This window comes from Ursus arctos, unplaced genomic scaffold (genome assembly GCF_023065955.2).
Source record: "Ursus arctos isolate Adak ecotype North America unplaced genomic scaffold, UrsArc2.0 scaffold_9, whole genome shotgun sequence".
Taxonomy (NCBI): Eukaryota; Metazoa; Chordata; class Mammalia; order Carnivora; family Ursidae; genus Ursus; species Ursus arctos.
The window spans coordinates 64,705,414-64,762,842 of NW_026623111.1; the positions used below are offsets into that span (position 1 = coordinate 64,705,414).

A 57,429-nucleotide genomic window follows, 5' to 3' on the forward strand; every position below is an offset into this window, starting at 1 on the left:
ACTTCATATAGTCTTTTAGTTGAATTGACCTAGAGAAACCTTGATTGGAGGCAGGGGAGATTGTCCTGGATTGCTGATATAGCTGTTTTGGTTTCTGTAAAGTTAGCCCCCTCCCCCCAATCTTGCCATTTCTAATCTTAAATTAAGTTGGTCAACTATACTTCAATTAAAAATAAATGAATAAGAATAAATTAAGTTGAGGCTACTACTCGGTTTCTTATAAATTGGTTAGCAAGAATCAGGGCTCACCTTCAGGCTTGCTTACTTGGGTGGACCAATGAAACTGGGGTTTCTAGATTAAAAAAAAAAAATGAAGACTGGACTATGAACCACTGTGAGCACACCTTAGTGGCTGGGCCCAAGTGGCCAGGAGGCTAGCCGGCTGCTCTTTCACAACCTTTTTAGCTGCAAAAAGCGGAGTATGTGCAGTGAAGCCCAAGGTTTTACTAAGACATTGGATGCCATAGTTTGGCTCATATGAAGGGCGGAATGTCAATGAATGAGATGTGATGTTAGGGCTATGATCAAAGGGACACTTAGGAGGGGATAAAATGGGCAGATTCTACTAAGACAATATCATATGAATGTTAAGTGCACACACTTTAGATGGGAGAGCCTGGGTCTGAATTCCTGCTCTGCGACTAACTTGTACATGACTTTGGGAAAGTTATTTTAATTTCTCTGTGTCTCAGTTTACTCCTCTGTGAAGTGGAAATAATATTATGGGCTTAAATTAGTCACATGAAAGACTTATAACAGTACTTGGCACATAGAAATTACTAGGTAATTACCAGGTAAATGACAGTTATAATAGTCTAAAATGTTAAGGCATGAAGAACTTAGACTGTGGATCTTTTTGCATCGTTTCCAATGGATATCTCAGGTGAGTAATACTTTAAGCTAGTCCAGCACTCAAAGACATTGCTAGCTATAACCTTCTTTCTTACAGATAACCAGCCATGTACATTTGAGCTATAAATCTAAAAAGGGATGGGGGAGAGGCAACATTTAAGTTGTGTTTAAAGAGAATCTTTGAATTGTTAATTGGGTAGTATTCATTCTTTGCACAGGTCCCTACTTTGTGTGATGGACTGGGCTAAGTGCTGTGTGGCATATGAAGATGAAAAAAAAGGTCTCGGCCCTCCAGGAGATTTCAAATTAGCAGCATGAAAAAAGACATGGGCATGATGAAGGGCTCAGAATACTTACAGGAGGGGAAGAACCCATGTATGGGGTGGGGGTGAGGATGAACTTGAACAGTTTCATAGAGGAGACAGTATTTGAGAATTTGTAGTTGACACTTGAAGCATATAGTAAATTTTTAAAAAGATTTTTTATTTATTTACTTGAGAGAGTGTGCATGTGTGTGCACGAGTGAGTGGGGGGGGGAAGGGCAGAGGGAGAGAGAGAGAGAATCTCAAGCAGACTCCGCGCTGAGCACGGAGCCTGATGCAGGGTTCCATCTCACGACCCTAAGATTATGACCTGAGCCAAAATCAAGAGCTGGATGATCAACCAGCTAGGCCACCCACGTGCGCCCACACAGTACACTGTAAAGATATTTTTGCATGCACTGGGGGTAGCAAAAAACAATTAGGAAATAAACGGTTTGGAAATCCCAGGGAAAATTCTGGGATTTCAAACAGTCTAGTTTGATGAAAAAATGTATAAGAGAATAATAAAAGGTCTGGCTGCAAAGGTAGGCTAGAGATATGTTGAGGCAGTTGGATTTCATTTTGTGATGGACCCTAGATATTTGAGCAGAGAAATAATGTGCAAGTATTGAAGAAGAAGGATTATTAGTGGGAAGGGTGAAAGGTATATTCATACATCATCCACAGTCCTTAATGTATAATTAAAATGTATTTTTTTCATTTATAAATTATAGGGAATCTAATAAAAAATATGTACAATAAATCATTCATGTTTGGAAATGCTCGTCAGACGGCTTCACGCTTTTTCAGTGGAAGAGGCCTCCATACTGGGGAAATCAGAAGGCAATCTCAATAACTCTTCCACTTCCTCTTGTAAAGCCTCTGCTTTTTCGTGCAACAGCATCTACAATAAAAACATCAAGACATGAGGCCAAAATACGCATTGCCGGAGAAATGCTACCATTTTTACCACTGTCTATGAGATACTTGAATCCTTACACATCAGCAATCTAGACATTAAAACTAATAATGAGATTGAAAAATAGCCACTTAAGCATAAGTGATTATAGTAAATGAAACGGAAGCATTTAGCTAAAGCCATTTTAGCTGACCACTGCATTTGGTATACCAAAAATAAAGCTTTATTACTCTCAAAGATCTGTTTTATTGAAGATTCAGCCACTTAAAAATTAACTTTTAATCCATAAAATTAAAGGCAATTTTGCAAAAATTTAATTAGCTCTTGAAAATGTTATCCTTTATATGTGCTTTTTACTACTCCTCAAAGTTTAGCAAGCTATCTTTTAAAAACCTATCAGTGTTTCAAAGAAAAGTTTTATTCAAGCTCCTAAAATTAACGTGGCTAATTTCAAAAGAAACATAATGAGTCAAGAAAGTATTTCTGAACATGGCACAGAGTAGATGTCAGTGAGTATTTTCTGAGTAATGACTTTCCCTCTTTCTTTTAAAAACTGGAAACAGGGGCGCCTGGCTGGCTCAGTCGGTAGAGTGTGCGACTCTTGGTCTCGGGGCTGTGAGTTCGACCCGCACAGTGGGTGCCGGGATCAGTAAAAAAATAAACTTTAAGAACAAAAAACAAAAAACCAGAAATACAGTTTTGGTACTTACTGCAGCTGGGTATTGTGTATATTGGGTGCAGTATTTGCATTACTTCTGTCGCAGAAGTTTTATACAAAAAATCCAGCAAAATCACATAGATGTTAAAAATTAGAGGATACAAAATGAAAGTGAAAACTCCACTCTACCCATTTGACATAAAGCATAGCATTACATAGTATTATACATAGAAGAGATTAAAATGCAATGAGGTAAGCTTTCCAGTAGCTGAGGTAATGGTGACCATGTAAAACTAATCTCCCAATATGTCCTCTAAAAACTATACAGATCAATGAGAACAGCAAGTACACTGCACAAAACCCATGCGCCAGCATTACTAGAATACAGAGAACACCATCACCTTCATATTATAGTACAAATACCTGCCAATTTCCAGCAGAACCATTTCTCAAGCTCCCACTCCAAGGGACTGCAGAGATCAAGGTAAGATTGAGAAAAAAATACATGGGAAGGAGAAGAGGGAAACAGAAGGTCTTAGATTAAATACAATCACCTCCAGAGAGAGAAAGCCTACCCCGAGTATAAAATACTGAGAAAAGACTCTTTGTAGATTGAGGCACTGTCTGTAGGAAGGGATTTATGGATGAAACTCCAGAAGGCAGTCTTGGAAAGGCAATCCCTCTGGGGGAGATGACGAAAAAAGGGAGAGGAGCCCCTTAGGCTGAGTGGGGGGTGGAGAAATAAGACAGTAAAACTTAGGATCCAGTAGGACAAAAGGAAATTCAAAAAATCAAAGAACACAATTTTCCTTGTACTTCTCTCCAAGCCATTCATTAAACTATCCTTTGCCACACTGACAGAAGAGGAGACTCAAACTAGAATTCTCACCAACCACTCCAGATGGCCATCTCTGTCTGAGAAATGCAGGGGCATAAGCAGTTCTTATTATACTAAATTACAATATAAAAGGAAACAGAAAATGAGAATCAAAGCTCTCCAGCTCATAAAAATTTATTCTCCTGAAAGCAAACTATGAAGCAGAAAAACTGTAATGCAGCATTCCAAACTGAATTAAATATTCTCAAATAAACATTTGGAGATATGGGGGAAAAACACATCCTGAATAAGTCCCAAACTAAGAACAAAAATGGACCCAGAACAGGAAGAAATGAAACAAAAGATGAGTAAGCTCAGGAAAGAAGTAGAAGAAACAGGGAAAATCATATCAGAAATAAAAACAAACAAAGTACCCAAAGAAGAACAGATTATAATAAAACTTAATTAGGAACAGGGGTGGGGCAAGAAAACAAGATGATGAAAATGAGATAAGGAAAGAAGTAAAGGGGCGGCTGGATGGTAGAGTTGGTTAAGCATCTGGCTCGGGTCGTGATCTCAGGACCTCAAGCCCTGCATCGGGCTCTGTCTTCTTAGAGTTTCTCTCTCCCTCTCCCTCTGCCCCTCCCACCTGTACTCTCTCAGATAGATAAATAAATCTAAGAAAAAAAAAAAAGAAGTAAAAAGGGTCAGAGAGATTGAAATGGAAGATGGGCAAAGAAGATTCAACATACATATAATTGGAGTTGCTAAGAAAGAAAAATCAAAGTGTGGATCATATTGAGCTAATATTTAAAACTACGATCTGGGGCACCTGAGTGGCTTGGTCAGTTGAGCATCTGACTCTTGGCTTTGGCTCAGATCGTGATCACATGGGTCATGGGATCAAGCCCTGGGTGGGGTTCCATGCTCAGCAGGAGTCTGCTTGAGATTTTCTCCCTCGGCATCCCCCAACTCACATGTGTATATGCGTGTGTGCGCTCTCTTTCTCTCTCTAAAATAAATGAATAAATTAAAAAAAATAAAACTACAATCCAAGGAAACTTCCAGAAATAAAAGAAAATAAAAATATCCTAGTAAAACTGTTTCAATTTAAAATAAAGAAACAAGGTTCATGTCTTACATACTAAAAAAAAAAAAATCGTAAGGATGGGGGGAACTAAAATGGAATAGGAACAGAATTTAACTGCTCTTCAAATGAATTACATAACCACAGTGAAGCAGATTTTTAAAAAAAGTAACATTTGAACACATACATTATTTCAATTATATATTCTCAAACTAAAGACTAAAAGAGTTGTAAATAATACTGAACTTGTTAGTTTTTTTGCAATAGTATGCTTTAACAATTCTGAAATTATTTTCAGTGCATTCTAGGATTGAGCAAAACAGATAAATATGTTGATGAAAGCAGGAGCTGGGTTTCTCACTGTTGGAGAAAGGAACTCAAAATACAAGAAGAGGTAAGAGTACAATGAGTCCTGTAGTGCGGATAAGTGTGGATTACAGGTGACTGGAAATTCTTCGATGTTTACATTGACAGATGGGATCTAATTCTTCTCTTGGACTTGTGATTCACTTGTAACTAACGGAATGTAGTGGAAATGATGCTGCATGATTTCCAGGGGTCTGTCAAAAGAAACTGCAGTTTCTGCGTTAGTTTCTTGGAATGAGACCATTCCAAGATCTCTTGAATGCTTCCTCTCATATCCCAACACCACGCTGTAAGAAACCCAAGCTAGGGGTGGCTGGCTGGGTCAGCTGGAAGAACCTGCAACTCTCGATCTTGGGGTCATGAGTTCAAGCCCTATGCTGAGCATAGAGCTTACTTAAAAAGAAAAGAAACAAGTTATAAATAAGAAACACAATATTTTAAAAGGAATTATATATATCAGATTGAATAAAAAGGGACAGAGATGGTCCAAAATAAAAAGAACCTTTGAACCCTTGAACTTCTTTGGATAGGGAAAAGACTGAGAAATCTACCCAGCTGCAAACATGGGCCATTACTTATAGGAAAGAAAGAATGATTCAGATGAGGGGATTCAAAGCCAGGAATAATCACTCCCAGCGAGAATTTAGGAACTGGCCACATATGCCTGGCTGGGTATCAGAACTGCTCCTATGTACCACATATTCTCCCTCTTTTTGAATGGGAGTATACCGTGGCTATCCTGTCTCTGTTCACCATTGTATGTGCAGCTCTTTAGTTCACAGGTCTTCAGAGTGAGAGGAATATATCTGTGAAATTGTGCTCAAGGAGCAACAGCTGCACTTAGATTTGATTTAGAAGAAATACAGGACCTTGAGCCTGAGTCTGATGCCTTAAGGGGATAAATCTTTTAGGAACGAGTATATTTTGCATGTGGGAGGGATGTAAATAATCTGAGACCAGAGCGCAGACATTACAGATGACTGCAAATTATCTGGCACTCCCTTCATGTGGAGGCAGGGTCTAATTCCTCTTCCTTTAGATCTGGGCTGATCTTTGTGGCCTTCTAGTAACCAACAGGATACAGCAGAAGTGACACTACTTCACTTCTGAGGTTAGCTGAGAAGATTTCCTGCCTTTTCTGCCTCGAATCTCTCAAAATGGTCACTCTCTGGACATTTCCTATTGAAACTGAGCTGCCATGCCATAAGAAACCCAAGCCCCATGGAAAGGCCATATGGAGTTGCTCCTGTTGAAAGCCCCAAGTAACAGACAATTTTCAACTGCCAGCCATGTATGTGTACCATCTTGGATATCCCATTCAGTCAAGTCTTCAGTTGACTACAGCCCTAGTCAAAATCTGACTGTACTTGCATGAGACTCCAAGTAAGAATCACACAGCTAAATCTTTCCAGAATTCCTAATCCACAAAAACATAAGCAAAATAAAATAGCTGTTTTAAACCACTAAATTCTGATGTAAAACTTTGTTATGCAGCAGTATGTACCTAGAAATATTAGAATTGGAGTTATCAGTATGAGTTCACGGCCTTTAATAATTTACACGTAAGTAGAGAAAAATATACAGGCTTATGGGCTCTCTCTGCTAAGAGAACCTAGAAACAATGATATCTCTCTCATTGTGAGCATACTTAGCCCCTCAAACTTGGGTTTCTAAAATACCACTCCTCACCAAAAAGAAAGAGGGCTCTTTGGAAAAACGGCTGATTCCATGACTAAGGCAAGCTGAACCTGGAATACCTTGTGCAAGAGTCCTAGTTATTTAAAAAAAAAAAAAAGAGCACTAGTTATTAATTTTATTGTTTCTCAGCTCCAAATCCATCCCTCAATGTCCTGCTGGAGACAGATAGTAGAGCTGGATCCTGTAAACACGTCTCCTTTGCCCGCCAGTACAATGTTAAGCTTTGCCAGTAGAGGGCACTGGAGGGACTGCAGGAGGAAGGGGTTTCTCTTCCTGGTTTTGGTGTGTCTTTTTCTTATGGCTCCTAAGGGCTAGTCTGGTATGCTGAACATCTGGTGGCACATATTACAGTGAGTTTCAACAGCATCCCTGCAGACAGCTTTCCAGCAAGTTCCATGGGTACTCAAGCTAGCTTCTAAGCAAGTTCCACCTTGCACTCTGGGGAGCTTCCTAGCAGTTCTCTCAGCATTGTGGTGGGCTTGCCAGCCGGGGCTGCAACACAACAAACTTATCTGCTGTCCTGTGAGCCACAGCCACACCCTCTCCAATGAAGTATGAATCCCATCCACAGGGGGTGGTGTGGGGTGAGGCTGGACGCTCTTCTCATTATTCCTTCCACGGTCGCTGAGGTTCTGTTTACCCCTTAGAAGCCAGCTAATAACCTTTGTTACTAGTTACTAATTCTTTATATTAAACTTTCCTCTTCAAATTACTGTGTGGTTTCTGTTCCTAATAATTAGACCCTGATAGATAGTCCCCAAAAGTAAGAACGTCCAATAATGATGGGGATAGGTCAAAGAGACAAATTGGCCCACATCTAGAAAAGGATAACTAGGATAGTAAATTGCCTAAAACTAGATTATTTATTATGGATGAAAGAAACAGAAAAGAGGAACGCTTGGACACAAAGAGAGCTGTTTTCAAATATGTGAAAAACTACCATAGGAACAAAGAAAATAGACTAGTTCTAGAGGGGAGTACTTACAATGTAATGGTGGACATTGTAAGAAGGCAACGGTTAGCCTCATTATATTGGAGTGCTCTTTGTAACACTGAGTGTCCAAAAACAGAACGATCTAAATTTGAGGCTGTAAGCTCCTTGTCAAGGAAGGTGTGCGGAGGTGCTCAAAGGTGGGAAGACGAGATGTCAGGGATGTGGAGGAAGGGACTTCTGTGAAAAGGGTGAGGAGGCAGAATTCCATGAGTTCCAGAGCTCCCTGTACTTCAGGGGACACTTGAGATTGTCTGTTTTTTAGGAGGTGCTTTCTCTTTTTAGCAAGCCTTGTATCGTAACAGATGCACTATTTTAGCCACGTATTGTGAGTACGCACTTTTGTGTCTATAGTTAAATGCTTTTGCTTTTATGTCCAAAGTATAAAGAGATAACATGAAGGGTGAAAAAAAAATGGTTTGTTCACTTACCTTTGCTGATGAGACAATTTGCTTGGCCTGGCGTCTTGATAAATGATCAACTGTCCTTATCAGCACTTCAGGATTTGCATTAGCCAAGTGCATCAGACTTTTATAGCCTGCGTTGTATAACTGTCTTGCTCGACCCTGAAAGATATTACAAAAATCAGCAGGGTCAGAATTTGGGATTAGGAAAAAAATAACCAAGTGTCTTATTGAAGGGAAAAATTTCACATGCAAGAGACACAAACAGACTAAGGTGGTAATAAATATGAAGATATAACACATTCGAATTCTGAGAAATTTTAAAAGATGAATTTGGATGGTTCCAATCTGACTTCAAGACAGCTTTTTGTGCAGCTTAAGTTACCCGATGTGTGTTGCAATCAGGAATGAGAAATCCATTATGGCACTCAGGTAAAGGGCATTATTTTAGACATCCAATCAAGATGTTCTAGTCCAAGATCCTTAAAATGTTTTCACCATCTACTCAGGGGACTGCTGTGTGTGTGTGTGTGTGTGTGTGTTCCCGGGCAGAAGAATGCTTCTGATTGAAGGACTGAATAATAGAATAAGCTGAAATCAACAGTTGGCTAAAAACAGAAAGCTGAGAAACCAGGTGAGGATACTTTGTTCTCACTCCCTTAGGAAATGGAAATAAGCCTTGTTGCTCCCAAATTGCCACTTCCTAAACAAGCACTGAGTCTAAACTGACAGAAGGAATTCTTCATTGGAGTGGAGGAAGGACGAGATGCTAAGGACGAATGGTAGCACACACATAGTTGGGGAGTCTCATTTTTATCCCTACTGTTATTTTTTTCACAAATGTGATTTTTTTTCCATCAGGACTGCTTCCAGATTTACAGGGGATTTCTGGGAGGCCGTGACAACAATTTATTTAAAAAAAGAAAACAACAGGGGCGCCGGGGTGGCTCAGTCATTAAGCGTCTGCCTTAGGCTCAGGTCATGATCCCAGAGTCCTGGGATTGAGCCCCTCATCCTCATCCGGCTCCCTGCTCAGCAGGAAGCCTGCTTCTCCCTCTGCCACGCCCCCTGCTTGTGTTCCCTCTCTTACTGTGTCTCTCTGTCAAATAAATAAAATCCTAAAAAAAAAGAAAAAAAGAAAGAAAAAAGAAAACAACAACAAAACACCCTCTCATGACCAATGAGGAATAAGGCTGTTGTTGTTACTCACCGTGTGATAAGAATCCACAAAATAGGAAAACCTGATTTTTCTTTTAGTTGAAATCATTTCAGTTGGGACACTGGGAAGCTACTAACCTCTAAAACTCCAGTCACTTCCATGAGAGGAATTAGCTCTGCCTTTACACAATAAGTCAACTTCTTGGTAAGTTCTACCAAAAGGGCTCTGTAAACCCAAAACTCGTCAAGTTCCTGCAGAGCACAAAGAAATGTACAGAATTGAAACCTGGTTAAGTTATTCCAAGGTTTGGTTGGCATGGTAGGGGGCTCACAGAAGATGTTCCCTGATGTAAGCTCTGAAACTTGGTTAAGCCAGAGACAAACAATAATTCCATGAAAAATTATTATAAGGAAACATGGGCAGAGACTGAAGGATTTGATGAAGTGGTTTTGGGATGAGCAAGAAGATTGAAAATTGAAAAATAAGCCAGTGAGAAGAGTTCTATTCATTTTTTATCAAAACACCAGCAAGTGAATCCATAGTTTTTCTTAACCAAATAACTGAAAACAATTCCCACCTCTGGGAATTTATCCTGAAGACAATATATTACATGCGGAAGGATTTCAATGCAAGATGCGGCAATATTGAAAACAACAAAAATACTGGAAGCAATATTTAAGACAATAAAGATATTGGAAGCCATGGGTCAATAAAGCTGGGTGCGTAAATGAGAATTTATTATATTATTTTGTCTTATTTTATGCTTGAAATTTTCTGTAATAGTAGTTTTTTTTTTAATGGTCGCTTTCCAACCTTTGGGTGTCATTGTGAGTGCACGGGATACGTGGGGCAGCATTAGCCCGCTATTTTGTGCCACTAGGAAAGCAGTCAGCGCACCAAAGATGGCAGAGTAAAGGGAAAACCCGGACCAGAACGCTGAATCCATCAACACTGTACTGCCTTAGCTCTAGCTTCCCTGTTACGCATGATCATCTTTGTTCCTTATTGTTTAAACTTCTATGGGGTTTTCCTGTTACTTGTAGTTAAAGGCATCCTAACAGTATTGATGTACTATTTTATACCACTTACATAACTTTTTAAAAAGAGAAAAACACTTTACTGAAAATACACTCATGAGAGCACAAGTTATTAGGTAGATTGTTTCTAGGATCAACCATCAAATTACAGTTGCTTTTCAAGTTCCATATAGTTTCTTTTACTTGAATAATTCTATAAGGCTGATGTCCTTATAGTCCTAAGTAAAACAAATGGATAGAATTTTAGGGTAAGTGTCTTTAAACATGAAGAACAACAAACAGAAAACTTAAGAAAATACATTTTAAAGGCTAGCTGTTTCTTATTATCTATAATTTGTATCTACTGCTTAGCTAGCACATGATTAGGGAAGGTGAGGTAATATTTAAAACAGCATAAGTAGGAGATATTAAGAAATGTGCATTTGCTAAAATAATTATCATTCAACTCAAAGTCAAGTATTTCGGATGAGAGCATGGTCCCAGTGGTGACAAGGCGGCTGCTGGGTACTGGCGATGCACTAATCAAACACTTTCCATGGTTATCACCTGGGAAGATTATCACATACTCTACATTGATGGAGAACTGCTGTTTTAAGAGTTGATTCCAAATACTTGTAGCTATTAATGGTGGTTCTAAGAGTGGGGATAACTAGGTGCTTTCCACTTGTTCGCTATATATTTTAGGTTGTTCTGCCATTTTTGTATCTCTACCATAAGTCAGTATATAGGACTTTTAGAAGCAGATAAAAACAAATATATTTTAAATAAGGGGGGTTTATGTTAATAGAACAACAATGAGGAAATAATGACTAACCAGTTTATAAGTTAGTAGCAGTTAAAACAAAAAGGTGCACAAAGTATGTGTCATCTAGTTAATGGAATTACCTCACAGAAATGTAGCACACAAGAAGAGAACGAGGCAGCTCCAGTGAGAAGACTTTGTATATAGCCTCGAGGCATATTAAATTTTTCAGACACACTCCAAACGTTGGTCTCTTTGAGCAGGGTATAAAGAACAAAAGACAGGTACAGTCTGTTGACAATGTCCTTGTCCACCTTCTAAAAAGACAAATCAAATAAATTTATGTACTGGACCTGCTAAAAATGTACATTATGTTGAAACTGGACAGAAGGTAATGTGAATGAAGTTACACTACAGGAAAACCAGAAGAGAATGATTCCACAGGGAAAAAAAAAGTTCAACATACATCCTTTAATTCCGATTATCATTTTTCCAAGTATAAAAAAAAGAAAATAAGCCAAATTTCCATTTAAACTTCTACAGGGGAAGCTGTAGCGGGTTGAATCATGTCTGCCCCCACAAAAAGACATGTTTAACTCCTAACCTGTGGTACCTGTGAATGCGACGTTATTTGGAAATAGGATCTTTGCAGATGTAATTAGTTAAAGATCTTAAGATGAAACCATCCTGCACGTACAGTGGACCCTTTAAAGCTCTTTATTCAGTGCCTGGTGTCTTTATCAGAGGAGAGGACACACAGTGACACAGATAAGAAGCAACGTGAAAATGTGAAGATGGCAACGTCTAAAGGAGACACTCGAGGGATACATTTACATGCCAAGGAACACCAAAGATTGCCAGCAACCACCAAAGGCTAGGAGAGAGGCAAGATTTTTTCTTCCTCAGAGCCTCCAAAAGGAGCCATCTTGCTTTCAGACTTTTGGCCTTCTGAACTGCAAGAGAATAAATTTCTGTTGTTTTAAGACCCCCAGTGTGTGCTAATTTGTTATGGCAGCCCGAGGAAAAGAATATAGGAAGGAAGGAGTTGGGAAGACCTTTACATTTACTGTGGTATTTATAGGTTGTATATGTTTGTGAGTGTAATTAGACAAATGCATTTACTTAGGTATGTTAATAAGCTTGTCCACACTGAGAGTAAATATGAGATTCTATGATCTCTACATGGTCATGACACATAATTAATGTTTTCAAAGTTTTTAAAACACTGAAAGGGAAAAATGCTACCTGTAGTTGACGATTTCTGTGTACCTGCTTTTGCCTGTGGTGACCAGTTCTTGTGTAAAGTATTTCATAGACACTATCAAGCTAACTTAGAAACTGAGTAACTCATGGTTAAAGTCAGAGGAAAGAAAGAATGAACTGGAAAGAGAAAAAGTGGGTATAAAATATAAAATTATATCCCTGATGATAGTAAAAGAATGGGATGAGAACTTACAGTGGCATATTGAAGACTTTATGAATTACAGATTCTCCATGTTGATACTTTTAAAAAGCATTAAGCTGAAAAATCCGATAGTTGAATTGCCAGTAGGGAGAGATTGCTTTTTAATTTCCCAATTTTAGTGCACCTTCATTATTAACTATAATTTGAGTCAATGTAGATTTTGCTTAGAATGTATTTTCTAAGCCAAGAAAAATGATATAATTATATTACATGGCAAGATAAGATGCTTTATGCCAATTTCAAGATCTTTTATAAGAAATCTTTAAAGAAAAGTGGGAGTATCTTTTTCAATGTAGAGAAATAAATTTGATTTTAAGTCAATATCATGTTCTCTAGAATTTAAATCAACAGAACATTTAATGACTGTATTTCATTAAAATGTAACAAAAATAAATTCTGATTCAAGTTTTAAAAGATGCATTATTCTAATAAGATTTTGTAAATGTTTATTATTTGGTAATGAGATCCAAATTAATATGATTTTTTAAAAAGATTTTATTTATTTATTTGTCAGAGAGAGAGCACAAGCAGGGGGAAAGGCAGGCAGGGAGAGAAACAGGCTCCTGGCTCCAATCCCCATGATTTGAGCCGAAGGCAGATGCTTAACCAACTGAGTCACTCAGGTGCCCCTATTTCCATTCCTCTGAAAGTTAGTGTATAAAACAGTTGCTTTGTATTTGTTGACTAAACAAAAGATCATAAAGAATATTAGACAAAAAAGTATTAATTTATCAGATAACTTCAACCTTCCACAGAGTTTTACGTAGTTTAAATACTAACTAGATTGGGAGTTGTTTAAGAACAACAAAAAAAACAAGCAAAAAACCCTCAAACCCATCCTATCTTAGAATCCCTGACACCAAGTAGAATGGCTTAATAAAAAAAGTTTCTAGGTATGGGGGGTAGGAGTTGGGGGCCTGGCTGGCTCAGTCAGAGAAGCATGTGACTCTCAATCTTGGGGTCATGAATTTGAGCCCCGCATGAAGTGTAGAGATTACTAAAAAAAAAAAAAAGTTTCTAGAGGGGTGTCTGGGTGGCTCAGTCAGAAGAGCATGTGACTCTTGACCCTGGTGTTGTAAGTTCAAGCCCCATATTGGGCGTAGAGATTACCTAAAAAAAAAAAGTTTCTAGAAAATACATTTTTCTCTCTTGAACTGAACTTATTTCAGGATTATATACTATCATAAAAACATTTTATAAATATTTTACAATTTTTATAATGTAAGACATAAGTAGCCTAAGAAAAGTAGATTAATAAGGTTTCCCTTCTTCTATGATAAGAAGCTTATATGTGCATGACAGAGTGTTTCAGAAATGCAAAGCTACACATACAAAAGAAGGCCCTCATGCCAGCCAAAAAAACTGTTTTTAAAAGATGCCCAAATTTCTGGTCCTCAGATGTTTTAAATGATAAAATGGGAATTATATTAACTTAAAGAAAAAAATATGAAAAAGATCAAATAAACAAAGGAGATGATACAACAGCATTAATTGTGCTAAATCAACTTATTTAGGAAGAGAAAAAAAAGACTATGGTACCTTTTTTATAGCTTGACCTGATGCTTTCTTCCCAATAAAGTTTTCAGAGACTCCAAGAAGAGCAGCTACATTTTGTTCTGCAGGACTGAGCTGGCTAAACTACATGTAAAAAGAGAAAACACAGAGAAAAATCAAATTATAACTTTTTAAAATGGGTTTATTTATTTGAGAGAGCAAGAGAGAGCCAGAGAGCATGTGGGGGGTTGCTGAGGCAAAGGGAGAGAGAAAATCTCAAGCAGACTCCTTGCTGATCACAGAGCCCGACATAGGGCTCCATCTCACGACCCTGAGATCATGACCTGAGCTGAAATCAAGAGTCGGATGCTTAACTGACTGAGCCACCCAGGCGCCCCTCAAATTGTAACTTTTAAACACCTGCCATTTGAACCAAATCCAGTATTTCCTGTGATATCACATTTTCATGGTTTTAAAGGATATGAAATAACATGAATGTATTTATACATATTGTAAGCTTAAAAATGTATTATTAAAATATAATATATTTTAGTAGAATACTGAAAGGCATGGTCACAAGCACTGTGACTATGGACTATGGTTTCCATAGACTATGTGGTTATGTTTAATATTGAGATTTCTGGGGGAAGGAAGAAGAGGGAAAGCTTTTGACCATAACTGCCTTATACAGTACCACTTGAAAAACTTAGGTACAATTTTAAAATAGGAGATTAAAAAGAAAGTTAATTTCCTGGAATGAAGAGCTGCATATTGCTTCTGCCAGCGTGTTCATGCGTCTGCCCTGCTCATAGTAAAATCATAATAGACTATACTCTAGCACCTGGTTTTGTAACAGGTAGGACCAGCTGCACCTTCCTGTCGTGATAAAACTGGCATTCCTTCTCAGGTATTAACATCATCGGGTTTAGTCATCATGCTTGGCTCTGAGAAAGCTTTCACGTAATTAAAAATCTCAAAAAAAAAAATAGCTTTCACGGTTTTCGTCACATTCTAGGCAACATAAAATGGAATGGTCACCAAACCGTAACAATAACTATCTTTGGGGAATGGGACCAGGGAGGATCCTCTTTGGTTTTCTGCACCTTATTCTTTCAATAATGAACATGTTTATATTTAACAGAAAAGTAGTATTTAAGTTAAACAAACTGAAAATGCTATTGCCATATTACTATTTTAAAAACTGAAACATGAAAGGCCCAATTTCAAATATATTTTAGTAGAGGAAAAAAAGTGAATAATCACTTGACAAAAATTACATCATCGTTAATAAATAAAATAGCCTGTATTTAAGAACCTTATAGTCTCACCTGCCTGAAGTATATCATCCAGTCAGGGACACACTGAGAAGCCATATCATATGGAGTTGTTAGGTAAATTAGGTGAAGAAGGCTTTCGAGCACAAGACCTTCGAGACCTTTCTTCAAGTCTCTGTAGAGAATATCACAATAAGCCAAATCTATAGTTCCTAAAAGAAAGATCAAATATTTCATCTTTCATAATTACCAAAGGGGGAAAAAGGTGATTTTTAAAATGGTCTTGTTTAGAAGTTACCTCAACATAGCAAAAAGTTTTCAAAAAATCTTAATTTTTTAAACTTCATTATAGTGAACATACCATGTTATATTAGTTTCAGGCGTACAATATAGTGATTGAACAATTCTGTAGGTTACTGAGTATTCACCATCATGAGTGCACTCTTAATCCCCTTTATTTATTTCACCCATCCCCCACCCAAAATTTCTTCTTATGTAATTTAGCACGACTATTTTGGAGGTCATTTTGAAAGGATACATTAACATTTCATAAGTACATACCTTCTGACCCAAATACTCTGTTTTTGGAAATCTAACCCAGAGAAACATTTCCACACATACCCAAAAGCACATAAATGGAGATGCCCATTGCAGCTTTGTTTATAATTGAGAAAAAAAAAAAGTGCATACGTCCATCAATAGGGGAATGGTTAATTAAACTACAGTATCCCGGCTATGGATGATTATAGTAGTAAGAGAAAAATGAGGTAGATTTAAAGGGACTCACATGTTAAGATGCTCCTAATATTTTAAGTGAGAAAAGCAAGCTGCCAAAAAATACTTACAACTATGATTTCATCTTAAAAAATAAACTATAAAACATATAAATGTATATGCATGCATATGTATAAAATCTATACATAATACATACAAATATACATATACACATATATAATATACATACACACACTTATCTATATACATAATAATATATGAAGGGTAGACATCAGATTGTTAACAGTGGTTACCCCTGGGAGAGTGGAAATGGGACAGGAGAATGGGATTTTCCTTTATGTAATTCTGAGTTCTAAGGATTTTTTTAGACAATAGACATGTACTATTTTTCATTAAGTAAATTATGAGGTAGCCATTAAGAAAAAACTATTCACTGTCATGGAACAATTTTTAAGATATTAAGCAAAAAAAACCAAATTGTGGAATTATACAAATGATTGTTTATTTGAAAACAAAAGCTTTAAAAATCTTAAACTTGTATACAAGTATATATTATGCATTGAAATGAGATGTACAGAAAATGTCTGAAAAGATGTATGCCAAATTGTTATTCTTGATAGGATATTCAGATTTGTATGATTGCTAGGGGAGGGGCGTGTGAAGGGTGATTACCATCTTTTTCCCCAAATACTTCTACAGTATCCTAAATTACTTGTAATTCAAGACATTTTTTGCGGCACCTGGTGGCTCAGCTGGTTAAGGGTTCAACTCTTGATTTCAGCTCAGGTCATGATCTCAGGGTTGTAAGATCAAGCTATGAGTCAGACTCGTGGTGGGTGTGGAGCCTGCTTAAGATTCCCTGTCTCCCTCCCTTTCTGCCCCCTACCTCCCCCCCCCGCCCCGTTCCCTCTCTGATAAAACCCAACATTTTTTCAACTTTTTATTTATTTACTAAAAAAAATTTTTTTTTAAAAAGTAAGCTCTACACACAACATGGGGGTTGAACTCACGACCCCGAGATGGAGTCGCATGCTCTACCGACTGAGCCAGCCAGGTGCCCCAATTTTTCAACTTCTAAAAGCTAAAGTAGTCTAATAGCTTATAAGATTAATGCTATTAATATAAAATTACAGTTCCAATTTAAAGAAAGAGCATTATTTAATTTCTATTTTTTTCTCAGCACATTTCCTCAGAAATGTAGGTAAACTCTTACCCTTAAAAGAAGCTCGTCCCAGTTTTGTAATATTAAAACTACACTGGATCTCTTCTTTGGACTTATCAATAGTGTCTTTTTGTAGAAGTCCTTTTTCTGTCAGGTATCTAAGTGATTCGACAGTTATTTCCCACAGACTTTTTTCTTTCAACAAGATCTTCTGCTGAACACCAAAAAATGTACCACACATAAAGTGATATATGTCATCAAGATTTGTTGCAATCTGAAACAATTCAGGACATCATTGGAGCATTTTCCTTAATTTAAGGCATCATTTTGAATGCACATTTGAATACCTCAAAGCTATTGAAATAAATTAGTATAAAATTGACATACACATATAAAGATAATTTTACAGTGGCATTTTAAAATTAATAAGAAACAATTTAAAGTTGTCATATTCGTACCTTTGATGAAAACATCTACATATTTTTCACCCAAAAACTCCTCAGATTTTTGAATAATTTTTTACAGTATCTCCAAAGCTGTGCTGTTTACTCTCCAATTATCACTAATTTCCACTCAGCCTCCTTCAGAAATCCTCCCTTCACCCCTTTCCATCCACCTGTAAAGCATTCTTTAGCAATAAAAATGGTATTAAAACATACACACACACACAACACAACTGAAAGTCTCCATTGAAACAGGATCAGGCAATATTTCCCGCCTATCACCTAAAAATAAATAGCAGTCTTCTCTTTTTGTCTCTCTCATTCCTGTTCTTTTGCTGCCATCTCTCTCCCCCATTAGTTACTATTTAAAACCTATAACGGCAATCGTAATACTTAGCTCTCCATTTGGTAGTCAGATGTAGAGTTGATGCTGAATTAGAATTAATTTTGCATTAGCCAATTTCAATGAAATCAGCATGTTATACTAAAATACAGTCAATCAATAAGCATATTTTGGGACGCCTGGGTGGCTCAATCGGTTGAGTCTGCCTTCGGCTCAAGTCAAGATCCCTGGTCCTGGGATCCAGTCCCACATTGGGCTCCTTGCTCAGCAGGGAGTCTGCTTCTCCCTCTGCCGGCCGCTCTCCCTGCTTGTGCTCTCTCTCTCTGACAAATAAATAAATAAAATTAAATTTAAAAGTTAAAAAAAATAAGCATATTTCTCTCTCCCTTATAATTCTGATGATATTTTCAACTAGAAAACTTAAGTAGTTATTTGATACTAAACCGTATAAGGGTTAACAAAAAATATGATGAGGCATAGACATTTCCTGTTGCTATTCCTCCTTTTAATAAAACTCACTTTTGAAATGTTCTAATATTTATTATTATTATTATTTATGAGGGAGAGAGAGAGCACACGGGGGGGAGGGGCAAAGGGCGAGGGAGAGAATCTTAAGCAGGCTCCACACTCAGTGCTGAGTCTGACGTGGGGCTTGATCTCATGACCCTGACATCATGACCTGAGCCGAGATCCATCCAGAGTTGGACGCTTAACTGACTGAGCCACCCAGGCGCCCCAAAACTCAGTCTTAATATAATATTTAGTTAGGCCAAAATTGTCGTTTTAAGGTATTCAAGACTGATACTCAGTTTGTATATTATCAATGAACTTAGTTGCTGTATTGTTTTCTACTTGGTTGATTACAGTTAACATTGGGGATATAAAAAAATTCCTTTACTTGATCCTTCTAGCTATCATCATGTTATCTTTCTAACCCTCTGTGAAAAACTTACAGGCATAGTGATTTAGACCCACTGGTCTAGGCTCTGCCTCTGGCCTCCACAGCTTCTCAAAGCTGGATTGTCCACTGTTGCCCCAAACCTTCAGGTCACCCCTACCTGACTCCAAAGGCAATCCATTCATTCAGTCAAGGATTTACAGAGCACCAACCACATGCCAGGCATTGTGTTCGGCACTGGGATTCAGGGACAAATAAAAATAAATGTGGACTCTGTTTGCACAGGGTTTACATTCCTGTGGGGAATCACTGCCCTAACCAGAACATAATTACAAACTGATAGGTTCTACTAAAGCAATGTGGTTTTATAAAGCATACAATAAACTGACTGAACTCAGAGGCACAGGAAGGCTTCCCTGAGGAGCAGTGGTTAAGTGAAGCCTCAAGGGCAAGTGGGTGAGGGTGAGTCCAGAAGATGGGCGAGTCCAAGCTTAGTGAGCACTGGGGTGGGAGGGAGCACCACACATTTGGGAACTGAGAGTGCAGAGTGCAAGGTGGCTGGTGAGAGAGGAGGATGGAGACAGGCAGAGGCCAAATCTACCACGGTAGACCATGGTAAGGAATCTGGGTTTCCTAAATCCAAAAAACAATGGGAAACCACCACTGACAAATTTTAAGCAGAGCTGGGTAGCACATTCTGAGTTTACATTTCGACAAGATCAATCTGAGTGTGAAGAATTATTTGGAGGGGATGTGGGAAGGCATGGCAGACTGGATGCAAGGCAGTCAGACCAGCGAGGGGACAATCACACTGACCCAGACAGGAGACTGCAGGAGCACAGACCCCAGTGTGCAGGTGCAGGGGTAAGGCTGCAAGCAGCCTACAGAACCTGCCTCTCTTGGCCTCAGATTCTTTTTTTGTCAAAGGGGAGTTACATTACTTAATTCGAAGGTATGCAAGGATCAGAGATAAAACACATCAAGTGTCTAACGGGGTGTCTGAAATACGGTTGTGATAAATAAATGATAACTGGAGGCTCCCTAAATCCTATGGCCCAAGCACTGTTATGGTCTCTCATTAACTCCTGCAGTTTCCTTCTCTTCCACCAAAGCATGGACCTAGTGTCTCCAGGGGTGCTCATCTGTCCTCCTGCCCCGACCTCACTGCCCAAGTCACAGACCTTGCCCTTCATGCTTCTCCCCTCTCTTCCATCTGCTTGTTCCTGTCCACAGGACTTGACTGCTGCTTCAATTCCAACTCTAAAGGTTTTCCAGCTCTCCACTGTGTCTAGAGTTCCAGACTTCTACAACTACAGCCCCGTTGTTGTCCCTACCCCAAGGTGAGAGAGGAACCCTGATGGCCTGGCCTCCTCATGGCTGGGTCCACTTTCTTGAGTTCTGCCTCCTATGGGCAGGCTTGGAACAACAGCTGCCTACCTGCTAATCTCCTGAACCAACTGCTGCCTGGACTTCTCACTGCTGTACTTAAATGGCTAAAACAGAATTTAAATGCAACTGCTGTGTCCCACAGATCTTGTACTGCCAGGCCCATAAAACCACACCCCCATAGCCAAGTCAGTTCTCCCAGTCTCCCTGTACCTGAGTGCTCCTGTCTTAGGTGAAGCCCCAACTCCCTCCCAATTCCACTACCTTTTGCTGAGTCATATACACATTTGTCAGATGTATGTACTATGAATATTTCCTCCATGCTTCTTACTTTTTTAACCACGTCTTTTGAAGATGATTTTAAAATTATGATGAAGTCTACTTGCTTGAATTTTCCCTCATGGTTTATGTTTTTTGTTTCCCACATAAGAAATCTTCAGCCAAGGTAACAAAAATGTTTCCCCTGTATGTTCTTCTAAACGTTATATTTTAGGGGCGCCTGGGTAGCGCAGTCGTTAAGCGTCTGCCTTCGGCTCAGGGCGTGATCCCAGCGTTCCGGGATCAAGTCCCGCATCAGGCTCCTCCGCTAGGAGCCTGCTTCTTCCTCTCCCACTCCCCTGCTGTGTTCCCTCTCTCGCTGGCTGTCTCTCTATCACATAAATATATAAAATCTTTAAAAGAAAAAAATAAAATAAAAATAAATAAATAAATAAATAAATAAAAGTTATATTTTAGCTTATAAGTTTAGGTCTATGGTCTATTTTGAATTAATTATTTGGACAAAATCAGAGTGAGGTAAGAGTGCAGGTTAATTTTTTTTTCTTGTTCTACATAGATATCTAGTTGATTCAGCACCATTTATTGAAAAAAACTATCTTTTGTCCATTTAAATATCTTGACACCTTTTGTTAAAAACTGATCATATGTAGGGAAGCCTGGCTGGCTCAATTGGTGGAGCACACAACTCTTGATCTTGGGGTCCTGAGTTCGAGCCCCATGTTGAGTGTAGAGATTTTTTTTTAATTGAGCATATTTGTGTGGGCCTAATTCTGGACTTACTGATCTATTGGTCTATATGATCCTTGCACCAATATCACACTGTCTTGATTACTGAAGCTTTACAGTAAGTTTTGAAGTAGTGTGAAGACTCTGTTATTTTTTCACAAAATTAATTTTGGCTATTCTACTCCTTTGCTTTTCTAAATAAATTCTATTAGCCTTCAATTTGCACAAACAAGCCTGTTGAGATTTTGACTGTGATTGCGTCAAATTTATAGACCAATTTGGGAAGTAACATCTGACCAAAACTGAATGTTCTAATTCTTTTTTTTTTTAAGATTTTATTTATTCATTTGACAGAGATAGAGACAGCCAGCGAGAGAGGGAACACAAGCAGGGGGAGTGGGAGAGGAAGAAGCAGGCTCCCAGCGGAGGAGCCTGATGTGGGGCTTGATCCCAGAACGCTGGGATCACGCCCTGAGCCGAAGGCAGACTCTTAACCGCTGTGCCACCCAGGCGCCCCTTGAATGTTCTAATTCTTAAACATGGTACTTCTCTCCATCTATTTAGGTCTCCTTTAACTTCTCTCAACAGTTTTAGTTTTCAGTGTATAGATCTGACACATATTAGTTAAAATTATCCCTAAGTATTACATTAATAGATGCTACTGTGAATGGAGTTGTTTTTCCAATTATTTGTAGTGAATATACAGATACAATTGAATTTGTATATTGATCCTGTACCTATGACACTGCTGATTACACTCTAGTTTTTTTGTACATTCCTTTGGATTTTTCTTGAACATAGTATCAGCAAATAAGACAGTTTTACTTCTTCCTTTCCAATCTACATGCCCTCGTTTTTCTTCCTGTGTTGTACTGGAGATGATTTCTGATATATGCTGGAAAGTAGGGTGAGAGCAGACCTCCTTTCTTTTCCTGACCTTAGATGGAAATACATGTAGTCTCTCACCATTAAGTGTGATGTTACCTGTAGTGGTGGTGGTGTTGTTTTTTTAATAAACACCCTTTATCAGGTTGAAGACATTCTCTTCTTTTTTTTTTTTTTTTTTTTAATATTTTATTTATTTATTTGACAGAGATAGAGACAGCCAGCGAGAGAGGGAACACAAGCAGGGGGAGTGGGAGAGGAAGAAGCAGGCTCATAGCAGAGGAGCCTGATGTGGGGCTCGATCCCACAATGCTGGGATCACGCCCTGAGCCGAAGGCAGATGCTTAACCGCTGTGCCACCCAGGCGCCCCTGAAGACATTCTCTTCTAATTTGCTGAGTTTTTATCATGAATGGGTGTTGAATTCTGTCAAATGAATAGTAACATTGAATTTTGAATGTTAAATTAACTTTTTGCATTACTGGAATAAACTCTGCTTGTGTTGCTGGATTACTAATACTTCAATAAGGATTTTTATATCTATTTTTACCACAGATATTGGCCTGTAGTTTTCTCCTCTTGTAACAACTTTGTCTGATTTTGGTATCAGAATAATGGTGGTCTCATGAGATGAGCAGTGTTCCCTCTTCCTCTACTTTCTGGAAGAGTATGTGTGTGATTGGTATTATTTCTTCCTTAAATGTTTGATAGAGTTCACCAGTGAAGTCAGTTGGGCCTAGAGTTTTCTTTGTGGGAAGTTTTAAGTTATAAATTCAATTTTCTTTAATAGATCTAGGACTAGACTTTCTACTTCTTCTTCAGTCAGTTTTGGAAATTGTGTCTTCCAAGAATTTTCCCCATTTTACCTAAGTAGTTGAATTCATTTTTCAGCATTCAAGTGTGATACAGTTATTCGAGGATTATTCCTTACTATCCCTTTAATATCTCTAGGATCTTTAGTGGTGACCCTTCTTTCATTCCTGATATTGGTAATTGATGTGTTCTCTCTTCTCCCTCTGATCAAATCAGTTAATAATCTTACTGATCTTTTCAAAGAACTAGCTTGTGGCTTCATTATTTTTTTTCTCTTGTTTGTTTACTTTTTATTTCATTTCTGTTTTTAGTTGTATTATTTCCTTCTTTCTACTCTGGGTCCCCGCCACCTGATTCCTAAAGTAAAACTTAGACTAGTGAATCCAGATCTTTCTTGTATTCTAATAAAAATTTTAAAGCTATAAAAGTCCTTTTAAGCACTTTTTGGCTTTATGCCAGTAATTCTGATATATCTGTTTTCATTTTCACTCCCTTCAAAATATTTTCTAGTATCCCTTATGATTTCTATGCTATTTAATTTCCAAATATTTGCATAATTCCCTGATATCCTTCTATTACTGCTGGTATACTATTGTTTCCATTAGACACCACACTGTATTTGATTTCAATCCTTTTAAATGTATTGAGACTTGTCTACAGTCTCAGAATATGATCTATGTTGGTGAAATATTTTATGTGCACTTGAGGAATATTCCATTCATACAGTGTACACTGGAAAGAGTACAGGCCAACAAGGCAGGAACCTAAATTATAGTCCCGTCTAAACCATAACTCACTGAATGACCTTAGACTACTCACCAATTCTCTAAGACTGTTACATTATCTAATGTATGAATGTAACTAGACTTGGTGATCTTCATGAGCTCCCCCTCCTTTACTAACTCCTTTGCAACCCTCCTACTGCAGGTCTTTATTACATTACACATGGATTACTACAATTGCTTCTAAACTAGTCTTGCAATACTTCTGCATACTATTATCCCCATTTTACAGATAAGGCAACTGAGGGGGGTTTAAGAGAGAGCTAATAACTTACACAGAGTAATAAGAGACAGAGTTGGGACTGGAACACAGGTATGTGTGATATCAGAGCCCTTGCTCTCAACCAGAACACGTCACTAATTCTCCACTGATAAGGGACAGTGTCACAACTCTGTAGTCTACTATTTAAGCATGCTCTCCCATTTTCCCCAATTTACAGCACACAGTCTGGCCTAACTTTTCCCACCCAACTTTCAACTCTTCAGGATCTGCAGTCTTCCTCTAGAGCTATACAATCTAGTCTGTTGACTTTCTTAAGCTCTCTCATCATTAATTCTATGTTAAATACGTGGAATGGCTTATTCCTTCCCTTTGCTTATCTACAACTTCTATCTCCTTCACTGCCCAGCACTGATTCCTTTTCTTCCTTATATCCTTTCACTATTCTGAACTGCCAGGGAATATTATAAAATTACACTCTTCATCTACAAGTAATCAAAACTTATGGTATTTTTTATTTATTAATTACTTTCTGTATTTTCACCTAAACTGTTCAGGTTAATGAAGGTAGACTACATGATAGGTGAAAAGCATTGGTTTTTGTACAACAAATTAAAACCCTGGCTTTGCCACTTTATGGCCAAGTGACCTTGGCCACAGAATTAAAAAATTACTTAAGAATAACCATAGAGGCGCCTGGGTGGCTCAGTTGGCTAAGCGTCTGACTCTTGATTTCAGCTCAGGTCATTATCTTAAGGTCATTGGATTGAGCTCCCTGCCAAGGCCTGCACTGGGGTCTGGGCTCAGTGGGGAGTCTGCTTGACATTCTCTCTCCCTCTGCCCCTCCCCCTGCTTGCATTCTCTCTCTCTCTAAAACAAATCTTAAAAAAAAAAAAGAAAAGAATAACTGTAAAAAAGAAGTTTAACTCAAGAGTAATCCTAAAAGAGACAGCTAATTTCTAAGAAAAGACTGTTTTCCTGCTGTGCCTTTTTCTTTTTTAATTTTCTGCCTGATAAAGGCTATAGTGATCTCATGTTTATAATATCCTAGAATGATCACAGGGCTACAGGTGAACCTTATTCTTAACAAGGGCAGAGATGATGGATTATCTCACATCAGGACCTATGTCCTTCTAGCTTCTTATATCCTCCAGAGTATGCAAAAATCTCTCACTTGTAATAATGCCCAGTTATGATTTGTTGATTTTTCATATTTCATATAACTCAAAGCATTAAAATGGATATATAAATCTAGATTCAGATTTATCATGTCGGATTATTCTTTACCACATTAGATTAGAAGTTAACATTTTTTTTCATACTTACAGTTCTTATAACTTTTAAGTCTCTATTATCTCAGGTTATGGTAATAATTAAAAAATAATGAAAAATACCTTCAAACCAATCAAAGAGAGAAACAAAGTTTGGATTCCCTTGGTGAATTCTTGAACAAGATGGCTATAACAATTTTCCAATGGTCTGCTTATTAACTCCAATACCTACAAAAGTTAAAGCATATTATGTTTTGTGTTTTTATAAAAAACATTAAGTGTTCCATATAACATTTTATATTTTGCATAGATCTTGTGGAAGCAGGGGGTGTTAAGGACATAAAGACAAACAAATATGAATTTAGCAGGTGTTTTCATGAAAATGGAAGAAAGATAAATAAGGAAAATACTTTTCGTTGCTTGTCTGAACTACAAAAGTATTCAAACTATTCTTTCTAATTCTTAATCATAGAGGAGAAACATTATTGAAAGAAATCTTAATAATTAATTTTTAAAAGATGATATCATAAAAGGGCTTAGACCAAAGACCAAAAAAAGATGAAACAACCAACAACCAGATGATTACCTGTTGCTTGTCTTTTTCTTGCAGTATAAGGATACTCTCCCCAATAGAATCTATTCCAGCACGGCCAGCTCTGCCAATCATCTGCTTATATTGATTCCTCTTTAAAAATTCCTTAGCAACATAGGGAGCTCTTAAAATAACTCTATGGAATTGATAATATTAATTAAAAGTGATACTCCATCTATACTAATATCTATTTTTTAAATTCTTAATTTCATTATATATGTGATGATATTAAATTTATGACATGTTAACTGAAAACAATAAGTAACTGCTATTTAACAAGCACCGGTGATGTCCTAGATTCTTTATGCACAAAATTCCTGGTAATAATGTTCTTTATTATTTTACCTTAGTTTTTCCAAAGGGGCTAACCGAAGCCCAGACAAACTAAGTGGCTCACCTCCACACACAAAACTAGTAATGACTAGGGCCTGGTTTGAATGTGTTGGCCGAGCTCCCAGCTTGATTGTTACTAGAGCAACAGTCTCCAAAGACTGATTCTACACCCCACAAAGGAAAAACCTCACCACGCATTGCCAACATATGCATATTTATTTATTAATTTATATTACTGTCAACTATATAAAATTCAGGTTTCAACTGTTTTGACCTACAAATATGGTAATTTCAATCCTGCTCATGTAGATAGACGATTGTAGCCAGCTTTCCTGTTCAAAAGTGAGAGGAAACCTATGTCATTTATCTGCTAATCAGCCTACTCCTTTATTAACCTCAACAGACAGCCAAGATTACAAACACTTGAAGAAAACTAAGGGCATAAAAGAAGAGCAAGAATATACAGAATAAATGTCTGACAGAAACAGGGAACAGACAGAACTTTAAAAAATTCTAATTGGGGGGGCTTGTGGGTGGCTCAGTCAGTTAAGTGTCTGACTTCGGTTCAGGTCATGATCTCAGGGTCCTGGGATTGAGACCCACATTGAGCTCTGAGCTCAGCACAGAGTCTGCTTGTTCCTCTCCCTCTACCCCTCCCCTTGCTCATGTTCTCTCTCAAATAAATAAATACATAAAATCTTTCAAAAAATAAAAAAAATTACTCAAGGATAGCAAAATAAAAAGTAAATCATAGAAGGAAGACGTGGGATACAAGAGGCAGTGGTAAGCAAAAAAAAAAAAACAAACAAGTATAATTTACAGGAAGGTTTAAATAATTATGGACTATAAGATGAGAGAAGATTAAAAATCTGGCACTAAAATTCTAGGTAGCTGCAACATACATGAGGCAGTATAGGAGAATACACAAGTGGTAAGACTCTTGTTATGTTCACGAGGGGAATTAACAACTGGGATAAGAGAAATAAGATATATAACTTTCTTTTTTATTCTCCAATCGTCTGAAAAATGGAAAATTTAATCCATGACAGAGATTGAAAATAAAAGAATGGAAAAAGATATACTTGGCAAAGAAAATGTAATCCTAGTGTTCAAAGTGAAATCACTCAGTGAGAAAAACAAGGAACTATTATAGTGATAAAAGGTATAATTCAGAGTAAGATATTTAAAATGAACCTTTGTATACCTAAACAGTTTTGAAATACAAAGTAAAAACTTCTAGAAATACAAAAAGGAGAAAGTCAACTCCATAATAAGAGTGGGAGACTAACACAACTCTCTGGAATTGACAGGTCAAAGAATCACAAATAGTAAGAAAATCGAGGGAGCTGATAACATAATTATTAACTGTGATCTCATGGAGATGTAGAAAACTGCATACCCAACAGAAAATATGTATGTTTTTTAATGTGGATGATTTTTAAAAATCACCCACGTGTTTGAAAAAAATGTCAAAAATTTTAAAATAAAAATTATAAAGAGCAGACATCAATTATACAGGTCCATAGCTTTGGTAATAACTGAAAACATAATGAAAGATCTACTCTGAAAAAAGATGCCAGACCCAGAAGTCTTTACGGATGAGTTCTCTAAGTTTTCAAGGAAATACCTATGTTAAATAAACTCTTTCAGATCATAAAAAATGGCAGAAAGCTTGCTAACTGTTTACAACTAGAAAAATAAACCCTAACATCAAAACCAGACAGAGAGAGCACCAAAGAAGGATTCTAATACCAGGATATCTACTAAAGTTATTTTTCATTAAAATATTAAAGGAAACAAATGAGGGGCACCTGGGTGGCGCAGCTGGTTAGGCAGCCAACTCTTGGTTTTGGCTCAGGTCGTGATCTCAGGGTCATGAGACGGAGTCCCACATTGGGCTCAGTGTTGAGTGAGGAATCTGCTTGAGACTCTCCCTCCCTCGCCCTCTGCCCCTCCCCCCACTCTCAAATAAATAAATAAATCTTAAAAAATAAATAAATAAAATGAAGGAAACAAACCAAATAATCAACTCCTCAAATGATGAAAAAACATCTGATAAATTCTCATCCATTACTGAGAAAGAATAAAACAACAAAACTCCTGGCAAGCTAAGAGTTAAAAAGTTTTGCGCCTGGCCCAAAGCTACTTCCATCTTACCTTCGAGCTGGTAGGTTAACACCTGCTGCTAGGGTGGATGTGCAGGTAAAAAGGCACAGAACTCCCGTGGAATAGGCCTCCTCCAACAGCTTCCTCTCGTCACTCGTTAAACCGCTGTGGTGGTAAGCAACACCAAAAGGGATGGTGCGCTTTAAGACGGGACACAAGTTGCCACTGCTGATATTCTTCAAGTTCTTAATCACTTCATGTTTTTCTTTCTCCCTGTGTTTCAGATATTCCCTAGGAAAAAAGCTCTGTTAGAAATATGAACCCTAGATCTTACAGTGACAAAGTACCTACTGTTTTAATTTTAGCAGATGCATGTAAACGTTCTTTATTAAAAAATATATTACTTTCATGAATCTAAGTATCTAAAATGTTCTTAGAGTTTAGATTCTGATTTCATTAACTATTAGGCATTCTCTCAGACTTTTTGTGGATCACAGAACCCTGTGAAAATCTGATTAAAAGTAAGGGAAAAAAAACCCATAACATAAATATAACACTTTGCTTATAAGTTCATGGACTTCCTGAAGTTCATTCCTATACTGCCTGTGAGTCCATGGATGCTAGGTTTGGACACCTGCTGTAGATGTTACGATGATTTTTTTTCATTAGAACATACATTTTTATTGACGATTTTTAAAAAAATTTTGTCATAAATGTTCTTCTCTGAAGATGGAAACATACTTATTATCAAACCATACGTATTTATGGAAAATACTGTCTAAACACTAGCATTTTAGAAGCTTCAATGATATCCCACAATGTCTCTGCATTTAAAAGCACTTATTATTTTAAATTCCTGGGGCGCCTGGGTGGCACAGTGGTTAAGCGTCTGCCTTCGGCTCAGGGCGTGATCCTGGTGTTATGGGATCGAGCCCCACATCAGGCTCCTCTGCTATGAGCCTGCTTCTTCCTCTCCCACTCCCCCTGCTTGTGTTCCCTCTCTCACTGGCTGTCTCTATCTCTGTCGAATAAATAAATAAAATCTTTAAAAAAAATAAAAATAAAAATAAATTCCTTTTAGAAAAGAGAGAAAGGACTGAAAGATGAAGTACAACTAATAACTAACTGCCTTCTGAATACCAGTAGCAAACAAATATAGTCTACGATATACAAGTTATAGCCGTGGCCTGTGTTGTTTCAGTGTGCTTCGTGGAAAGAATAGAGAGCTCCAGCTCTATTACTCTGATGTTAACTGTAGAAGGCCGGTAACTTCATAAGAAGCTGAGAAACAGGGTGCAAGGAGATAAAAGAAGAACAACGAAGACAGTGGTCAGGAGTCATGGGCGCAAGAATTAGAAGTGACAGCTGAGGAGGGAGCAGCAGACTCTGTTACCACTTTCCAGTCAGCGTGTGGGGCCACAAAAGGGATGTACAGGATGAACTCTTCTCAAGAAATTACATCCTACATGGGGTGAAAATATGGATAATTACCATACAATTTTAGAGAAGGGAGACACTACTTACAACCGGCCAGGTAAGACATGGTTACACAGAGAAGATTTCATGGCAGAAACCGAGATCTGAGCGAGCTCGTGCAGAATGAGTGTCAGAGAGGTGATGATGAGGGGGGCAGGGAAGCTGCTCTACCCTTTCCTGATCAAGGGCGTGGAAATGAGAAGTTCAAAGCATAAACAAAGAGAAGTAGTTTGGATGAGCTGCAAGGTGAATGAAGAGTAAAGAAATAAGGATGGAGAAGTAAGTTGGACCCCAGCCTGAATTCTAGACTAACAAAGCACTGTGGCATCATTTTTAGGGAGATTTTCAGGGAAAGTAATATGATTAGAGCTTCGGCAGTTGTCAGCAAATGGTGTTTAAAAGTTGTTCTTGATTTAGAAGTCAAAGGTAGTGACAGCTATAAAAAAGATGATAATTTTCCTTGATATTGAGACAATTACTTGGGAAAAATCTGTTTCAGACTTTGCACTTAAATAGATATAGAGCCGTATTCTACTGCCCAGATGGTTTTACTGCACCAGCTTCCCATGCCATTTATGGTAAGGAAGCAAATAATTAAGATACAGTGGATATCCCAGGACTCTTCAAGAAATCATGTTTTAAAGATATTGTTCACATCAGAAGCCATTTAGCTCTAGATTTTACTTTGGCTACATGAAAATTACAGAAGAATATCAAATAGTATGCGTAAAACATGATTCTTCATTTCTTAATCAATAGCCACAAAAAAGGGTGCTAAACTATACTCAGAATATTCAGCTTATGAAAGCGGCAAGTAATATGCAAAATATATTTTAGAGGAAATTTTCCTTCAGAAGTGTTAAGTCCTATTTCTTTAACAAAAGTATCAAGTATTGGGGCGCCTGGGTGGCTCAGTCTGTTGAGGATCTGACTCTTGATTTAGGCTCAGGTCATGATCTCAGGGTCATGAGACAGCCCTACGTAGGGCTCTGCATTCAGCTGGGAGTCTGCTTGAGATCCTTTCCCTTTGCCCCTCCCCCCACTTGGGCCCACTCTCTCTCTGATAAATAAATAAATCTTAAAAAAAAAAGTAAGTATCCATTACAATTCATTAACTAAGAGTTCTGGAAAATCAAATTTTTAAGTGCTTCAATGTTAAACATCAACATTTATGATACAAATAAACTATTATCATCAAAAAGCAAAATAAGGCAAGGGTATAACTAATAAATCACAAGTCTTCCAGTCAAATGTTAGTCTCTAAATTTCCACATCACTTAGCCGGTGCTAAAATTTCCTCAAATTATTCTATGAAAACAAATGATTTACTGAGACTACCTCAATGATAATTTAATTTCCTTAGGTTTTTATAATCAACATCATCATTGTAAAGGCAGACTATTAGTTACCAAAATGGAAAACTCCTTGACTCTATCCCAAGCATCTAAATCTTTGTGCTGGTCAATAAATTTAACTCTATTAGACCAATCCATGACAGTAGGACTGGAAGGGGAGGTGGGAGATGACTAGATTAGAATCCAGGGTAATAATGGTCTGTGGTGATACAGCACTGGTTAAGGAGCCAAAAAGAAGTCTGAAAAATCCGATACAACTCCACACGGGACAAAGGTAGAGAAAAAACCTGAACTGTTCATACTCAAGGTCACTTTATACTTATCTCTATGAGTATAACAGAGCCAGTATTAAAATACTATCAAATTACAAACTAATAAATTTCTTAATTACTTAATAACAACTTCAGTGTGAAGTTTACTAAGAAAACAAAGGCAACAGTATTTAATTAAAGAGAAGGTTAAACTAAAGATATGATTCATGGGGCACCTGGGTGGCTCAGCTAGTTAAGTGTCTACCTCAGGTCATGGTCTCAAGGTCCTGGGATTGAGCCCTGAGTCGGGCTCCCTGCTCAGTGTGGAGTCTGCTTCTCCCTCTCCCTCTGCCCCTCCCTCCCACTGCTCGTGCTTTCTCTCTCTCTCTGCCTCTGTCTCTCTCAAATAAATAAAATCTTAAAAAAAATAAAAATATGATTCATATCTGCAGTGATTAGTGACTGGTACTCTGACTATCATAGCCAGTGGCTGACCTCGGCTGGATGTTGAATCTGCCTGGAAAGTTCTACAAAATAACAGTGCCTGGGTCCCATCCCCAGAGATTCTGATTTGTCTGGGATGTAACCTGGGCACTGGGATTTTTAAAAGCCCTTGAGAGGATTCTTTTGCAGTCAAGACTGAGAATCATTGATCTAAGCCATTATATTAGTCAGCATTCTCTTACATGTAGTCTTAGAATTTTTCTTTGGCTATTGCACATATATGAATTTCACAGTTAAACTTTCTTCAAGGTTAGGGCGCTTAGAATCTAGTACAGCAACTTAATATAATGTTCTATAAGAAATAATAATTGCTTGTTGAATAAACAGAATACACAGCATGTAAACCATGATAAAATAAAACAGAGTATTTTTTAAAGATTAACATACTTGCTTAAAAATTTGCATATCATTTCTGCTACGTTTTCACAGTTCTTCTTAGTGGGACAGAAAACTAAGCAGGAATAATTGGGAATAACTTCTGTCACCAATGCTACCAAGTGATCAGGATCCATCTTTTTCAGAGTATCAGAGTACTGTACAACAAGACGCGGGAACAAGGTAGTTAGTAACCATGAAAACCTGTCATTTACAGAGTGCTTTGAAAGATAAGTAAACCATAATTTTCATACATTTTCAAAGTGTAATTTTGAACTCCTCATTTAATAAATCTGATCATTTAAAAGAAAAGATGAAACCCAGATGAAACATGAAAATGTTAAGTCCCACTTTTAGGTTATTAGGGTTTTGTTAGGTGTATTTCATTTTAAAATTAAAGAAACGAAAATAGTAAATGTTATTAATAACCCCACTGCATGTTCACCTCTACCAGAGCAAAACAAAGAAGTCCACAGAGAGAAGCACAGATTGGTCCTAATAACAGTCAAAGGACCACATAAACAAGATATACTTTTCCTATTACTAATAGTTTTCAAAAACAGATTCAATCATACTACGGGATAAATTTTCAGAAATAAGAAAATGTATTCATCAAGCACACACAAGGAACCCAACATAAGGAAAAATATAAAATTATTTAAAAATCTCACTTTCTGGGGCGCCTGAGTGGCACAGCGGTTAAGCGTCTGCCTTCGACTCAGGGCGTGATCCCAGCGTTATGGGATCAAGCCCCACATCAGGCTCCTCCGCTAGGAGCTTGCTTCTTCCTCTCCCACTCCCCTGCTTGTGTTCCCTCTCTCGCTGGCTGTCTCTATCTCTGTCGAATAAATAAATAAAATCTTAAAAAAAAAAAAAACTCACTTTCTTCAACTTTACTGAAAACCAAGACACAGATTTAGAATAATATACCTTTACAGAATTCTAAATATATTGTAAAACCCCTTTCTCCCCTTCTTAATAACCTTCATATAAGTCACAGAACATTAACACAGCAGACCTTAACATTTTCGTACCCAGTACCTGAACTGCATAGCCCACAAAAGTTTCTTCTTGTTTTGCACTTATTGCTGAATGAATAAATATTCAAAGGAGAGGTCTGCCAATTTTCTTGGTTCATGGAGCTCCAGGGCCAAAAGAAATACCTAACAGCTTTGTTTATTAGGTATTAGGTACAGACAACTTAAGTATGTATTTCCTCACAATGTAGTAGCCGTTTGCATGAATAATACACGTCAGTTGAATGAAGAAAATATTATCTCATTCTTAACCATAACTGCCCACTAACAGGATGTGCACACAACTGGGCACTGCAATAGTCTTTCAGATCTTTGAAGCAGATTGGACATGGCTACTCTTTTTCCATCCCACACTGATTTTCACGTGGTATTTTTTACAGTAACTGCAAAAAACAAACAAAAAACTTCACTAAGATATGATATCATAAAAAGGAATACAGTGTGATCCGATGTCCAAACTGGAAACAACCTTGAGCCAGTAGTGTGTATGGTGTCCAACAGATGTCAAGCACCAGCTGTTTCTCTTAAATATCTAAACTATCCCATGGTACCCTGTGAATCTTTTGTGGTGCCCCAGGGCACCAAGTCTGGGAACCTCATACTCAAGGGTTATCAGTGTTACCTGACAATCAAGGAGACGTGAAAAACTCATGCTGTTCTCAGCTTTGCTGTCCACTTCATATATTGCATCGTTTATTTTCAAATATTCTTTTAATTCAACCTTGAATTAGAAAGACATTTGCAATTAATACCACATATAAATTCCTTTTCCACAGTTTTAAATTTTGTAAAATGTTGTAAAAACGGACAGCTATACAAAAACTGTAGCTTTTCTAAGGTATGTAAAACATGTTTCAATGTAAAAGCTTTTTCTTTACCATTTCTTTAAGTCTCTTTTTCCCTTTCAATCAAAGTAGGGATTAATTTCCTTGAAGGAATACTTTTGAACAGCCACTATCTAAAAGGAAACCAGACACTTCTGCATTTGTCACAAGAAGTATAAATAAGCCAATGTTCACATTCTGTCTTATTTGTGTTATTCCTCAAGATCTAAAATTTTCTGTCTTATCAGTCATCAGTTTTAATTGTAAATACCACCATGTTACTTTTAATTTAAGTATCTGTAGACAAAAAATGTGTTTTTTTAAAAAGATTTTATCCATTAATTTGAGAGCACCAGCAGGGGGAAAGGGCAAAGGGAAGGGGGAATCAGACTCCGCACTGAGCAGGGAGCCAGACAAGGGCCCAGCCAAAGGCAAATACTCAACTGACTGAGCCACCTAGGCACCTGACAAAAAAAATGATACAGCTCATTGCATTTTTAAAATAATAGTATCTAATTCTACTATTATTTAAAGTCAGCAAGTATCTCTCAAAAATTCTCTTTTCTGAAAAGCTATTTGGACACTGACCACGCATATTAGTACTGCAGAGAGAATATTTGTTCATTATAAGCTACTTTCAAATAACTATGAATTATATTTATTTACTTTCTTTAAGTCTTTTGGGAATACCATGATTAGGAGTTTAAATTTAAATCCACGTGAAGTCTTCTCTTATTGAAAGAGCATTATAACTACCAAAGCATAAATAATTGAAAACATTTTAACTTTCAAGATAAAATGTTTTTATGTGCTAATAACTCAAAACATGACTAAATTTTGACCAAATGAAAAAAACTTACCTTACAGAATTAAGAAGTGAAAAAACAGAATGGATCTGGAAAATCTCATTCAGTAAATATTCATTGAAGGGCCATGGGCCAAGCATTGTTCCAGGTGCTACAGATACAGTAGTGATCCAAGCCAAGATCCCTAACCCCAGAGTTTATATTCTCTATACATAAACTCTTATTAGCATATAGTCACGTCAGGGGAACTATGCCCCTTCACTACTCTATAGATTTTTTAATATAGTATGTTTGCTACTTTTCTTCCTAAGTAAGATGATATACACAAATCCATACAGTGCAAACCTTAGGTACATACTGGTCTAAACTGACTGGTGTAATATTCGGCTTGAAGGAACTCTTGTAGGTCTTCAACATTGTTCAGTGTTGCACTCATGCCAATAATTTGAGTTGTTTCTAAAAAAAAAAAAAACACACACCAAAGGATTGAGGAAAATGTGTTATTTAGTGTAACATAATAGTAATTTAGCAACCTTTTTGTGTTCTGGATTCTTCCTGAGTGATCCGGGAAAGGAGGGAGTGGGGAGGAGGTAAGAAAACTACAAAGATATTAGCAGAGTATTATTCTGGCAATCAAAGACTGAGAACTTTCAGGTGTCCTGAAAGTTACTATTTGGAATTTTACAGAATTTCACACTTGGCAAAAAGTCGGATCTTTATCAAGACTTCTAAGCAACAGTGATGGCTATAAATACGCTTGCTGCTGACTCTCTGGACCACTGTTATGAAGAGTTATGACAGGTCCCACAGGTATACCTAGAGGCAGATGTACGGTGTAGGATGCAGGGCTGAATAGGTCCTGAACTCTTGCCCAACAAAGCCCTTTATGGGATCTTGCTATCAGGTTGTCAACTTTTTTTTTTTTTTAAAGCAAAGGTGGAGTGAAACTCATGAAGCTGCACGTCCGCCTGGGCAGTGTAAAATGGCTGCCTTCCACAGGAAAGCAGTTCAGTCAGGGAGGGTCTATTACCATCATCCATTTTTAAAAAGTTTTTTATTATTGAAGTATAGCTGACACGTAGTGTTATATTAGTTTAGACTATAGTGATTTGACAATTCTATACATTACACACTATTTGCCACAGTAAGTGTAGCTATCATCTATCATCATACAACATTATTACAATATTATTGACCATATTCCCTATGCTGTACTTTTCAACCTTGTGACTTATTTATTTTATAACTGTTAAGTTTGTACCACTTAATCCCCCTCAGCTATTTTGTCCATTCCACTATCATCTATTTTTGATGCATAATGAAACAGAGGTACAGTTAATATAAACTTGCTCAAGGTCACATATGTAGTCAAAAGTGAGTCAGGATTTTAATCCAGCTCCAGAGTCTGTCCTCAGCCATTACACTATACTCTCTCTCAGTAGTAACCCATGATCTCCTATAGAGAGACAGTGGGGAAACCAAGAGAGAGTGTTTCATCACTCAAAGGAAAAAAAAATGATAAACAACCAAATGCTGAAGAAAAATAAGACAAGGACAGTAAGTATACACTGGATTTGACAAGTAGGTGATGATTCTCCTCTTTTCCTCGGCTTTCTGTTTTTCCATAGAATTTATCACCGTCTGACACACGGTTATGTTTTCTTGTTTATCTGCTTATTGTCTACTCACTTTCACTAAAATACAGGTTTAATGAAGGCAGGGTTATTTTTTTGTGTGTTATTCACTGCTATATCCTTAGCACTTAAAATACTGCCTGGCACAAAGTAGGTACTCAATAATTTTTTTAATGAATGGTTATAAAGTGCTACAACCTGCCTAAATATCATTGCTATCAAAATTATAAAAATACTTCTTAATATTTGACCTTTAAAATTAAATCATTTTTCCAAATATAAGCTATTGCAATATATAACTTAATAAGTTATCTACAAATAGGAAAGAAGACATTTAGAACAAATATTTCATATACGTTGAAAGACTATCTGATGTTGCAAATAGCTTGTTAAAGTGACTACTTACAACTGCTTTATTGGTACGATGAGGATCATACTGGTGGTGGCGGCCACAAACGCTTATTGAGGGGTGCGTGCTAGGCAACTGCTGACTGCTTTACATTAACTCCTATGATCCTCCCAACAAACTCCTCAGAGTGGTACCATTATTATCCCCATTTTACAGATGAAGAAATACAGAGGTGGAGTCACATGCCTATGCACTCACGACTAGTAAGCGGAGGATAATAATATGGGATGTCCTCAAATGTTAATTTCCTTCACATTCACAACTCTGCTCATATACCCATTCTTCCAAGAAAAATTTATAAGTTTACTTTAGAAATAAAAAACCAAGGCAGGAAGCTTACGTATATTACTCTAGGTTACATAGTCTAGCTAATGATAGAATTAAGTCTTTCACAGGCCTCTTGAGGACAAATCGGTTAGTGACCACATTTAAAAAAATACTTACTGCTAGTGTAGAGGATTTTTGCTAGGGTCATTTCCAGTATAGCCCCACGGCTCCCTTCACCAATCATGTGCAACTTTGAGATTTCAAAAAAAGGAGGGAGGGAGAAAAGTAAATTTGCATATAATGCTGATATAGAACATGCAGGTATTTATAGAAATGAAGTATATAACTCTTAAGCATTCTGGATATAGCAACTAGAGTATATATGCATTATATCACTGGTATTTTGGTTAATGAGGTTTGCGGGCAACATCCTGACATATCTAGATTTCATAAATACCATTATAAAATTGAATATATACACACCTATATTCACTCTTCAAAAAACACTTGACATAAAACTTAATTTACGATTACCAAGCGTGAAATGTATTCATCCGTACTGTCTAAATAAATTACTTATTTTCATAGTGGCACTAAGCACACACACATAATAATAAATGTTAGTATAATAAAAATGTTGATAAATTATAAAAGTAGTTACCAACCTCATCTACAACAACCAGACCCAGACTGCCAATCCTTCCAGTTTCAATCAAAGAGTTCACTAGACTATGTCCTTTTTCAATAGTGGCAATATATAGAGATTTTTTTCCCCTTCTTTTAATTGGAGGAAATTTTCCTTTGCTTCCAGCATATTCTTCAACAAAGAAACCCAGCTCTATACCAAAACTTGACAAACCTGAAATCTGGAATATAGTTAAAATAAACAAACAAACAAAAATCAGATAAATAAGAACTCAATTATCAAGTACTCATGTTGATTTTTGAAAATTCTAAAATAGTCACAGATAAGACATATATATCTAAGAAATGTCATAATTAATGTGTGTGACTCTGCGAAATGAATGTAACTTTTAAACTACATAATCAATGTGGAAATAAATTAAGCCTCCTCTGATGCAAAATAAAAAAAGAATAATTCACTTACTTTGATAAAATAATTGGGTTACTTTCTGCTTGAAAAGGTAGGCTGAATATCATTATATTAAATACCAATATTAAAATGGAATTTAACACACCGGTTTAGAAAAAAATAAAATTCTTTTTGCAACAGGTAATTAGTCACTTAGAAGAGATTTTTGGTAGTCCCTACATCTGCTTTTGCACATCCTAAAAATACTCTCTACCTCTTCTCAGTCAATAAAAAGTTGTTACATTTATGCTAGTTTTTATATTTTAATGTGAAAACGTTAGCAAATACTCTGTTAAAAAAAAGAATCACACCTTTTCTTGGACAATTGCCACATATGGTAGGATCATTAGAACGTCTCTCCGCCGGCAAAGCAGTTCTTGCAGCATTAATATCTCAGCCACGAGGGTTTTTCCACCACTCGTTGGCAAGGAATATATTAAGTTTTTTCTTTCTTGCACAGAATTCAATGTTAAGCAAGTATGTTGCCATTCTGTGGAATTAAAAAAAAAAAAGGCATTATTTTCCCCTTCTGCAATTCAGTCTCCAAGTTTTCAAAGAAGGAAAAATCAAATCCCACGGTACATCCATCTTCTCATAATGGTCAGTGTAATTATACATCAGTGTTAAATGTCAAACGTCCCCACAGCAAAATGGACAGAGCCAGTGAGTGTCTAATTCTAATTTAGGCCTGGGCAGCGGAGTGGGCAACTAGGCCACCTATTTGCCAGCTGCACACTTAGGTCTAAGATTCCAACAGTGCCTGGGACATTATCTGAGACATCAGAAGGAGCTAAAGGACAGTATGAGGATCTGGGTGAATTCTTAGGCTTTCCTCTTTTGTTCTGCAAGGAGATTGTGTAAGCTTCCCTTCCTCATCTATACAAACATCCTAGAGAGAAATAGGGGGAGGAGGAAAAAAAATCTATGAAGTTTTATACACACTAAGAAAGACTATTCAACTGACTGTCATGGGGAACTGAACTCTGGTCTGAATACCATTTTGAAGTGTAAGAATATTTCAACCATAAAAGGCTAGGATTGGAGTGCCTGGCTCGCTCAGTCCATAGAGCACGTGACTAGTGATCTCTGAGTTGTAAGATCTCTACAGGTTGAGTGTAGAGATGACTTAAAAAGAAAATCTTCAGGGGCGCCTGGGTGGCTTAGTCGTTAAGCGTCTGCCTTGGGCTCAGGCCGTGATCCCAGAGCCCTGGGATCGAGCCCAGCATCGAGCCCAGCATCGAGCCCAGCATCAGGCTCCCTGCTCGGCGGGAAGCTGCTTCTCCCTCTCCCACTTCCCCTGCTTGTGTTCCGTCTCTCGCTGTCTCTCTCTCTGTCTCAAATAAAAGACAGAGAGCACAAACAGGGAGGAGGGTCAGGGAGAAGCAGACTCCCCGCTGAGCAGGGAAGTCCAATGCGGGGCTTGATCCCAGGAACCCTGAGATCATGACCTGAGACCAAGGCGGATGCTTAACCACCTGAGCCACCCAGGCACGCCAAAAATAAAATCTTTAAAATATAAAAGACTAAGATTATTAACTGGCACATCTAGGAGTTCCACAATTTAGCAAGGTGGAATTCATGAAAAGGATCACATCAGTGTGAAAACTAGTATAACTACTCTGTAGGCTCATCTGACAATGTGGATCACCAAAAGTCCTCAAAACGTGCATTCGTATTTTATCACTAGAAAAACGGGCAAAAGATAGAAGACACTTCACAGCAGGGGGGAATACATGAAAAGATGCTCAACTGCTACTTTCTGGGTTGGCAAAATAAATACACAAACAAAATACAAATAACTACTACTACCAAAGGAAAAAAAAAAAGCCTCACACACGGAAAATCCAGAGCCGATTTGACTGGGGACAAATGACATTCTTGTGGTGGTGGATGAGAGCATAAAATACTATAATCTTTTTGGAAAGCAAACTAACAGTATCAAAAATAAAACTGCACACTGTCTTTGACTTAGCAGTATTACTTCAAGGTCTCTATATCTATATAAATAAAAGCAAGGACATATAAAGATTACGTGCAAGATGTTCATCATAGCAGTGTTTATATATAACAAAGAGCCATCAAGGGGTAAAAGTTGAAAGAATTATTGCACAACTGTATGATATCATTCTCTGCAGCTTGAAAAAAGGTGGTATAGACTGATTTATACGTGCTCAATATACAGTTAAGCAAAAGATCATAAATGTGTATTGGGTTGTACAAAACCAATTATGTACAGGTATTAGAAAAGAATATATACATAGAAAAGTTGGACTTGAATGTATTGTTTTCCAAAAAAATTAAATTAAAAAAATGACTAATAGGATATATTACAAAGGTATTAAAAATAGTTACGTGTGAATGAAAACCAAGTGACTTTAATTTCTTGTATTTTGGTGATTCCCAAATATTTGCAAATGGCTTTTTTCCACTTTAAAAATATTTCAAAAATACTTAAATACTTAAGCTTAATATTTAATACTTATATAATTAAAAGTATTTCAGACTGGTATCACCCATTATACATGAAACTGCAGATGTCTGTATGAAAATACAACTTAACCATTTCTGCATTTTATCCAACTCAAATTTTTAAAGTATAAAATGACCAAGATAGCAAGTATTTAGTAATATTACTCATCTTCACACATTAAAAAAAGATGATATTAACTTGGTTATGAACATTTATATAAAACACATTAAGCATGCAATTCTACAATAAAAAGGCAAAAAAACCAGTGTAAGGTTGAGGTTCTCAAGCTCAGTGGTTCTCAAACTTTTGGCATATCAGAATCCCCTGGAGGGCTTGTTAAAACCGACTGCCAGGTCACAACCCCAGAGATGGATTCAGTAGGCCTAGGGTGGAGCCTGAGAATGCCTATTTCAACACGTTTCCAGGTGAAGCTGACGCTGGGGTCCAGGAACTGCACTTTGAGAACCACTGCTTTAGTGCAGTGAAAAGTGGCACACATAGTTATGCTTTAATTTGGTCACATCATCAAGCCAGATTTATAAGTAAAAAGAGATTAAAAAACCTGTTATTTACTGAAGTTCTTACTTAGAAGCTACCAATATAGTTACAGACAGTCATTACCACAGTCTAATTTGCCATGTCCTTGACGCAGAACATAACTTATGAAACAACCATTATTGTTATTATTATTCCTTTTTAATAGATCAGGAACTAAGGCTCAGAGTGCAAAACTTGTGCTTCAGTGACAGGGCTGGAATTGATAACTAGGCTGACAACCCCCAGCAGCTGAGAACCTACCACAGTGTCCCAGGCACAGCGCTAGTTACGTAAAAAGAGATCAGTTAGAATGAGCCCTGTCCTCAGGGTACTCAGTCTGGCAGGGGATGCAGATTAAACAAAGAACAAGGTACTAGGAGAAAAGCGGAGGGAAGAAAGTGAACACCTACTTCAAGGGCAATACACACCTTTAGCTCTTTAACTGCAAACCTCACAATTTAGAATTTATTAGACTCTTGTAGTCTTATATTAGACTTTGTTTCCTGTAGTTCTACTTCTCCACCTGATTGTCTTCTCCCTGAGATGAGAACCATGTTTTCACATGGTTCATAAGGCACTAACATAGGAGTTTCAGAAATACTTATGAAGTGACCGGTCGATAGGCTCATCTTTGAGGATGCCAGCAACTGTCCCTTCTTTGTCTAAAATGACACATATCTGAAATACATGCAAGGACCCAGGAGTTTTGAAAAACATTACAATATATATTGCTATTAATACTATCTCTTTGCACTTAACTCTTCAGCTGTCTTTAAAGATATTTAGTTTTAATCAGTGGTATTACTAATATTGACACTTTCACTCAGGACATGAGTAGTTAAAGGAACTTCAAGTTTTCGTACAGAAGACAGAGCCAGCCAGACACACCAGCAAAGAAAACTGAGAAGCTGCTAGATAGAGAAAAAACCAGGAGTGGAATGTCAAGAAGTCAAGAAATGAGTGCTTCAAGGGTCTGGTCAATTGTGTCATGTAAGCCACTGAGAAGCCAGGCAAGTAAGAACTAAAAGTATCATTGGATTTAGACACCCTCGTCATTATTTCTTAAGTGAGAGCACAGAACCCAGAGTGGGCTGGGAATTAATTTGAGGTGAGGAAAGGGAGACAGCAAGGATAAGCGATTAGAGAAGTGTGACCATGAAGGGAAGGTAAGAGGTTCAGTAGCAGGTTAGGGATGGAAAGTTGAGAGGATGGCTATTTTTATTTGTTTTAAGATGAGATATAGGACCATAGAAGCATCTGTTTTCTATTGACTTGCACTAGTAAAATGGTAATAATGGTAAATTTTTTTCATTTCAGCAAAAAGCATTTACCATATAATTTTTCAATTCCTTTGAACTGAACATAAAGGTCTCTCACTTTGCTGGGTAATGAATAAAAAGGACCAAGGTCATTTGATGATGACTCAATTGTTTTCTTAGCAACATTAATTTCTTCAGATAGGAGAGTCTCTTTGAGCTGTTTAGTTCTAGAAAATATTGGCGTGTGGGCCTTGGCATTTCCAGTCATGGCACTTTTTAGATGTTCTTTAAGACTTTTTCTCCTATTTTCCTCTGAACTACTTCTGACTTTAGAAGAGGAATCATCAGTTTGCCGGTGGTGTTCTATACTATTCTGGGGTAATTCCTCATTGACCGTCTTGTGAGAGGATGCATTCCAATCCCTCTCTTTAGTAGACTGATCGCCCAAATCATTTGAAGAGCTCTTCAAATTTTCAAAGTATAAAACCTGTGAAGAAGGTACATCATACAAAATATCAGGTTCTGGTTCAACAGAGACATCTTCATGCCTACACTGGTTCTTTATGTGCTCATCTGTTTTTAATTCAGTAAAGCTGCCCACAGTAGTAATGCTGAGTTTGTTGTGTTTGATGTTTTCTGAATATAGATCTTCAGTGGCAAGGTCTGAGGCATGTTTCCTATGTTCAGGAACTTGCATATATTGTTGTTCCAGGTCATCAACTTGAGCTAAAAAAGAATTTTCAGCAAAGCTGTCATAGTCACCAAACATGTCCTCTTCACTGTCATTATTCTGGAAAGAAAATGAAAATCTTTATGGTCAATTCTAGCTTCATTAAGAATAAAAGTTTCAGCCTAGAGCTATTCCAGGTATATAATTACATGGATCATAGACCTAAATGTAAATCACCTTATGAAATGGATTATATCATCTCCATTTTACAGATGAAGAAATGGAAGTCCAGAGTGTTTAAGTGATTCGTCCAAGCTGCACTCCTAGGGTGTGGTGATACTGGGATCCTAATTCTTAAGTCAGTGTTAAATCCTTAAAAAGTAGTAACACCAATAGACATCTACCGGAATGCCATCTCACTAAAAGTTTCGGGTAACTGCAACACCATTCCTCCTCCAGACTCCAATCTACAGAGACTGGCTTGTAAGAAAACCATGCTTGTACGACTGGACTCTTAAGGAGATTCTGTCCTTAGGAATTGAAGGGAGGGTCTGCATACTGACTTGGAATGGTCTACTAAACAGGAGATGTAAATTTAGAGGTAGCAATATAGTGAAGTGATTAAGAAAACAGGAAACTACAGAAGTGTAGTTCTTATTAGGGCCTGATTTCTGTTGTCAAATCTAGATAATGTAAATAGCTTAACAAAGTACCCAGCACATAATGGGTGTGCGATAAACGGTCGGTTTTACTAGCATAGTAGGAGGAGTAACTTGGAGAGCTAGATTTGTGTCTCAATCATGCCACTTATTTGCTGCATGTACGACTTCTGCGTCTCAGGGGGTCTAACTTTGAGATCTGTATAAAAATGAGGATAGCAAAGCAATCCCTCACAAGCGAGGATTAACAGCGGTAACAAAGTCGAGGTAATCAAATGAAGGCTAGTAGACAATTGGGCTACTGTTTGCATATAGGAAAGGAACAGCCAAAATTTTGGAGTTTCTAGTTCCATGGCTTCTAGAGCTGGTCTTAGTGTTCTTTCAGTGAGCATGCGCGGTAGGAGCCCTGGGTTTGTATTAGCTCCCCCAAAGTGGACAATGAGACAAGAAACTCGGCATTTGAGAGCTGAGGAGGTTGTACCTCGACCGGTTGCACCTCCACGGTTTTCTTCCTCCGCCGGTTCCCAGCCACCATCTTCTCCTCCTCTTCCTCCTCCTCATCGCCCGGCGTGAGCTCAGCCGCGGCGGGGACGGCAAAACGGCACGCTAGGCTAGGACGGTCCCTTTTGCGGACTGACACCCGCCGGCGGATGCGGGAACCACCCTCATCCATGGCAGGGGCCGAGGACCCTGCCCGAACTTTGTCCGTGACCTGGCCGCCAAACCCCAGTGGAAGAGGGAGTGGAGGGCAGGGCGCGGGCAGCAAGTGGGGCAGACTGCGCTCGCCCCTCCATCCACCTTAGTATAAGACCACAAATCAATTACCGGTGCTCTCAGACCGGAAGCGGAGGCAGAAGCGTAGGGGCCCGCCTTTTCCTTGTCCAATCATAGGTGTCCCAGGCTTGTGGCCGTGAGGGTTAGAACTAAAAGGTGCTGCGCAGGCGCATTGAAAACCTTATCGGCTCTTCTCAAGTTCGCCCGCGGAACCTTTGAACCGAGTACTCGGGCCACCAGGGGAAGAGCACCGGCGGGGACTTGTCAGGACGATTTGGAAAGAGGAAAGGAAGAGGAGGAGCGAGGATCCATGGCGGCTCTGGTTGCTGTTTGCGGTCATCTAGGGAGGAAAAAGTTAACGCACTTCGTCAAGGCTGCTGTCTGCCTTACAGATCCTGGGACTCACGCGGGTACAGTTTCCATATCCTGTGCTCTTTTGTGGCATTACAGCCATTGCGGTAGCGCCAACTAGGTTGGTGGAGTTGTCACTGTTAGCTAAACGACGCCGGCTTCTAGGCGATTAAGAGCTTCTCCAAGATGGGTGGGAATCTGTAATGACCCATAACTGGTATTTTAAAGCAGAAGGGGGCGTGAATGTCGTACAATACCCCCCCCCCTTTAGACACACGGAAAGAATGATTCCGTGATTCTCAAAAGAGGCAGGGACTTACCTGCCTGAGAGCTCCAGGTAGTGTTGGTGAGGAAGGGACATTTCCAGAGTCACCCGGTAGCACATTACAGGAGTTGTCTAAGGTCCCAGATCAGGACGAAATTGTGACATGGGCTCTTGAGTCTGTTATTTCTGCACTTTATCTTCTCTGTCAATAACGACTCTTTAGGAGGTCTGTTACGTTTTCCCTTTGGTATAATAGTGCCTTTCAGTTGCTTTCCCCTTAAGTGTTTGCCTTAAAGATCTGTCTCTAACCATGGAGTGAAGGGAAAATAAATTTTACGAAGAGAGGTGAGAGGTTTGTAGGGGTGGAGAAATACATGCCCTTTCCCCAAAACCTTGGAAAGCACATTCATCTTAAGTCTTACTCTGCCTCACATCTAAAGGTTTTTATCCGGTCGTTGTATGTGAATATAAAACCTTTCTTTTATATCCCTCGATTCATCTTGCTTCCATAAAAACAAAAATCTTTCTTTAGTTGCTGAGCTGGTAAAAAGAATTGATTTGTTGCTGTTTGTTTAATTGCAGTGCTTTGGAGAAGTTGTTCACAGTATAAACAGGTAGCTGGCAATGAGGACCTGGTAAGACTTTTTTCCTTCCTTTTTTAAGGCATTTGCAAATGTGACCAAATTCTTCTATTTTAGCTATGTGAATAGAGTTCAGCTGGAGGACAAAACGATTAAGATGATAGTTTGAGTTTGAAAGTTGTAATTCATTGGTGAATTGTCACTTAAGTGCACTTTGAAGTAAGAGAATTCCTAGAGTTCTAACAAGAAGCATTGCTTGCGTAACACTGTATTTTTCCTCTTAGATCTTAAATTTAAGGGTACGTGCTTTGGAAATTAAAAAAGATAGTTTTGGTGGGTGCAGTAATTGCAGAATATCCAACAGAGGGATTACAAAGTCTGCCTGTACCTTGGCTTTCTTCCCCACTTCAGATTCAGTTCTTTGTCCTATTCATTAGTGGGGGCGGGGAGTGGGTGTTTTAGTAAATGAAGGATCAAAATTAAAGTTTTATATCAGGACATTAAGTAGTTTCCTTTAGCCTGTAGGTGTATTTTTATGCATTTCAAGTACTAGCATTGGGCTTGGCCAGTGTAGGTTTTCTTGCTACCTGCAAAGATGATTTGACACTAATCAAACCATACAAAGCTCTTGGTGCAGTGTAAAGAGGGAACATAGTTACTGCATGTGAGTTGCATGTAAATTGGATTAAGAAACTTTGAGGAGTTGGAAAACATAGAACTCCTCTAGTCCCTTGAGCATCCTTCTTGGACATCTAATGCACACCAGAGTTGAAGGGAGTAAAGAAAATTACTAAGAGTTTTTCTAGGTCATAAATTCCCCTGAGGCTCTAATGAAATACGGGCTCTCAGAAAAAAGCGGTCTCATTCATTTGAAATTTTGCATAACTACAGGGGGTTAAGGACTTCAAAGCCATTTCTAGGTTAAGAATCTCTTGATTAGAGACATGCGTATAGTGATTATAGAAGGGAGGCATGTGGCAGAAGCATCAGGGGCAGCAGTGAAGACAGAGAAACCAAAAAGGCTGACATAAATGTATAAAGCAATCTGGGACAATAAAAGTTATCTTCCCATAAACCTTTGTTTTCTCCAAGGATTGTATTTTATCCCAGAATCCTCTTCCATGATTTAATTCCTCCTTAGTCAAACCAGAGTACTTGTACAAAATATGTATGAACACACTGAAATCTTTAAAGTGGTGACTCCTTTTCAGAAATACTGATTTTTTTTCTATAAGCCAGACTGTTGTATTTTTTCTTTTTCGTAGTGAGAAAGGTACAACTAATACTTTGGATAGATTTAAATGTGGTAACCTTAAGATTTAATTTTTTTAATTTAATGCATTAACCTGTATTATCAGACTTTTTTTCTTTTATCTTAGCCCGTTCCAATGGAAAATCCTTATAAGGAGCCTCTTAAAAAATGTATCTTATGTGGAAAACGTGTAGATTATAAGAATGTACAGGTGAGATATGGTTTTACTTCACTATGATATTTGATTTTAGGATTTGCTCCTGTTAAAGAGAATCAAGTTAGTTTTATAACAGGCTTTGTGTAGAGGCACCTGTTTTAATAACTTTATAATTTCAAATCTGGTTTTCTATGTGTAAGACGTCTCTATTTTATTCTTAGGAGAGCCCTTTGGCTCTCCCTTATCTACTATTATTTCAGGTCAGTGTTTCTTTCTTGTCTGCCTTGGAGGTCACCAATATCGCACTATGCAGTGATTCTTAGTTGGTAGAGTTAAATAGTTTGGAAAAATCTCCTCTGGTGAATTTGGTCTCTGTACTAATAATACTACTGGTATCACTGCTTCAAATGTAATTTTATCCGTTGGCCAGGGCTCAGCAAATTAAAAGTGGCAAATCTGGGGGAGAGAATGGTACTAAAGAAGAATTTAAATTAATAAACCATAAATTACGGCAAGTGGGCTGATGTACCTGTCGCTCTTGAAGACCTCACTATAGTCTGATACAGTGTGATAGCTTTTCGTGACAGATGAGATGCTTAGTGCCTTATTATAAGCAATAGTATTTTAGGAAAGTATCTGTGGAAAAGTTCAAGAAAACAGCTTTAGCACTGAAAAAATGTGTACATTAATCTGTTTTGACACACTGGATAAGAGATGTTAACTTTAGTAATCAGCTTTTTCATTAAAAAAATGGCCTATTAATAGAATGAGCATAGTTCAGTATTTTTATTTATATTTTATGAAGTTTGTCTGAAATTTATTAATAAACTTTTACATAACTTCACATAATTTTTTAAATTTACATAATCAAGGTTGAACAAATGTATTGATATAAATTTTTTTTCTTCTCCAAATAAAACTCAAAACAGCTTTTGTCCCAGTTTATTTCTCCATTTACTGGATGCATTTATGGAAGGCACATAACAGGTATTTTGTTTTCTGTTATAGCAACTTATAAAAAATTATACAAATCTACTTCCATTATTTAAGAAAAATGTCAAATTTTCAAGTTGTGCTATAAATCACTAGTAGACCAGATACTACAGGTACTTTGAGAAAGCCTCTTCATAGGCCAAAAGGATTATTATTTTACATGTCTTCTTATGCTCAGAGTTAACTATAGGCAGACAACGTGTAAAAAAATTAGGGCTTAAGAAAATTGCGTTGATGTTTTCAAGTATCATTCCTACTTATTTAAACCAGGGCCTATTGCTTATAGGCCAAGTCCAATCTGCCACCTGTCTTTGATTTTTTATTATATTATGTTAGTCACCATACAGTACATCCCCGGTTTCCGATGTAAGGCTCGATGATTCATTAGTTGTGTATAACACCCAGTGCACCATGCAATACGTGCCCTCCTTACTACCCATCACCGGTCTATCCCATTCCCCCACCCCCCTCCCCTCTGAGGCCCTCAGTTTGTTTCTCGTAGTCCATAGTCTCTCATGTTTCATTCCCCCTCCTGATTACCCCCCCTTTCTTTATCCCTTTCTTCCCCTACCGATCATCCTAGTTCTTATGTTCCATAGATGAGAGAAATCATATGATAGTTGTCTTTCTCTGCTTGACTTATTTCACTGCCACCTGTTTTTTAAGTAGCTTATTTACATAGTGTCTATGGCTGCTTTGGGAGCTATATCAGAGTAATTATAACAGTGACTGTTTGGCCCGCAAACCCTAAGATATTTACTACCTGGCTATTTATAGGTTTTCCAGCGTTTTCTTGACTTAAGATAACTGCTATGCATTTTGAGTGCTGACATTTCTTATGAACATGAAAGCATTTTTTTTAAAATAGGTCTTTGTGGGAAGAAACAGAAAGAAATCACAAAAGCAATTAAGAGAGCTCAAATAATGGGTAAGAGCACCTAAAAAACTGAATTGGGCTAATCAAATGTTTGCTCATTATCTTTTGTGAAGCATTTTCATTATCTTTTACAGGGTTTATGCCAGTTACATACAAGGATCCTGCTTATCTCAAAGACCCTAAAGTTTGTAACATCAAATATCGGGAGTAAATTATATGAGTCTTATCATCAATAAACATATTTTACAATAAATGGTTGTATGATTCTAATATTGACTCAAATTGTAAGATTTAATAAACTTTGGGTAGAAAATCGGCTAAACCTTTTCAAACTAAAGTATTTTTAATTCTTAATAATCGAAATCTTACAAGGAAAAAGTGAGTAAAGCTTCCTCTCCATTGCTCTTTAAAGAAAACAGGTTATTTAAAATGTTAATACTCATTACATTCTATATACACACATACAGATTTTAAAAACTGGTACTGTAGGATGGTCCCAGTTAGCTCATACACTCATTGATTTAAAATACGGGAAGGATGACTTACATTAGAATTTTACTTTAGGCCCAGATTCTGTCTTATAAATGGGATTTTAGGGATATGGGTGCATGAAAGTGGAATGCTTGTATTAATGTACAAATTCCATGTGGCAGGGTGTGGATTTTCTAATTAGCAAGTAGAAGTATGCCTGGCTAGGATAGTGGGTCTTCCCTTTGTAGAGATGTTACATGCAGATGGATAGTGGTGTAGTCGCAGGACCTCAGATTTACTCCTGGGCTAGTCTATCTTAAAACTGGTAGCATATTTTAAAATGATCCATAGGCAAGTGGTCTAGAACGATCTTATTTACTCCAATGATAAAAACTAATCACCAAAAGATGAGAATAATTGGGGGGAAATGATCTATGAGGACCCCTTTCATTCCTTTTATTTAATACCCTGAAACTTGGGTCATCAAACTTAATTATGGAAGTTCAGCCAGTACTGACCTCAGCAAGCTTCTCTGACTGAAAATTTAGCACTTCTTTTTTCACAGATGGATCATTGTGCACAAGTATGAGCCAAATACATTACCTCTCTATAGTGTTTTAGCAAATTGAACTTTGTATGGCGGCCTGTTTCTTGTAAGCAGTCTTTGAAAAATCTTAAGCTTTTGTCTTCAGAAGACATTCAAGTATGTTGGTTACTTGTTGCTTCTACAGTTCCTTGTCTAGCCTGTTTTATCTGTTGGTTTATAAACTGGTACATGGAGGGCAGGGAGAGACTGAAGAGGCAGACTCCAGATTTGTAGGTGGCGGGCTTAATAAACATGGGAACTTACGAAGTTTGTCTTGGGTGGCCACAAGACAGGTAGATCTCTGCACCTGTCTACTAGTCTTAAAAGTTTATACCGAGGCCTTAACTGGGTTCAGTGACACAATCCATATGGTGTCAACACCTTACTTTCTCAAGGCTATGTCCTTGCAACAGCTCCCACCGTGGGAACAGTAGACAAAATGTACATTCCAAGGATAGGAGTGGGTGAGGAAACTTTGCTTCTGTCCAGCTGGCAGGTCAACCAGCAATCCTGTGCTCTCAGCAACCTCCACCAACAGTTCATTTGTTGGTTGCATTTAGTCTTTACGTATGTTCTATGTGATGTTCTGTATGCTCTAGTGATGTTTGTGGTTACTTTTTAAAAAAATTTTATTTATGAGAGGGCACAAGGTGGGGGGGTGGAGAGGGGCAGAGGGAGAAGCAGACTCCTCGCTGAGCAGGGAGCCGGAAGCGGGACTTGATCCCAAGATCCTGAGATCATGACCTGGGCAAATATAGTTAGCTTAACCAACTAGCCACCCAGGCGCTCCTATTTGTGGTTATTTCTAAGTTAGGCTTCAGACTGCCAACCTTCAGACTACTCCTCCCTCTGCCTGTGGTGTTACACCATAGTGCCTCTTAGGTAACCAGTTTAACAATCCCAACAGAAACTCATTTGTACAGAATATCCCTGCTGTTATGTGGGCTTCATTAGCACCCCATGATAACTAATGCATGTTAACATAGATAAAAGATAGTTTTGATAGTAGCTAACAATTTGTTCTGTCACTTAGGAAGTAGCAGATGGAAAAGCAATGGTCAAAGTGTGTGTGCAGCATTTCATCCAGCAAGTAAAACGTGAAGGCTTCATATGATGTATAGGCATCATGGAAAATTCTCACAATTATGGAAAAGACAAATACAAAAAACACAGTAAAAGCTCTTTAGCCAACTTCCACTTAACCAACTCACTGGGTTAAACTGAGGCTTTACCTCCTCAAAATCATACTGAAGCCCATGACTTCAAACCTGCTGAGTTTTGCATTGCCAAGAGGCAGCTATTTTGTTCCCAGACCCGTGTTAGTTTTGTCTGTCATTGTATTGATGAAGTATAAGCATTAAAGGTATTGTTGCATTGAAAATGAAGTAAATGCTTTTGAAAGATTTACAAAAATATAACTACCTTTAAAAAAATAGTTGTCAAGTTAGGTGTGGTTAGGACAACTGAAGAACGTTGTAAGTAGGAGGGTTCTGTGAAATGAAAAAAAAGCATTTTGTACTTAGGTTGCTTTTCAAATTTCTTTAAATTCTTCACTTTAAAGAAACTAAAACTGGGAATTGTAAAGGTTAAATAATGGATGTGATTTACACAGGAACACCAATATACTCCCAGAAAAGTTCCTAGTCCTATAACAAAAAGTTGACAAATGAATGTACAATTCTGCTTTATGTTAAAATGAAATCTCTGTGATAGACATACCCACACACATATGTACCACTTTTGAGTCCCATTTTAACTGGCCTTTTCAGCTACCTGACCAGCTGCTGATCTTAGACACACTACATTACCAGGCTTGTTCTGTATTCAAATTCTGGATTCATTCAATTTAGTGTAGAGGACTCCAGACTAGGGAGGGAGATTTGTGCTGCATTATAGTTTTGCCATAATTAGAACTGCCAGATTTAGCAAACAGAAATCTAGGACATGTAATTAAATTTGGACTCCGATTCAAATTCAATTATTCATTAAAGCAATAAGTTTTCAATGCCTAATATTGCATGTTGTCCAGCATTTTATTTGGCAATCCTAGCCATTTATCATAACTTAAGGAGCAGGAATTACAAAGACTTAGATAAAAATGAAATGCATTTCATATTAACTTTAGACATCTTTTTTTTCTATTGTGAAAGTAAGGTTTTTCTTTTCCAATGCTAAAGAATGCTATAGAAATTTAAAAGAATATCATTTAAGCTTTTCCCTCAACAGTTTTGTAAAAGAGCAAATGGGGGGGGGCACCTGGCTGGTTCAGTTGGTGGAACATGCAGCTCTTGATCTTGGGGTTGTGGGTTCAAGCCCCATGTTGGGTGTAGGGGAATTACTTAAAATCTTTCACAAGGTGGGGGGGGGACAAAAAAAGGTTATGGTTTTAAAATAAAGTGCTTTAAAAAATAAATGTACTAGAATTTATGTATTATTGCAAATACCTGAACATAGCAAAAACAATATAAATGGCTTTACCACCCTTCAGCCAATTAAAAATGTCCTTTTGGCCTAAAAGGATCAAAATGTAGGAGACTGTGGATAGTCACCAGAACCCTTCATTTTTTCAATGTCTTCATCTGTTTCAGGGCTGCTCATTGTGGATGCTTTTTCTTGATTACTACTATCAGTATCTGTTTTAGATGGTTTGTTTTGTATCTCTAATGGCCGTGACTTCTTGAATTGCCATCCATCATCGGTATCTAAAGCTTTACGTTTAATCATTTGCGGTGCACCACTAGCTGGACTAGCTTCAGGAATGTCAGTGCATTCTACCATTAAGGTCAGGTTGTCTATCACATTGAGTTGGTGGTTGGCAGTACAGCTACTTTTAGAAATATGCCTATTTTTCAAGGAGATAACACATGAATGAAGAAATTCGCGATCTGGAAAAAAGGTCCGTAAAGCTTGACAAAGAAAAATGTTCTCCTGTGGGTCTTTTTCGATGTTTTCTCCTAAACAAAATAAAACAACAGTTCAACATACAATATTTGTTCTACAAAGCTTTTGTAGCAATCTATTTGTTAGTAAAGTCAAAAAGTCCTCTAAATTGAGAAAAATGGTGTGCATATTCCCAAATTCTAATTTATATGCCACTGTATTCTAAAAAAAAGTTTAAATTGTATTTTTTAATATTAACAATATAGTATAGCTACAATAATAGCAAGTTCTTTATTCAGCAGGATTTAAGAGTATTAATAAAACGATTATTTTTAACCCTAAGTTAGATAATCAGTTAGTGTAGCCAGCTCATCCATAATTCACATCAGTGAGGATTTTTTTAAAGCACAGAAGGTAGTGATGTGTGAACCTTTTACTTACGTGCTGCTTGAATTTGTGCCTGTTTTCTTTTTTTAATTTCCTGTTTCAATCTGGTTACATCCTTTAGTAGTTTCTCTACTGCTCTCTCACTGTGTTCTACTTTCTTGCATATACTCTGCAAAATGAAATAATTTAAGGGCATAAATAAAATTCCAAGTTGTGTACTACAGTCTAGCTTTGCAAATTATAGAAAATCCTTTGTGGTACACAGTATCAAATATTATTAGCCTTTATAAAACTTTATTTTATGTTGCTATTTTCTGAAGGAACTCAACAAGCACTTATATGGTGCTTTATAAGTTATAAAATGCTTTCCAGATGTATTCACTTCCCATTTATACACAGCTTTATCACACCAGTTATCTGCTTGATAACACACAGAAATAAATATTTCAGTCACTTTGAAACAAAAAAATACTGTAGTATTTTGAGAGATGCATATTTACTGCAAACATTTAATATTAAGAAACAATAAGGAAAAGTAATTATGTTTTATTGTTATAAAAAACTATTACAGATTTTTAATTAGTGTAAAAGAAATGACTTTTTTTTTTTTTTTTTAAGATTTTTTATTTATTTATTTGACAGAGATAGAGACAGCCAGTGAGAGAGGGAACACAAGCAGGGGGAGTGGGAGAGGAAGAAGCAGGCTCATAGTGGAGGAGCCTGATGTGGGGCTCGATCCCACAACGCCGGGATCACGCCCTGAGCTGAAGGCAGACGCTTAACCTCTGTGCCACCCAGGCGCCCCAAGAAATGACTTTTGAAAAGCAGACTGTCTTTACTTGTCATCAGTTTTAAGTACTAGTTAAAATACCCTTTGATTCCATGACTTCATTTTGGGAATATATTTTAAGTAAATAATAAAAATTTATATAAGATGATGTTTCTTAGTATAATATCAAATCAAAAGTAACTGATTTCCAATTATAGGGTAATAGGTTGTTACATCTAGTTTTAGAATGTTAGTTTTTTACTTCTTCATGCTTAGTTTTAAAATGGATGCATTTTAGGATATCTGCCCAGCCTATTTCTCACGATCTTGTCCACCATGCCATAAAAGTTCACCAGTAACCCCTTCATCAACTTTCACCCTAACTGACCCAAGGAGAGATACCACATAGCCAGCTGGCAAATCCCAGTCTTCTGAACAGATCTAAGTGCTGTTCTCTGGTTAGCCAGTGAATGAACAAACAGATCTGTAGGTACTATGAAGGAAACCAATGTGCAGACACAAAGGGAAAAAGTAAGTTCTGACGCATTCCAGCTCCTGGTTCCAATTCCTTCCTGAAGCTCAGCTGCTTTCTGCCTACAGTCCCTGTAATATACCTCTACATTCCCTATTTTAGCCGGAGTTAGTACTTTTGACATAAGAGTTGTAATATATTGCTATATGAAATACACTGCCATTGAATATGTAGCAAAAATGCTTAATGCCTTTGAAATGAAAAATGCTTAATTACATCAAATAAAAATGACACAAATTTATAAGCCTCCATCACTATCAACTATGTAAAAGCATGTACATAATTAGAGAAAAACTAGAAAATACGGCAAAGTGAAAATAGTTATGTTGCAGTGACGGGATTCTGGATGTTTCTCTATTTTCTAAAATTTCCATATTAACATTCACATTAAAAAATAGTGAGCAATATTAGTATAAAATGTATTAACCCTACTTCTCTTAATGTGCTATATCGATGAGTATGGTAGCCATGGAATATACTACTCATATCTCCATTTGGAGGAAGCATAGTTGACTAACAGCCCCAGCTACCATCCTTTTGGGTCCACTACTGAAGCCACGCTTCCCCTAGGCTGCTCTTAACCAATGACTGAGCACAGTGAGGTATTAGTACAAATCCATTCCAGTAGGATAACTTCGCTGAGACTCCCATCAGTCTGGCTAAAACCACTCTGGCCCTGCAGTCTAAAGCTCCCTCTACCCAACTGTCCTCCCTTTCTGTCTCCTTTCTCAGGTGTCAGACTCAGCATTACAAGTCTCCCGGCCTGCTCTTGCTCCTACCCCCTTTTTTCCTTCTCAGGCCTAATAAATCTCTTACATGTCTAATCCCATCTTGAGGTCTACTTCTCAACTGATTCAGTGAGATAGAAGTTAGTAGTGAGATATATTCAGTGAGATAGAAGTGGTCGATTATTTAGTTCTCAAATATTGCTTCCCTTTTTGTCCTGTAAAAGAATTATATATATCCCTACTGCCATGAAATAGGGATATATAATCTGGCCAATGAAATGTGAGTAGAAGTGACCTGCCAGCTCTGAGAAGTTTTAAGAGCTGTTGTGAATGTCTACCAGCTTTCTTGCTCTTTCCCCTTGTCACGAGAAAAGCGTGTCCTAATAAGGGCTGCTTTTTCACTCTGGCTCCTAGAATGAGGATGACACTTAGAATAAGAGCAGAGCTGCAGCCAAGATATGTGAGACTAAACTTTTGTTTATTAGACCACTGAGACTGAGGTCTTTGTTACTAAACCTAAACTACTACAAAAATATAAACCTAATCAAATGTCAAGTTCTCCCTAAAAAAATTTAGTTATCAATTTGATATGAACTCTAGAAGTAGTCTTTTTTAAGTGTTTGATATGTTAACTTACCTTTAATTCCTCTTGTAAAGAAGCATACATTTCATTTATTTTATGTACCTCCTTTAAAGATCCATCTTCTGTAAAAAATTCAGAGCTGTAAAAATTACCATTTTGTCAGGCAAATGTATAGAAGTCATTTTAATGCTACAATGAAACACTTATTTGTAGTTGAGGAGCAAGAGATTTTTTTTCACTGATTTTGTAGGGACCATATTTTGTCAACCTACTTGTTTCACAGCAAAACCAATCAGAAAACTTAGTTCTATATCTTTACATTAGTGGACTTTGAAGCCTCTTAAGTACTATTGCCAGGACTCAAAAGAGGTTAAGTAAAAATAAAGACTGAAGGAGAGAGGGGGAGAAAAAAGTTTCTTTCTTGGCAATGGGGACCAGTCCATTTTAAGAATATTTTATTGAATTTAAGTCATCACTGACTGAAAGAGGCAACATTATATTATATACCAAAAAGGGGGAAAAAAGGGCCAAGGCACAGTTTGTAAAATATCCCAATTTGAGATGTAAAACTCTGGCTTAGAATCAATGAAGCGTGGTATTCAGTTTCTATAAAACGGTTAATCCTTGTGGGGACACAAAAATAAATAAATATCTAGTCCCTTACTCTCAGTTTCTATTCTAGTAAGCACTCTATAGTACCAGTGTTATTTCTGACATTAACTATTCCCTTAATGAACACAAAAAAGTTAGCGCTCAGAAGCCTCTAGGTATGAGTGAGTCTTGGCTAAAGCCTCGTATTATTGTCATTACTTAATATCCAGTCTAATTTCATGCCTTTAATCTAAACTGCTGCCTTAGAAAATTATTTTGAGACTAGCTACTTATTCTTAGAATACATATGTGGACACATATAGGATATAAAACACCCCTCCTTTTTTGTACATTATAAATGGACAAGTGCTAGAAGGAAATACGGAGAAAGTAAAAACAGTCTGTTTTACTTGAATAAGGTGGTCATTAGTTTTCATTTTTATTCTGCGTAACAAAAAATTAGTTTCAAAAAATGAATAGGAGTAAGTTTAGTGGGAAAGCAGTTGAAGAATCTCACCTGTGTGTTTTTACTGCTCGGCTAAAACCAGTGGATTCACAGGAACCTGACACAGTTTTATAACCCAGTTGTTCAGACATGCCCAGATTGGCCACCACTAACGGTATTCTGTGAAAAAGTCTGAAGAAACAAAACTTTAAAGTATAAACTTAAAGTTTATAAACTTAAACTTTATACTTGAAGTTTCCCCTACAAGATTAAAAAACAACAACAAAAAAAACCCATTCCATACTACTTACCTGAGATAAAATTTACTGACTTGAGGCAAATG

The 57,429-nt window shown here is 37.5% G+C and overlaps 3 protein-coding genes across 14 annotated transcripts in view; 1 reads left to right on the plus strand and 2 right to left on the minus strand.

Annotated features, from left to right (window-relative positions):
• Window positions 1-1,314: 1,314 nt before the first annotated feature.
• Window positions 1,315-44,798, minus strand: HELQ (helicase, POLQ like). 7 transcript variants are annotated; one of them, XM_044388125.3, is made up of 18 exons: window positions 44,346-44,797; window positions 42,608-43,325; window positions 38,581-38,759; window positions 37,842-38,042; window positions 37,354-37,426; window positions 35,225-35,322; window positions 33,859-33,957; window positions 32,212-32,357; window positions 28,290-28,529; window positions 25,794-25,935; window positions 25,331-25,435; window positions 17,214-17,376; window positions 15,320-15,477; window positions 14,037-14,135; window positions 11,176-11,349; window positions 9,391-9,504; window positions 8,122-8,256; window positions 1,315-2,058 (listed from the first exon to the last, which is right to left on the minus strand). In XM_044388125.3, the coding sequence occupies exons 1-18, from the start codon at window positions 44,535-44,537 to the stop codon at window positions 1,951-1,953; spliced, it is 3,144 nt and encodes a 1,047-aa protein (XP_044244060.2). In that variant the 5' UTR covers window positions 44,538-44,797; the 3' UTR covers window positions 1,315-1,950. The 7 variants fall into 7 exon arrangements, with proteins under 7 accessions (XP_044244060.2, XP_026365609.2, XP_044244061.1 ...); XM_026509824.4 differs by having other exon boundaries at window positions 17,214-17,436; XM_044388126.3 differs by lacking the exons at window positions 42,608-43,325; window positions 44,346-44,797 and adding an exon at window positions 41,705-42,584 and having other exon boundaries at window positions 17,214-17,436.
• Window positions 44,799-44,872: 74 nt separating this feature from the next.
• MRPS18C (mitochondrial ribosomal protein S18C) lies at window positions 44,873-49,367 on the plus strand. Of its 2 annotated transcripts, none has more exons than XM_026509830.4 (6): window positions 44,873-45,048; window positions 45,837-45,889; window positions 47,215-47,298; window positions 48,174-48,231; window positions 49,106-49,165; window positions 49,261-49,367. In XM_026509830.4, the coding sequence occupies exons 1-6, from the start codon at window positions 44,949-44,951 to the stop codon at window positions 49,323-49,325; spliced, it is 420 nt and encodes a 139-aa protein (XP_026365615.1). In that variant the 5' UTR covers window positions 44,873-44,948; the 3' UTR covers window positions 49,326-49,367. The 2 variants fall into 2 exon arrangements, with proteins under 2 accessions (XP_026365615.1, XP_026365614.1); XM_026509829.4 differs by having other exon boundaries at window positions 44,891-45,048; window positions 49,249-49,367.
• A 2,818-nt stretch (window positions 49,368-52,185) lies between these two features.
• Window positions 52,186-57,429, minus strand: part of ABRAXAS1 (abraxas 1, BRCA1 A complex subunit) — a 16,770-nt gene continuing 11,526 nt past the window's right edge. For all 5 annotated transcript variants that reach the window (XM_026509820.4, XM_057309594.1, XM_057309596.1 and 2 more), the window contains 4 exons: window positions 57,159-57,278; window positions 56,105-56,189; window positions 53,493-53,607; window positions 52,186-53,125 (listed from right to left, as the gene is read on the minus strand). In XM_026509820.4, coding sequence (XP_026365605.1) covers window positions 52,692-53,125; window positions 53,493-53,607; window positions 56,105-56,189; window positions 57,159-57,278 — 754 coding nt within the window. In that variant the 3' untranslated portion in view covers window positions 52,186-52,691. The remainder of the gene's footprint in view (window positions 53,126-53,492; window positions 53,608-56,104; window positions 56,190-57,158; window positions 57,279-57,429) is intronic.

Excerpts from the sequence above, each read along its gene's own strand:
- HELQ (XM_026509824.4), bottom strand. The coding sequence starts at position 44,537 with ATGGATGAGGGTGGTTCCCGCATCCGCCGGCGGGTGTCAGTCCGCAAA. Across the intron at positions 35,323-37,353 it reads AAAAATCCTCTACACTAGCA|AAACAACTCAAATTATTGGC; the intron begins GTAAGTATTTTT and ends TTTTTTTTTTAG. Across the intron at positions 2,059-8,121 it reads AAATTGTCTCATCAGCAAAG|ATGCTGTTGCACGAAAAAGC; the intron begins GTAAGTGAACAA and ends TTTTTATTGTAG.
- MRPS18C (XM_026509829.4), top strand. The coding sequence starts at position 44,949 with ATGGCGGCTCTGGTTGCTGTTTGCGGTCATCTAGGGAGGAAAAAGTTA. Across the intron at positions 47,299-48,173 it reads TAGATTATAAGAATGTACAG|CTTTTGTCCCAGTTTATTTC; the intron begins GTGAGATATGGT and ends AACTCAAAACAG. Across the intron at positions 48,232-49,105 it reads TTATGGAAGGCACATAACAG|GTCTTTGTGGGAAGAAACAG; the intron begins GTATTTTGTTTT and ends TTTTTAAAATAG.